Genomic DNA, 72,089 nt, shown 5'->3' with positions numbered 1-72,089 from the left:
GGCAATCTTTTTCATCGGTTCGCGTCAAAACTCTTTAGTTACCAATATATAAATCTATGTATGTATATATGTTTGCATGTCTGCCTAAACCTTTCGACAGAGGCGACGGATTTTATCAAGATCAGTACCTTTTTGAACTTCAACCTTACAGACAACAAATATCGAAAAATTGGCTAAAAACATTAATATCTTCACCTAAAACTGGGCACTTTTGGACAGGGGATATTTTAGAAAGTCATCCTCTCCTTTCGATTGTCTAGCCTTAATTAAAAAAATTGTCACTTCCGGTTTGGCGGTGGCCGTAACAGCTTAGCGTTCTTTTAGTCCTTCGCGGTACGGGTTCGAGCCTGCCTTTCTACTACCACTTTCTTGTTTGTTCAACATACACATCCAAACACCCGGTCAACGCCGGGATGGAATGCTAGTATATCTATATATCTATGAAAGTGAACGTGTCTGTGTGTATGTGTGTCTGTGTACATTCGCTACGCAATAACTGAAGTGTACTGAGATTTGGGGAAATCTTTGTGGTCGGTTTTCGGCCAGAAATTTGTCTGTTAAGGGGTAAGAGTTCAACGATTTGACCTTTTAGATTTTTACCAAACTCATCCGACAATCTTGGGTATAAACACTTGAAATTTTAGATATAAGCTCCCTGGACATTGATCTTACTTAACAACTCGATTCGAACCCCAAACAATGAACATTAAGTGGGCATAATAGGGGTCAAATTTTACAAAAATTAACCTTTGCTCTCTCTACTAAATAACTCAGAAAATTTCTTGCCTAAACATTTGAAATATTACATAAAGTGCATTCAGAGATGGGTCAAGTTTTTAATCGGTTTGGGTCAAAACATTTTAGTTACCAATATATAAATGTATGAATGTATGTATGTTTGCATGTCTACCTACAACTTTCGACAGAAGCGACGGATTTTTACAAGATTAGTATCATTTTGAAGTTCGACTTTTCAGACGACAAATATCGAATCATTGGCTAAAGACATAATTAGCTTCACCTTCAACTGGGAACTTTTCTACAGGGGTGGTCGTTTTTTTCGCTAATGTTTTCGAAAGTCATCCTCTCCTTTCGATTGTCTAGCCTTAATTTAAACCTACGTAACTTCCGATTTGGCGGTTTTTTCCCGTTCTTTTCCTTCCCCGCGGTACGGGTTCACGCCTGCTACTACCATTTTTTTTTTTTGCTCAGCATACACATCCATACACCCGGTAAGGCCGGGCTGAAGTATATCTATATATCAATAAAAGTGAACGTGTATGTGTGCCTGTGTGTGTGTTGTGTACATTTTCCAACGGAATAACTGTCAAGTTTCAGTCTACAGACTCGAAATTTAGTATATAGGGTACTGTGATTCCGGAAAATCTTTGTAATCCGATGTCGTTCAGAAAGTTGGCTGTTAAGGCTCAAAGTTCAACGATTTGACCTTTGAGAACTGTACTAAACTCCTCCGCCAATGTTCGATATAAGCAATTGGAATTTTAGATATCGGTTTCTTGGACATGGATCAAACTTTATAACTTGATTTGAGCCTAAAACATTAAATGTTAAGGGGTCATAATTGGGGTCAAATATAAAATAAATATTGATCACTGTAGTCTCTACCAAATTACTAAATAACTAAAAATTTTCGATGAAAAAGCTTGCCCTATCGCTGAATACCCTTTATGTAAAATTTCAAATGGTTAGACCAAGAAATTGTTTGAGTAATTTGGTGGAGACCGCAGAGGTCAATTTTCTTTTAAATTTCACCCATATCATGACCCCTTAATATCTATTTTTTGGGTCTTAAATCAATTTATTAAGTTAGATACATGTCCAAAAAACCTATATCTAAGATTTATAGTGTGTCGACACAAACTTAGCGGAGGAGTTTGGAAGAGTATTCAAAGGTTAAATCGTTTCACTTTGACCCCTTAACAGCGAAATTTCATGACGACAACCTATCACAAAGATTTTCCAAATCTAAATACTCTGTATATCAAATTTGGAGTTTGTAGACTTAAAACTGAGAGGGTTATTGCGTAGGGAAATGTATACACACAGGCACACAGACAGACAGACACAAAGACACCCAGACACAGATACAAAGTCACGTTAACTTTTATAGATATACTAGCATTTCAGCCCGGCGTTGCGCGGGTGTTTGGATGTCTAAGTTGATCAAAAAGCAAAAAATTGTAGTAGGAAGGCAGGCTCGAACCCGTACTGCAAAGGAGGAAAACAACGGAGAAAAAAAAAAACCCGACGTTTTTCCGGTTACGAGCCTCGCCAAACCTAAAGTGACTTATGTTTAAATAAAGGTTAGACAATCGAAAGGAGAGCATAACTTTCAAAAATATCGGCGAAAAAAGCGATCCCTCCTGTAGAAAAGTGCCTAGTTGAAGGTGAAGATATTAATGTTTTTAGCCAATTTTTCGATATGTGTCATATGATAAACCGAAAATTAAAACGATACTGATATTGGTAAAACCAATCGCCTTTGTCGAAATTTTTAGGCACTCATGCAAACATACATGCACACATTTATATATTTTTATATATTGGTAACTAAAAATTTTCGACCCAAACCGATGAAAAAATATGCCCTATCTCTGAATACCCTTGATGAAAAATTTCAAATGTTTAGACCAGAAATTGTCTGAGGAATTTAATAAAGACTGTAGAAGTCAATGTTTTTTTTTTAACTTTACCCCTATTATGACCCCTTAACATTTATTGTTTAGAGCTCAAATCAAGTTATTAAGTTAGATCCGTGTCCAAAGAACCTATATCTAAAATTACAAGTGTTTAGACAAAAAATTGTCGGAAGAGTTTGGTAGAGTTCTCAAAAGTCAAATCCTCGAACTTTTACCTCTTAACAACCGAATTTCTCACCAGAAAACCGATCACAAAGATTTGCCGACATCTCAATACTCTGTATGTCATATTTCAAGTCTTTAGATTTAAAAGTTATTTCGTAGGGAAATGTACACACATACACACACCAGAGACACACAGATACAGAGAAACTTTCACTTTTATAGATATATAGATAGACAAGCGTGTGTTCCCGGTTTTATCTGGTTGTTTGGAGGTGTGTGTTGAGCAAAAAATAAGTGGTAACAGGAAGGCAGGCTCGAACCCGTACCGCGAAAAAGGAAAAGAACGGCGAAAAAACGTGAAGGAAGATCACCGCCAAACCGGATATTACGTAGGTTTTAATTAAGGCTTGACAATCGAAAAATAGGGAGGATTTTCGAAAATATCGGTGAAAAAAAGCGACCTCTCACTGTAGAAAAGTGCCCAGATGGGGGTGAAGTATTTAATGTTTTTACTCAATTCTTCGGTATTTGTCGTCTGAAGTGTCGGGCTTCGACATGCTACTGATCTTTTTAAAATTCGTACCCTTCGTCGAAAGTTTAGGTAGACATTCAAACATACATATATACATTTATATATTGTTAGCTCAAATTTTCGACCCAAACGGATTAAAAAGCTTGCCCTATCTCTGAATACGCTTTATGTAAAATTTCAAATGTTTAGACCATATATTGCCTGAGTAATTTGGTAGACAGCAGAGGTCAAATGTTTTAAAACTTTGACATCTATTATGACTTTTTAACTTCTTTTGTTTTTGGGTATAAATCAAGTTATAAGTTAGATCCATGTTCAAGGCACCTATATCTACAATTTCAATTGTATATCCAAAATTGGCGGAGGAGTTTGGTAGATTTCTCAAATGACAAACCGGTGAACGTTGACCTATTTACAGTAAAACTTCTAACCGAAAATGGATTATAAAGATTTTCCCAAATCTGAGTAAACTGTATTTCGAATTTCGAGTTTGTAGACTGAAAATTGACAGAGTTATTGTGTAGGGAAATGTACACAGACAGAGGAACAAACATAAACGTTCACTTTTATAGATACTAGCATTTCAGTCCAGCGTTGCCCGCGTGTTGGACATGTACGTTGAGCAAAAACAAAAAGAAAAAAAAAAGGTAATTTTTTTTTGCTTTGAACCCTATTATTACCCCTTACCTTTTATTGTTTTGTGTTCAACGTAAGTTATGAAGTTAGATCAATGCCCAAGGAACCTACAATTGCAAGTGTTTAGACCCAAAATTGTCGGAGGAGTTTAGTAGAGTTCTCAAAAGTCAAATCGTTGAACTTTAACCCTTTAACAGTCACATTTCTGCCCGAAAACCGATCACATAGATTTTCCCAAATCTCAGCACCCTGTATACTAAATTCCGACTGTGTGGATGTAAAATTTAAAGAGTTATTGCGTAGGGAAATGTACACACATGCTCACACCCACAGACACACACAAAGACACGTTCACTTTTATAGATATACTAGCAATTCATCCCGACGTTTCCCGGGGATTTGGAGATGTATGTTGTAAACAGTGGTAAATTTTTTTTAAACTTTAACCCCTATTATAACCCCTTAAAATTTATTGTTTTGGGCTCAAATTAAGTTATTAAGTTAGATCCATGTCCAATTCAAAATTTCAAGTGTTCAGACCGAAAATTGTCGGAGGAGTTTGGTAGAGTTCTCAAAGGTCGAATCGTTGAACTTTGACCCCTTAATCAGCAAATTTCTGGCCGAAAACCAATCACATCGATGTCCCAAATGTAAGTACCCGGTATATAAAATTTCTAGTCTGTATACTTAAAATTAACAGAATTATTGCGTAGGGAAATCTACACACATAAACACACAGATACACAGATACAAACACAGACAGACATTTTCGCTTTTATAGATATACTAGCATGGGTGCCCGGCCTTGCCCGGGTATTTAGAGATGTATGTTGAGCAAAAAAAAAAAAAAAAGAAAAAAGAGAAGTGGTTAATTTGCTTAAATTCGACCCTATTATGTCTCCTTAAAATGTACTGTTTTGGTCTCAAATTTTATTATTAAGTTAGATCCATGTCCAATGTAGTTATATCTAAAATGTCAAGATTTAGCCCGAAAATTTAGTTATTGCGTAGGGAAATGTACACACAGACACACAGATTCACAGAATCACATACAGACAGAGAGACACTTACACTTTTATAGATATAATAACATTAGTGCCCGTCATTGCCCGGGTGTTGGACGTGTGCGTTGACAAAAAACAAAAAGAAAAAAAAAGCGGGCAATTTTTTTGCTTTGACCCCTATTATTACCCCTTAAAATTTATTGATTTGGGTTCAACAGAAGTTATAAAGTTAGATCAATGTCCAAGGAACCTATATCTAAAATTTCAAGTGTTTAGACCTAAAATTGTCGAAAGAGTTCGGTAGAGTTCTCAAAGGTAAAATCGTTGAACTTTGACCCCTTAATCACCAAAGTTCTGGCCGACAACCGATTACATAGATTTTACCAAATCTCAGTACACTGTATATCAAATTTCGAGTCCGTAGACTAAGAATTTGCAGGGTTATTGCGTAGGGAAATGTACACACACACACGCACACTCACAGACACACACACAGACCCGTTTACTTTTGTATATAGACTAGCATTTCAGACCGGCGTTGCCCGGGTGTTTGGAGGTGTATGCTGAGGAAAAGAACAAATAAAATAGAAAATAAAAACAGTCAATATTTTTTTTAAAATGTACCCAATTTATGACCCCTTTACATTTATTGTTTTGGGCTCAAATCAAGTTATTAAGTTAGACCGATATCCAAGGAACCTATATCTAAAAGTTCAAGTTTTTAAACCAAAAATTGTCGGAGGAGTTTGGAAGAGTTCTCAAATGTCAAATCGTTGAGCTTTGACCCCTTAACAGCCAAATTTCTGACCGAAACCCGATCACATCGATTTTCCCAAATCTCAGTACCCTGTAATCAAAGTTCGTGTCTGTAGACTGTAAATTCAGAGAGTTATTGCGTAGGGAAATGTATTCACACACACACACACACACACACACACACACACACACCACACACACACACACAAAGGCAGGTTCACTTTTATAGATATATAAATAGATAGATATAGATGATTAGAAAACAATAATTAAAACGATGGATAGTATTCGTAGTAATACAAATAATATAAATTATATACATTCCTCTAAAAATAATGTAAATTTTAATTCGTCAAAAATGCATATGAATGTGTATGGTGTGGCTTTTTGGATCGATATTATTTTCTTTCAAGTAATCACAGTAGGAACCACATGAAGGTTTCTAATATTAAAAATATTGTTTATTACATTTTCACCCCAAACAAAGCACATTGCAACTTTCATATAGGGTGATACTATCAAAGACATACGTTGAAGGGATACTATGTATGGAGTTGAGCAGCAAGATGTTGAACTTCTGCATGTCAGCACAGTTGGGGAAGTAGGAATCCCCAAGAGAATTCAAGAGTCTTGCAGTTCTGGTAAAATACACTATTAAAGTAGAAGACTTTCTTCCATCTAGGATTTCTACCGTGTAGGGGTGTTACTTTCCTGCTTGTCGGGGTTGACGAGGGTATTTACGTCGAGGGGTAACAGGTCTCGTAGTTCGTCGAAGCATCCACCATTAAAACACTTGTAAAAAAGGCAAAGGCAAGCAAAATTTCGTCGGTGGGACAGAATTTGAACCCTCGATGAAAGTGCAGGATCTCTGAGGTTGGCGACGCTATTTTGAATCAAGTTCAAGAGTAACTGACTAGTAGCAGATGCACTAGCCCAAATACAACAATATTCTATACATGGGCAAATGGTGAGCTTATAGAGGCACATGGTGTTTCAGAGGTAAGTAAATTCTAGCACGGGATAGAGTTCCCCTTCTTTTCAACAGCCTTGGCAATTCTCTCGATGTATCTGCTTCAAATCATTTTCCCCGTGAACGTTAATCCGAGGAATGTGAAAAAAGTAATTTCAGGTAATGTATCTTTAGCCATAGCTATTGGTGGATCAGAAGGTTTCTTGAAATTATTACAAGAACCAAGCTTAGTTTTGGCAGTATTAAACGTTACAATAAACTCTGGACCCCATTGCCCTACAGATTGGAAGTCTTCCTTTAGGGCTTTCACCATTGCTTTAGATATGTGCTCGGTCGTTTTACCCTCATGCCTGTTGTGGTGCCATCAGCAAATATACCAATCCCAGAGACAATTTTATGAGGGAGGTAATTTTTGACAATTATGAATAATAAATGTCCAAAGATCGACCCCTGAGGTACACCCACATTTATATCATGTTGTTTAGATGTACGACCGTCGGGGACAACCTGCATTGCCCTATGATAGAGATTAATATTCGCCCAGTGATACTGTATGATCTGATATTCCTGAAAATACCATCGTGTCATACCCTTTCAGAAGCCTTATATATATATATATATATATATATATATATATATATATATATATATATATATATATATATATATATATATATAGGACTAGTGCCCTACCTTCCACCGTTTTCTGCTATGCATGGTGTGTATGTTCAGAGTTTTCAGTTGGGATATTTGCTGTAGAACGGGAGTGCCTAAATCCATATTGTTATGCGATCAAATATGTTCAGCTTAATTATGGACTCAGATATTGGGGAGATAATTAAATGGGTCAGTTCTTTCGCCAGAATTTTCATTAATTAGTACCAGAAAGGCAGTTTATCAGCAGTCAGGAAAGAGTGATTCATTAAGGAATTTCTGGTAAAGTTGTGAGAGGACTGGAGTAAGCCAGGTTAAGTATTTTTTGTAATAGTACAGTCGGGATGAGATCGGATCCACATGCTTTTTAGGTATCTAAGTCTTTTATTATACCATGCACCTGAGAAGGGGTTATTTTAAAATCATCTGTCCGCAAAGGAAAATCAGGGAGGGAGTGGTTTCTGGGTTCAATGTAAAGTTTTGAGGCAAACTATCTGGTAAGCATGTTAGCCTTCTCGCTTGCCGTGCAACTAACCTCATAGTTGTTGGATAGTGGGGAAATTGTTCATTGCCAATTATTTACCACATGGTTGTATATTTCCAGGAAATCACGAGTTCATAATTTCTGCGCTTTGATGCGTTTTCTGGTAGTTTCGGTGTATTCCGTCTTGTTGTCGCTATTTCTTTCTTACATTTATTCTAGCAAGAATAATGTTTTGTCCGTTTTTACTGGACTTATGTCGGATAAATCTGCGGTATTCATGCTGCATTTAAGCAATGGAAGCTGCACACGTAGAAGTAAAGCATTGGAAAGAGTGAGGTTATGCTATAGGACTTCTGTGGAGAGAACATGATCTTCAATTGCTGCTTTGAATTATTCAGTGGTTTTATTTGCACATTGTTTTACAGGAAGGGAATAGATATATCCCCATGAGGCATCTTTGATGAAATCTCTGGTAGCATCTTATATTACCTTGTCGTTTTGGGTAATGGCCTTTGAGCTTTAGGTCGAGAATTTAGGGTGATTTCTACCATTATCACAGCCTGACCAACATTTCCGAGTGGGTTATGTGTATTCGTTACACAATCATCGGGAACTGTAGTAAACAAAATAGGTCTAAAAGTGAAACTTGTTAATCCTGCTGGTCTGGGAATCATGTAAGATAGGGGCAGGCATATGGAGAAGTTATGTGTTATGCTACCAGCTACGCCTGTGTAAGTAGAGATACCAAGCCAAATGCTATAGTGGGCATTAAAGTCATCAAATATATGTGCTTGTGCTCTAGTATTTAGGGGAGAGTGATGTATCTATGCTTTCAGAGATTGGGTGATTAGAGGACAGCCCTCGGTCGAGGGAGATCCTTCTAGAAAATATGAGTAGCTAACTCTATGTTACAGGATAGTCTAAAGCACATAAAGGCTTGACCGTATTGTTACATGATAAGGGCTGTCCCCTGTTCATGTAAGTATAAAAATAGAGAGATTAGTTAAAATGAAAATAAGAGAAAGCAGAAACCGAACCCTGGACATAAGTTTTAAAGAACAATAGGTTTAAATGGAATGTCCAGTAAATTCTTAATTCGGATGAAATAAATAATAAATAAACTATTCAATTGTGAAAAGAATGTGGATAATAAAATATGGGTTAAATAAATTAGATATGTAGGTTGAATTCCTTTGTGGAAACAACACAAGAAAAAATAGGTTATTGGGAAATCAATGTCGGAAACGTGCAAAGTCGCGCATGTTGAAACACGTGAATTTTGCTCACGTGGCCGGGATACACGGATTTCTCAATATAGGAAGTGAGAGTTAGTTGGTCGGGGAGACGGTCAGTGAGAAAACTCAGAGACAGGCGGACGTCTGAAGCGAGACGTCACTTCAGAAACTAAAATGTGAAACTTTGAATTCTTAATGAGGAAAAACACGACCGGTCGTAAGGAAATAAAATTCATCATGTTTGTAATAAAGCTCATCTTTGTGTTTGTGATTTCTACAAAAAGGTAAATTGTATTGTTATTATATGTCTGTGTTATAAAATGTCATTACATACGCGTCTCGACATCTCATATCCACAATGTGAATCTACATCATATCTACACTAAGACTGTCTGAACACTATCTCATCATTCTAAGAGCTTTCTTCATATCTACACGTCTAAGTAATGAACATTTAAAATATAGGAATAGTTATAAACGAACAATCTCTCTTACAACAACATCTCTCTCTCTCTCTCTAAGATACAACATCATATGTAATAAGACAAGAACTCTCACTAAGACTCATATCTTTACTAATAAGAACTCACGTAACATACGCGCACAAGTGGTATCGTCTAATACTAATAATAATAACTACATATCACTCAGTATATAACAGTATGCTTTTAGTTTTGACTCTCTATATTCCTTGGGAGGGTGTTTCGAAGTTTTCCATGTTCCTGCCTATGTTTGCCGGAGTCCTTACAGTAAAGTGGGATATAACCAGGCAGGTTAAAATCGGTAGAGGGGATGGATGAGTGTAGGTTAGTTTTACTTAGCGCTAAAATTTCCGGGGTTTTTAATGGGGAAAAATGATTTACCACCGTCTAAATCAGTTCTAAGCCCGCGGATATTCCTGATTGCAAGTCTCAAGAGAGGAGGCAAATTGGTTTGATTAAGTTTTCGTCTGGCTTGATCGTATTTTTTTTTTTATTGATCTTCCAGTTTATTTCATTTAAAAAATCAAGTTTAAGAGTAAGAAGTGCTGAACAAAATAGCTGTACAGAATGGCAAACATGCAACACTATCAGAATGCAACCGCTTGGCTTCGAATTTGGCACGTAGGATTTTTTAGCTTCGTAATAAATAAAAGAATGATTTATACATACGAAGGAAAATATATGTTTATGTAATGCAATATGGGAAATTTTAATTTCTATATAATAGCAATGGAACAATAGGCAACAATAACAGTACTGAAATAACTATGTAAGTCAATAATTTTTATATGCATTATCTATCTATCTATATTCCTATAAATTCGTTTTTCTTTTGGGTGTATTGATATTCATATTAAAAAAAACCTTTTCTATTTATTTAAAAAGAAAATACAATTTTCTTATATATGGGTTGTGGAATTGCATCCATCTGCAAAAGATCTTTTAAACATTCATTTTAATTAATTTCCTATTAGTTTTTTTCGGTTTTCTTATGGGGTGATCATCTTTATTTAACTATTACGTGTAATTATATTCATGCAGATATTATACATGATTTATACTTGCGTAATATTTGCGTAAAACGTTTACAGGAAACACAAAATTGTTTCCATATATATTTATATATACGTATATATTTTTGTTGCACAGATTTTGCCTACCAAACTCCTCCTAGAGTTTTTGGTCTACGGACATAAAATTTCATATATAAGATGTTTGCATCCATGCAAAACTTTATATTTGGGTTTTAGCCTAGAAAAATCCGTGCAAAAGTGTGAAAATTAAAAAAAAAATGAAATTTGCCAGGTGAAGGTCGAATGCCGCCATTACGAATGCATAATGTAGTTAATATTGGTTCATGTTTTAATTTTTAGCCTTGCAGTAAACATGTTTTCATAGCCCAGTCATTTATGGCAGAGGCAAAATAAATCTTGAGCTGAACGTTTTGGTTTCGATTCTCAATGGTGGCGCATGAGTCTTTTTTTTTTAATCATTATTATATATTGCATCCAATCTATCTATCTATCTATCTACATCTATAAAAGTGTAAATGTCTGTCTGTCTTTTCTCTATAGTAATTAAGGAAGACTATTATACAGAAATACATTACTTTACATATTCACACTTTTTAATATATACATATGCACATAACCTTATGGATAGTATATAGGGCCCGAGCAAAGCCGGGCGGAACTGCTAGTATATGTATAAAAGTGAACGTGTCTGTGTGTCTGTGTACATTTCCATATGCAATAACTATGTCAATTTTAAGTCTAAAGACTAGAAATTTGATATACAGGGTACTGAGATTTGAAAACATCGATGTAATCAGTCCTCGGTACGAAATTGGGCGATTAAGGGGTCAAAGTTCAACGATTTGACCTTTGAGAACTCTACCAAACTCCTCCAACAATTTTTGGTCTAAACACTTGAAATTTTAGATATAGGTTCCTTGGACATGGATGTAACTTAATAACTTAAGTTGAACCCAAAGCAATCAATTTTAAGGGGTAATAATAGGGGTCAAAGTTAAAAATATTGACCTTTTTTTTTTGCTCAGCATACACCTCCAAACACCCGCGTAACGCCGGGCACTCATTGCTAGTATATATATATATATATATATATATATATATATATATATATATATATATATATATGTATATACATATACACACAAAATCGCACACGCATACACACACACACAGACACAGACACACACACACACATATATATATATATATATATATATATATATATATATATATATATATATATATATATATATATATATAGCATTCATCACGTCATATAGCCGTAAAGAAAAACATATTAATATCTTTCATAACCCCATACTCTCTCTTATTTTGAATTTCCAACGACTTTTTCGTTTTGAAATTAAACATAATCATACATTTCATTAGATGAAAATATATTTGCAAATATTTGTACTGGTGTTTTGTTTTCTTAATTTCATTCACCCAGAACGCGAAGTATAAAGAAACAAAATTATATCGAAATCAGTAAGATAAAATTTTCAGAAATTTTTATGAAAATCCAAGGCATTTTTTAATAAGCATAACACTATCAATTTTACCCATTTAAACCCGAAGAAACTCCGGAGTTTTCCCGGAAAATCCGTTGTTTTACTTTCATTTACTCATAGCATGTTTAATGTTTGTGCAAAATTTAAAAAAAATCAACGCGTAGTTATTTAGAAAAGTGAGAACGGACGAATGGACGAACGGACGAATGGACGAAGAGAAAAGGGTGAATTTACATGTACACCCTCCTTTTGACGGGAGACCAAAATAATCTAACTGCAAATTCAAAATAACGCTTCACAGCAAACTGAAAGCTAGGACAATATATTAAATGTTTAATAACAACTTATCAAATTAAAGTTGATAGTTATCCTATGTGAAATATGAAATAACCTATATCTTCATTGTTTGCTATTCACCTATTTATTTCTCGCAAACACACACACATTATATATATATATATGTATATATATATATATATATATATATATATATATATATATATATATATATATGTAGGTTTTGTAGTCTTAAATATGTGCTTATATACGTCAGGTAAAATTTATTTTGATCGCGATAGTCGTTGGCATGAATATTTTCCATGTGGAAATAATAGTAGAATCTATATGCGAAAGTTCCTCTCAATCTAATGAGATGGCACACGGTGTGAATTATATTGGCTTTAAATTATATGTTAAAAATATTAAAATATTTTATATAAAACTATTTGGTGCATTGTTTTGAAATTCCTTTCATTAATACACTCGAACTTGTTTAAATATATATATATATATATATATATATATATATATATATATATATATATATTTCACACAGTTTCACATATTCACCCATATTATACATACACACCCACACACCCCCACACACACACATATATATGTATATATATATATATATATATATATATATATATATATATATATATATATATATGTGTGGGGGTAGGGTGTGTGTGTATGTATGTATATATATATATATATATATATATATATATATATATATATATATATATATATTCATAATAGAAAAAATGTCTGTGTGTGTGTGTCTGGTCATGAATAGGCTCCTATATGGTTGACTATTAAAAAAAACGGATTACCTATAATGATAGAAGATGTATCGAGACACAGGAATGGGTATGTGTTATCTGGCAGAACGGTGGTTCATTAAAATTGTGGGGTCTGCTTTCGCGCCTGACCACAAAGTATGGAAATAAAAAATTAAAAAAATTAAAAAAAAATGTTTACAAGTGTTTTTGATATAGATGTACATATGAATACTTTGATAAGTATGTTTTAACTTAAATATGGATGGTATAAGAAAATTGTGGGGTCTGTGTTCGCGCCTGGCCTACATAGAATGGAAATAGGCATACACTTTGATAAAGACTTTTCATATCTTTCTGTGTAAGTATACTTTGATAATTATGTTTCAGTCTGAAGAAATATTGTATGATAACATTATGGGGTGTTTGTTCGCACCTGACTTCCATAGAATGGAAATATGTCACAAAGGTTAACAAGTGTTTTTTTTTTATATAGATCTACAGGATATTGTGATAAGTGTTTCAGTGTGAACAGGTATGGTATAATAAATTATGGGGGTTATCTATTTTATTTTTACTTTCATCATATTTTGCTTTGGTTTTGATACCCCCAAATTCGAAGCTATCTCTTTACAACCCTTCCTTTTCATAACCTATCATACCTTCATAAATCGGAGTTCATTTTCCGTAGGCTGTTTTTGAACCCAGTCAACGATGGGTACTTTTGCTAGTATGTATATATATATATATATATATATATATATATATATATATATATATATATATATATATATATTATTAGATTTCTTTCTTTAAAAATCTTATACCTAACAGGAATATTTTATTCGTTTTCAAGAATCTAAACACACTGTTTGGTATATATTAATTATAAACAAAAGAAAAGTAAAGCGGAAACATCGGTACAAACGGAAATTAAATTTCCAAATACGTGTGGGGCTAAGTAATACTAATTATTATGTGGAGACTGCGTGGTAAAATGATTTCTCAACTCCTGTTTCTTCCGATTTAAACCTCATAATTTCTCAGGGTTATTGTTTCACTTCTTTATTCTATAGAAGTATTTTATATTTCCCCTCATAAGAAGACAATATCTCACATGTTGTGTATATTTTCATTAAATTCGTTGCCTTAGTTTTAAATAACTTATAATTACCAATTAAGAATGTAAGTAATTTTATGCTAATTGAGAATTAATGATTACTATCGATATACTATTACGGTAGGCATTTAGTACTACGTAATCATCTTTTAATAACATATTACATCGTTCGATCAACAAAGATAATCAGATGTTTACAAAGTAAATAAACATTCAACTTTAGTTGTTCAAAAACAAATTTACAGAATATTAAGTATGACGTCGACGGGGAACACTGTATATCAGATGAAATGCATTCAATGGTGTCGTTCATTTTATGTTCCTGAAGAATATTAATGTGACAATTTTTGACTGTAATCATGTAACGGCTGAAAAAGAGAATTGGCTTATTTAACTCGAATCATATGGCAGTACACTACATCTATATTTTTTACAGTCATGTTTTCATTTTCATTCATAAGAAAGTCTTAATAAATTAGTTGCTATAACTACAGAATGAAGACTACAATGTTTTAATTTTAACTTGTCTCTAATGCTACCCGCGTTTTTATTTACTATTAATTCAAAATTATCCACCGCTAAAGTTAAATATATTTGATATTTCGACACGAGACAAATTCGACAGTTTATCTATTACATTAAAATGAGCAAAACAGAAAATATTAATAGATTGGTTGACAAATGACAGAATCTATTTATACAAGATAGATAGAGCAGATAAAAATATATCCCCTTTAATATTTAGGAAAGTATTTTTACGGAAGAAGAAATTGACATTCTGTTTCGCTATAGTTTAACCGTGACAAATGTTTATTATTTAGAAAACAATATTATTGTAAGCAGTAACTGATATTGATTAATGTGTAATGCTTCCTGGATTTTTACGGAGGTCCGCAAGTATTTATAAGCAGCGTTATTAACGCGCCGGTTCGAGAATAAAAGAACACATAAATTATATATTTGTGTTAAACAAAATTCAGTGAAATAGGTAAATCGTATACATAAAACTCACTATGTCTGTATGTGTGTGTGTGTGTGTGTGTGCTTCCGTTTTTCAAATTGTATCTCTCGTCCTAGATCGTTAGAACATGTGCAATAGCTCAAAAGATTGCATTTTTTGATGCAGGTTTTTATTAGGGGCATTTAATCGATAAAAAAATAATTGCTAAGGGCTTCAAAACGGGTTCAAACTTGAAAGCAATAACACTTTCACGAGCGCAGCACAATGGCGTCATTCTGCGCATGCGTACATCGAGTAAAAGAGAAATGTATGTATTAAGATATTTCACAATGTTATTGAAGCTGTTCTCCCTTTTGTGCAACGGTTAACGTGACGTATTACTATCCAAGTGTTGCAGTTTCGATCTCTATCAGTTCCTTTTTTTTGTTTGTTTTTCATTCCGATATTCTTGATTTTTAAATGTTATGTAATAAATACACAAGAAAATTTCATTTAAAAATGCAGAAGAATGTTTTTGATTTACTTAACGAAAATGTCATATTCAAAATATATATGATATATCAGATTATTTGTTAGATTCCAAAAATCACGTAAATAGATCAAGTAATGACATTTGTATTAGATCTACTCCTTAACTAATTAACCGATCATTATGAATATTAATTATGTGTATATGTTTATATATTTCTATGTCTTGGATTCATTCCTAAACTAATAAACCGATCATTATGAATTTTAATTATGTGCATATGTTTATATATTTTTATGAATTGGAATCACTCCTAAACTAATTAACCGATCATTATATATATATATATATATATATATATATATATATATATATATATATATATATATATATATATATAGGGAACAGTAGTTTACATTCCAACGTAAAAAAAATCATATTTATATATACATCTATATTTTCTTTCATAATCTTATATTTTGTCCCGCATGTTTATTTAAAAAATGTACAGCCACCAAATAACTCATAAGAGACAGTTCATAGTTTCCTAAAAGCCAAACAGAGCAAAACTTCTTCGTATTCAAATATCTGAAAGTTATTATGATTAATTAAAAATTTATATCAATATATAATTATCTATTTGAATATTTATTTAAGAACTTTTGTCCTAAGAGGATGCATAAGTGCTTAAGATACTATGTCATTTGATTTTTAAGTTTAATCGTAATTATAAATTTTTATTTTTCAAATTTCTAAATTTAAAACTGATAAATTCATAGAGTCTTTGCTTTAAGGAGAAATTATAACGGGTTAATGGGCTTCCTAATCCAGAGAATAACAAACTAACGAGAATATAGTAGGTTCTATACATATTTTATAATTACAGCTAAGCTCACAATACTTTTTTGCTTGAAATAATAGATAAAGGTATTTAAAAATCGAGGGGGCATTATGCAGGAACTATTAAACAATGTTTTTCGTTCATCGGATAAAATTGTCTGTAAAGAGCTTCACGATATAGAAAACGTGAAATTAACTTTTGCCATGTGTTTCAGTCAATTTCCGCAGACACTAATATAATGAATGAAAAATAAGTTCTTAAATTGAATCGATGCATGAATTTATATTGTTCAAATATTGTTAGTAAGTTTATTTATTAGTTAATATGTTCTAAGCAAACAAAACTGAGTTCACCGTTGCATGGTCCGCCAAAAGTAATTAAATAATTAACTTTCGGAGATTCTGTTTTACACATACCCATTACACACACACAAACACACGCACATATATGTATATATGTATATATATATATATCATATATATATATATATATATATATATATATATATATATATATATATATATATACGGGTTGTCTAAAAGTTACTAAAGGGTTGATTTTTTTTTTGTCATTTTACTACTAAAAATTATTTTTCTGAATTTCAGATATCATGCATATAATATGTAGGAAATTAATTATTGATAAGTACAGTAATGCGCAATCAACGCGAGATTTAAATGTAGTTTATCGAAATCAGCCAGTGTTTGGCAGCAAGATTATCTCTCACTATGGCAATATCAACTGCCCACTACGTTCCCCAGACTTGATTAGACCAATCTTCTTCTAGTGGAAATATCATATAGAAAGAGTGTAGGTTAATACACCCTAAACCTTGCACGAATTGAAAGAAAACACTCGGAACGAAATAAAGAAGTTTAAAGCAATCCATAGATTCTCTCCAATCTGTCATGAATAAAGTTTAAGAAAGAGCACATATATGCGAAGATGAAAATAGCCAAAATTTAACAGACATTATTTTTCATATATAAAGATTGTTTGAATTTTACATATTTTTTAAAGTATAAATGTTTTAGTAAGATTGTGTTACAATTACAGAAACAAATCCTCGAAAATGAAGATTATATTTACGTTCAAAATATTTGATTGACTTTTTGGACAACCTATATATATATATATATATATATATATATATATATATATATATATATATATATATATAGGCATCGCCAAAAATGGCCGCAAAATCAAGTTGTTGTTGTTTTTTAAAACTAAATTACATTTATTAAAATCCATTATTTCTGAGTAACTTTTCTTTTTCCAGAAAGGTAAACCCCTGAATTTTATCATATAGAAAACAGAATAATGTAAAACTTTTTCTACTATTTTTAATTAAATTTTAAATGTTAAATTTTCCCAAAAAGTTAATAATTGACATGTTTTGTCTTGCACAAAAAACGTACTTAAATATTAAAAAAAAAGTTTTTGAAATAATTAATTTATTTATTTATTGTCTAAGATTTAGGATGTTTTACTAAGAGAATATGCAAAAATATTATAATATAAGTACCTGAAGAAGGTTGTTAGGTTTCTAGTAAAATAAATAAGAGCAGAACATATAGTTGCGAAACGTCAGTGCATTAATTAAAAAGTCATACGGTATGACATGTAAACCAGTAATACTGATAATTTAGTTGTTTTTGTTTTACGGCATATCAACCCTTTTCTAGCTTATTTAATGCTGAATCGAGTGATTTTGTAAAAAAATGTTAATAGAATATATATATGTTTTTTTTTTCAAGTCAGTTTCTATTTAACCCATAGTTAAGACCCTAAGAGGTACTACCACTGCGGGTTAGAGTGGACCTGGAAGCAATGGCAATTAAAGGGTGACTCCACCCTCCCCACAGTCTCACTATCGAATATAGTTTAAGATCATATCCAGAACCATGATAATTATGGATTACGTGCGATTATGTATGACGTAGCATAAGACTTTTATAGGTCGATTTTACTTGTATTATTTTGGTCTGTACACATTTATAGTTTTGTTGAATGTTCAAACTGGAATAAAATATTTAATATACATATATGTAAAACAAACTATATACAAGAATGTCAGAATAGAGGCGAAACAATTACATGATTGTATGAAAAAACAATGTGAATTTTGAAAAATGAGCAAACAAAACCTGTCCCCTATGCGGCTTACTATTTAGTTTTAGTAGTACAATATCGTGCTATGTAAATGGACTTTGCGTTGTTAATATTTATATTTGAATTAAGAATAAACATTTTTGAAAAGTTTATATACATAGTTTAACTACGCTGATGAGAGGTAATGACCTTGAAACACGCGTGTACGTAGATTACTGTTTTAAAAATAATAAATAAATTATATATATATATATATATATATATATATATATATATATATATACTTGAAACAACCTTACACGCGCCGCACTTTCTCTTCTCACGAGGAGCTATCTAACCTCCGTATCTAACGTTAACATTGTCCCTACTAAAGGAAACTAAATTCGCAAGGCAACTTTAAAAAAATAAGTAGACATATCGTATGACTGTGGTGCTCTTTTGAGCGAATTGTCCCGAACGACGGCTTTTGAGGCCTTTGCCCGAGACTGCTGTCTCTGGAGGATAAGAATCTGCCCCTGTTAATAGGGCGAGAAAGTCGAAAAAGAAAATAATAAAAAACGGTCGGCGACAAGGTAAAACGTCCTCCGAAACAACATGAAAGGCCCTTTAAAATTTGATATAAAAGAGACCGCCATGCGAGGGCAGAGGCGAACTGGTATTATTTTTTCCCTTTTTGACACGGCCGGTGGAAGTGTCGTGTTCAGTCGGATGATCGGTCTGGACAATTGATCTGATATTACCAGCGTTTTGAAGACGGATTCAATGACTAAACCCGGTAGAAGATGGGAATTTGTGGTCAAGTAAAAGCTTGTTTGTGATAGTTCAAAAATGTAGACAGAACCTGATGAATAACTACCGGAAGATAGGAGTAGAAGAAAAAAAGGTGACTCGTGTTTAGTTTACTAGAGAAAAAATCATGTTTTGACACGTGCATGTTCAATATGTCGCCTTGGTTTACGCTATTATTTGTTATTTATTTATTTTTTTTTTTTTTTGCTTAGGATTTCGCAAACACGAACAAAAACACTACATCATTATAGACATCTTTTTTTATTACTGTTTTGTAGGTTTTATAAAATAATTTTTTCGCATATCTATTACGCTTTCCATGCCTAATAGATAAAAGTAAAAATCGGTTTAAAGACATAGTTAAAGCACGAACAGCTTTAATCAGTCCTCTCTATTTTTCGATACTTAATGTATGAGCGTTACACTTGTGACGTAAAGAAAATAGTTTTTGTGACCTAACAGAAACATTTCAATGAAAGTATATTAAAAATGAAAAAAAGATTAGATAGATTTCTATTACGAGTCGTTCTGTTTATAATTGGTTACTTTTGAAGAAAAAACTTACAGCCATTGAATTATAAGTGGTTTGCCATACTTATAGGTAAATCTGCACTATTCAAATTTTTGAAAAATCGTTTAAGTTTAACGCTAAAAAGAAAAAAAACAATTGGGACGCTGAAAACGTCCACAGTAAAACAATACATTGTAAAATGTTCTTATAGTTGTCAAAGGTTAAACTTAATTTATTTGTAAGAAAATTGCGTTAAAATAACTTAAACGTAATACGGAAATGAACGATGTAAAACATGCAGAAGGTATTAACAATTATTTATATAATTTAAACGTGAAAAAAAAAGACGTTGAAGACGTACACAGTAAAACAATACCTTGTCAACGAATGAAAGTTGATTTATTTGGAAGAAAATTGCGACAGTATACTTGTAATACAGAATAGTTGCAACGCACCCTTACCCTTCCCATATTAAATACTAATTTCTAAATAATAGTACGTAGGTCAAATTCTGCAAAAGTAGCGATTTGTGTTTATTTGTTTACGCTGTTATGGGTTTATGTTTATGCGAGCATGCGCAATCGGATGTCGTTAACCGGAAAGTGGGTTACATCACTCGTTACAAGGCCATTTGAGTTATATATATATATATATATATATATATATATATATATATATATTGTGGGGGGTGTCCAGTGAGATGGGTGTTTTCCGAAAAAAAAATCGAATACACGTTAAGCGCTATTCGTGACGCGTCTGCCAGCCGTATTTGTAGATGTGTTTATTACGTAAAACACTTGGTTCCCATCAATTCTTTTAAACCAGCGTTCCTACATACATGATTAATCATACGTAACTTTCTGGATTTATTAATCGTTGTTTGAGAATAAACGCAAATAAAATACGGACTTGTAAATCTAAAAACGAAACTTAAGTGAATTTAATTTCGTAATAAAAATATTATATGAAATATAAACGCTTAATAATTCTAGTTTAATACTTGATATTAATCTTGACTTTGTTTGATTCTTGTTTTACTTGAAGGGACATTCACAAAGGATGTATTAAACCGGCTTCTGCCATAGAACACACTGAGTCACAGGTTACCGTACATAAAGCTATACTGTTAGAAATTGCTAAGGAGTTATGGACAACCAGTCCAGAGATCAGCGGCGAACACTGTTTATCTATTTGCTAGGGATCGTTTTTACATCGGTTTTAATGGTACATAATGAAGTCTACAGCTGATTTCCCGGACGTCTTCAAAAATCTCGGAGAGTTTCTGGGTGGATTGATTGGGTAGGTAACTCCCCTTAGTTCCTTCAGAAGAGATTGTTTCGGGAGAAGCTTAGTGTAGAGCGCACCCCGAATAAGTTAATGATATTAATCGATAAAAAAAAAAAAAAAAAAATAATAATAATAATAATAATAATAACTATAATAATAATAATAATAATAATAATAATAATAATAACTATAATAATAATAATAATAATAATAATAATAATAATAATAATAATAATAAACAAATAATGTATTACTTTTAAAAAGTTCAGTAAGATCTGGTCATTTTTGCTTGCTTATTAATGTGAACCTCATTAATATCACGTTAAATGTGATGCATTGCTTATGCGTACACCCGGTTGATCTGCCTTTATGTACAGGAGAAAGAATATAAGCTAGTCGCTAGTGACATAAGCAGCTGCTTCGAATAAGTCGTTCTCTTGCACTGTGGAATTACGGTAAAGGAGTCCATTTAAGGGAAGATAAACGGCGATTTCAAACTTTCCCTGCTTTGTTAAATTCCCACCTATTCAATTGGATTCATGAGTAAATCTCGATGAATAATCCAGATTGGAGCCCATAAGACAAATCGACGCTACGCACAACTTCATTCAACCACGTCCTGCGATGGGGTTTGTGCAAAACATTAACGGTCCTATTGTTCTTATATGCATAAGTAACGTAGAGATTATTATATTAAGATTAGCCTGCCCGCTATATCACATTATCCAGGCTAGGATTGAAGAGCTGCAACACCCATGATCTACTCGGAATTGGGAACGCCTACTATTAATCAATTAATAGTAATAGAGAAAATGTGTAGTTATTGTAGAGCGAAAAAAAAAACATATATATATATATTATATATATATATATATATATATATATATATATATATATATATATATATATATATATATATATATATATTACACATATCTGGTTAAAGACACCGGAATAATATCTATCTATCTTTATATATATATATATATATATATATATATATATATATATATATATATACATATATATATATATATATATATATATATATATATATATATAAATGTCCTAGTATAGCCGCACTGATGAGTTTGTATAAAACGAAACAGTACTGTACGTTGGTAACTATTAAGCACCCCCTCTTTGCGTTACAGGGAAAGAGGCTGTCCTCTTTCCCTGTAAATAAGAAGAATATTAAATAAGTGGAAATGAGATTAGTATAAGTCTAAAATCGAAAACTCCAGGCAAATTTTAGCCATGGAATGTGAGAAATAAAGCCTACTGTTAATTCTTTTAGAAATCTGAATATTAAATATGTCAGAAAAAGAATGAACAATGAATATTAAAAATATATTGTTATATAATAGGTTAGGTTAAGTATGGTTTGGGCAAACATATGCGTAGCCACGTGAAATTTGTCACGTTTAAAAACACACTTCTGCGTCATAGACAAAGGACAATTCTCCATATAGTCCTATAGGTTCATCAGTTAAAGCTAGTCGGTCGGAGAGAGTTGATCAGCCAAGGGTTGACATGGTCAGATGAGGGTCCCGTTGGAGGATAAGGGGCAGAAGATTAACCATGTATATACAAGTGAATTCCTGACGGCATCATCATGTTTTATACGTGTTGCCTCGTGTCGTCATTCAGTTACAACAGAAAAAGGTAATGTGTTTATCAACTTAAACGAACTCTTGTGTAAACTCGTCCAAGTGTTATACGTCCCATCCTCGATCACAAGAAATGTATACCCTTTTCCAAGATGTGTTATAAGAACTGATATATATAAATGTATTTTCTCCCTCATCATTACTATATACGTCCCGTCATATTTCTTTAATATGAACCCCCACAATAAAACATTTGGAATGACTACCGTTTAAAATGTGTTTTCACTCGATGCTTTTTTTGCTATTAACCGAAGCTCACTGTCCATTTGTTTGTAAATGAATTAGCAATTTGATCACTATGAAGCGATGGACAAGTGCTTCTTTAATAGGAACTTGATTAGAAAAATTGCGGGCCCCAATTCTTGGTCCTGTGGGTAGAACTGCCGACTGTTCACTGATGAGTTTCGATACAAGGAAACAATACTGTATGTGGATTATTATATACAAAATATTTTTCCAATTGTTTATTCAGTCATATATTACCTTTTTCCCAATGTATTACCTTGTTTATTTTGCATATTTTTAAAGGAGCAGTATTATTATGTACGGAAATTCCTAGTTTACAGTTTCAGCTTTAAAATAGTGATAATGATAGACAGGTTTTAGAATTACCAATGAGTATTATTTTCTGGCCAATGTGGATATGTGGTCTACGGGGGGCACAGACATTAGCCATTTGACGGATACTTGTGGTTTTAGTTTTCCTTCTTTGTTTATATGTTTCGTTCGCTTGGGAGGTTGCTATATTTATTTTGTGAACCCTTTCGTGAGAAACAAAATAGACAAAGATTAACCTTTTTAATATATTCTCGTACAATTAGTAGGTTGTGAGTATCTACCCATGTCTCGGAAGCAAATACACTGCTCTATACAAAACACGTGCTTCCACACAAAGTTTTCATTCTAGTGTTTATGTTCCTTCTCATAAGGTAGACATAATTGAACGCTTTAACAAGCGAAAATGTTTTGAACAACTAGATAATTCAAAGAAATGAGGAATTTGCTGAATAGTAAATACTGCGTGAAAATAGTCCCTGAATAATTAGTAGGGCTATGACAACAGCATATTATGTTCCTTGTTTTTATTCTCAGGTGTATATCCATTGCATCTTATATGTTTTTATGTAGAATGATGGGCTCATCAGTCGATTGTGTCCGACTGTATTAGATATATACTCGAGAATAAAAACAATAGAAACAATATTCTGGTTTTCTAATAATTAGCCAGTTAAAGTGAATTATTAATAAATAATTAATAAAAAAAGGATTAAAATTGAAAAAAGAGATACATATTTATATTTAGGCAGCAGTTTTTTCTAAGGCATATTTCATTAAATAAAATAGTCGTTTTTGTCTATTAATTCTATTTTCGATCCTTTCCAACTTCCGAATAACAGCCTTCACTTCTGGCAGAAACTGGCTGATGTAATCACCATATTCATCACGAGTCCTAGATGCTATTAATTTTAACTAATGACAAAAAGCATAAACTAAATAAATAAAATAAAATAATTAACCAATGAAAAAAGGAGAAGAGGAAAAAGTATATAAATTGTTCAAAACCAGTTTGATTAATTTATCCCTGAAGATGAATCCTGAAGGATTGGAAAGTAATAGGACATGTGATAAATATGGTAATTACATCAGCCAGTTCCTGCCAGAAGTGAAGACTGTTATGCAAAAGTTGGAAATGATCGACAATAGAATTAATAGACAAAAAACGCGTATATAATGTCATAATATGTATATATATATATATATATATATATATATATATATATATATATATATATATATATATAACTTTAGCGCCACTGAAGATTACTTCTCTGTCTAACTTTTCTATTTCTAAGTTTTTTTAAAGTATTTTTTTCCAATTATATATTTGGTTAAAATGCGATTTGGTACAGTCCAAATTAAAAACGGCCGACTTCAGTAACTATGTCAAAGTTCAAATTGTTGCAACATTTAACATCTATTTTTATATATGCCTTACGCAAGAATAGCAAATATGAAAAACACATACTTTAAAAATGTGCAAACTGAAATGTTATCGAAGTTGATATTAATTAAATTAACTTTAATAAGGACATTGACCATTTTTTTTAATTAAAATATTGTGTATCTAATGTTTTATTGTTATACACACATTTATTTTATCATTAATTTCGTTCAATCGCAGAAATTGCTTACTTGTTAAGGATTTAGTGCTATTAATGGCACCCATTGATAATAAGTTTATAAAAACATAGTCTGGGTGTCCGGCGTTACCCGGGTGTTTGGAGCTGTGTGTTCACAAAATACAAAAGAATAGGGAAAGTAGGCAGGCGGACAGGCTCGTACCCGTTTCGCGAAGGATGCGCAGACCGTGAAAAAAAAAACTGACGTCTTTTTTGTTGCGGCCATCGCCAAACTTGATGTTACGAACGTTTAAATTAAGGCTAACCAATCGAAAAGAGGGGATGATTTTCGAAAATATCGGCCAAAAAGCTTCCCGTCCTATAGAAAAGTGCCCAGTTGAGAATGAAGCAATTAATGTTTATAGCTAATTTTTCGATGTTTGTCATCCGAAGGGTCGTGCTTTAAAACGATAAGGATCTCGTAAAAATTCGTCGCATTTGTCGAAAGCTTTAAGCAAGCATGCAAACATACATATATACACACATTTAAACAGACAAGTGAGATTTATATTACGGATAAGTTTACACACCAGCGTCCGTAATTCTACCTGAATTAGACGAATTGAACCCGTTCAATACTTAATCATGCTAACATCTGATAAGTGCAGGAGCTGTATACAAAGTGTTCATCCATATGTATAATGCTAGTAGGCATTAAGAAAACTTGAATCAGATAAGCGTTCTTTCAATGAAATCGTTCTCATCTACTTTGTTTAAGGCAAAAAGGGCGGGGATAAGCAAGTTATATATTCAACGGAAAAGATATGAATGATTAAAGTCAGAAAATCCCATTCATAAAAATACAGATGCATATATTCAGACGCAATTCTCTACCTTTACATAGGTGAAATACACCCTGGCGTAAAGTACTGATGTGACATCTGAAGAGGTACTGCGCAAGGCACGCTACCATATCTGAGAGTACAACACTACTTTTGAATCTTGTGGAGAATAGCCTCCCCTCCTCCTACTTCATAACAGAAGAAATATTGTTAGTCTTTTTGTTCTTTGTGGTTGTCTTCATGCAGGTAATTGTATGAGCTTAAATTTATATTTCCCCAGTAAAACATTCGCAGTAAAACTTACCTCGGAACAACCACTTTCATTAGTTTCATTTTCTTACTCGCTACACCAAAAACAAACTAAACTTTTATGAGTAAAATTCAATTTCTAGAACTTATTTTCTGTGGAAGACAACATCGGGGTGTTGCTTCTCAATGGACTATAGCAATGACTTTTTAAAATCCAAGGTAAATAAGTTTACGTTGAGCCACCTTCTTAGATAATCAATAAACATTACCATCAACAATCATCACAGTGTTTGGGAGGTGGCGGCGTTAAATGGTTAACCACCCGAAATGATGATCCAGATATGTCAAGTTCGAATCCATTTTGTTTCACTAAATCACTTTTACATAGAATATTGTTAACGTTGTCAATTCTGTAAGTTCTAGATGGGGTTCTAAAAGGAATTAAATATAAAAAAGCATACCGCAGGAATACTGAAATGATGATAATCAGCGTATATTTCCGACGTTTACCTGACATTATTTTAACCCACATCTTTCACGTTTCATGTTCATTAATTTTGGCGACACCCTAATAAAAATAACAGCTATATTACTAAGATTTATAACCTTAACATGTGTCTTCATATTTTTTTATTTTTTTTTTACACAGTGATCACCACTTATCAAGGCCCGGAAGCCACTCAGGGATAAGGGTTATTGCAAGTACATTAATTTAGTGAGGAGATTTGCTGAAGTGTTTACTTAAGGGGGTGGTTCATTAGGAATTTGTTAACATTGGACTTGAAGCCAACCAAGTTGTAGTCCGGAGGGAAGCAGGCAGACGGAACAGAGTTTCACAGACGTGCAGTTCTAGGAAAGAAGCTTTGTTCATGGAATCCGCGTTTTGATTTAGGCACAGATAAAGAGTGGGGGAAATTTTTCACAGTTGATTCAGCTCGACGGGTGTTTCTCGTGAAAGATTGGCGAGGAGGGACCAGAGACTGGAGTTCAGACGAGCATCTGCTATGGAAATAACGATAAAACAAGGACAGGCTCGCAACGTCTCTTCTGTGGGAGAGAGGTTGCAAGGTAGAGAAAAGGGCATCCCCCACTAAGGCACGAAGTCTATTTTGTACTCTGTCAAGGCAGGATATGCTGTTTTTAGCAGCTCCTGCCCAGATATGGCAACAGTATTCCATCCTTGGACGTACTTGGCTTTTATATAGATAGAGAATTGCATCAGTAGTGAGATATCTTCTGGAGCAGTAGAAGGATCCCACCATCTTTCCAGCGACCTTGGCAACATACTTGATGTACGTGTTCCATTTCAGATCAGGAGTAAAGGTCAAACCCAGAAGCTTCTCAAAACACGGAGCCTCACCCAGACGAGAGCCATCCATCACAATTGATGCCAGGTGGGGATCAGGGCGTTGATGATGTAAGGATAGGAGTTTGGTTTTGTATGCATTAAAGGTAACCAGCCACATCTTCCCCCATTGGACCACGCGCTCGAGATCAGAGGATAGAGAATCAGAGAGAACTTAGTCATTTACAGCCTTTGATGTGTTGCCGTAGATGGTTGTGTCATCAGCATAGATGTCAACGAATGATTTAAATATGTGTTTAGGGAGGTCATTGATGTAGATCAGGAAGAGAGTTGGGCCCAGCATTCACCCCTGGGGGACTCCAGCATTTATATATATATATATATATATATATATATATATATATATATATATATATATATATATATATATATGTATATATATATATACATATATATATATATATATATATATATATGTTCCTATTTTAGACGCCATTTTATCACCGTTCAATTATCTCTAATTTTTAAAAACTCCCTTCGTAATCTCGCTTCATTTTATTTGCTTTATCAATCACGGTTATATTTCAAGACGCAATCTTTTAAATCTCTACGATATTTTAGCCCAGTTAATTTTCTCGTCTCATTTAATCAATTTATTTATTTATTTATTTTTAGACGTAATCTTTAAAATCACTACGCTAATTTACTCTAATTTATTATTTTCTCGAATCATAATATATATATATATATATATATATATATATATATATATGTAGGAATGTAATGATGAATTTTGTTTCTGTTATAAAAATGAAAAATAAAATAAGGAATTTAAAAACGGACAATGTAAAATATTTGTAAAGCGGGTTACGAAAATAAGGTTAGAGGGTCGGCTTGTAAGAAACATGGGAATAACAATGCATGCTTAAACACGGAGGCATGTCGTGCCATGTGTTTTATATGCACGTGCTTGGTCATGCAGTGACGTCATGAGTTATGATTTTAGTTAGATAAGTCAGAATCAGAATCAGTCAGTTGGGAGAAGCCAGAGAAGGGAGTCAGATTAGAGAAGCAGAGGATATCAGGCCGATTCTTCGTTAGAGTCAAGGCACCCTCTGGGACGGAGAGGCTTAAAGATAACAATGTAACAACTTTAAATCCCTGAAATACAAAATCATGTCCGACCGGTCGAAGAAGGAATAAACGTATGATAATGTAGATGTGTATCTGCATCTTCGTGTTGTTATTCAATAGAAAAGGTATTACCCATTTATATTATAAGAACTTTGTGAAAATCATCATCTCAAAAAGAGGTAAGAAATATATGTCATTGTTTATAGAAACACTCCCATTCCCAGAGCTGTCAAAGCAGTCAAACGTATAAATGCCAAACGCACTATCTCTCAACCTATCTATCTATATATAAAATCTCCTCATTGAATTACATGCTTGGTCTCTTGTAGCGACATGCCCACTGTCTATTATATATATACAGAACTGTCTCTCTCTTTATATATACCCTGTTTATGTCTCCAATATGCTATCTCCACACGCATGGACATCCTAAACATATGAACACTCAACAACATGAACACTCCTAAGCCTGTCTCTAATACAGTAAGACTCTTCCTAATACGAAAGTCAGCACCAAAAAATAATACACACGTCATCTTAATACCACCCATTACGTAATACACAAACACACACACACACACACACACAAACATATATATATATATACACACGTATATATGTATAAATATATAAATATATATATATAAATATATATATATATATATATATATATATATATATATATATATATATATATATATATATATATATATATAGGCAGCTAATGTACATAAAGAAAACACGCTGATCTTCCCCATCATTATATATAGCCCAAATCATCCGACTGTCTAGTCAATGAACATCTTTCTTGAAAAATCCTACATAAATCGGGCGAAACGTTGAGTATTCTGGTCCTTCTACCTCCATTCTATTTTCATATATATTCCTATATATTTTGTGTGACTGAGTAATCGAGATGCATTAACCAAAGATCATTATTGAATAACTTCTACTAGATGTCCCTGCCTACAGTATACATGTGATAACAGAGCACGCAGAAATGGATAACATTCATAGTAAAATAAAAAAAATGTTGAGGCTATGAATAAAAAGATCACACAGTACACTATAATAAATTCAGGCATGCTTTAAAAGGATATAAAAATATAGAAATATACTCTTCTGAAAACGAAGAAAATAGTGATTGTGTACATTCATGCACGTCGAGGAGTCAGCCATCTATAAGAGAGGCGTGCAATAAATAATGCCCCTGCCCACCTTTTAAGTGTCTGATTTAGCTGAAATTTTGCATGTTCAATGACTGACATCTCTACGGGTTATGTGGCAAATTACAGTTCTGAACTTATGGTTTGTGTTTTACAGGTGTTTGATCTGAGTCAGGTGTGAAATTGAGCCTGTTGAATGTCAAGGAGTGATCCGGTTTTTGTATTTGAAAGGACACACACCATAGGAGACTTTTGATGAAATGAAATAAACTCATGGTGATACTGCCTCATGATATGACCTTGTACAACGCTGGCATCGTAAATTCAAACATGGCCGGAAGTCTGTTGAAACAGCTCCTAGATGTGGTTGCCTCCCTTCTGCCATTGATAGGACATCTCTCCGTCAAGTTTTGAAAGATTGGCGCATTACTATTCGCCAAAGAGCATAAAATGTTAAGATTATTACAGGGTCTGTGGAAACGATAATTCATAACCATTTGCATACGCATAAGGTGTCTGCCAAATGGATTCCCAGGTTGCTGACACCATTCCAGAAGCGAGAACGCGTTGAGTGCTCGAGGATTAAGTTGGAGATGTACCAAGAATATGTGTCAAAGTTTTTCAAAAGACTGATTAACCAGGATGAAACCTGGGTCCATCACTATGATCCAGAGACCAAAGCCCAGTCAATACAGTGGAAGCACTTGGACTCACCACCTCAAAAGAAGGCAATGGTGCAACCCTCCGCTGGCAAGATCATGCTCACAGTCTTCTGGGACCATGACGGAGTAGTGATGACAGATTTCCTGGCAAAGGGTACCACAATTACAGGAGTCTATTATGCTTCACTTTTGAGAAAATTAAAGGAAGCTATCAAAATCAAGAGGCAGGGCAAGATCAGCAATGCTACCCTCGTCCTGCAGGACAACGCTCCGGTCCACAACTAGCATGTCACCAGATCAGAAGCACAGGCGTGTGGTTATGAAATCCTCTCTCATCCTCCCTTCTCTCCAGACCTTGCACCCTCTGACTTTCACCTCTCCAAGCCATGAAGTTGTTTTTCAAAGGTAAGCGTTTTCCAGATGATGCAGTCTTGATGTCTGAAGTCACGTCGTGATTGGAGGACCAACCTGGTGTGTTCTACAAAAACGGTCTCCAGAGTTGCATTAAACGATGGGAGAAACGCATAACGCTGGGTGGCTCCTATGTAGAGAAAGACTAATAACTGTGCCAAGTTTCGTTGCTCTACTGCTATGGGAAGTGGGCCAGGGGCATTACTTATTATACGCCCCTCGTATCTCTTTCTATCAATTAGGTAATAACAAATAGGTAATAGCGCAAATTGAAAATATATAAATATTTTGACCCCTCCCTTTACTGCGAAATTTCACTACAAAATCAGGAAATATCTTTTTTTAATGAAATATTCAGTATTTATCAATTAATGATCAGGGAATATAATCAACTTATTAGTTTTATTTGAATCTGAGTGGATATGTAATTTATTTTTGGTTTACCAAAAAAACGCCTCAGTAAAATATTTTATTTTCAGTATGGAAAAAAAAAATGAACGCATTAATTTTTGCTTTTTTATGAAAATAAACATCGTAAATTATTACAATTACAAAGAAAAAATCAGGAACATTACGAAAAAAATCCTCTAAATAGTTTCCTTCCTTTAACTTCCTGGCAGAATTTTTAGGCACCCTTTTGACTTTCTGACAGTTTGGGCTTCCAGATAATCTATGTTAAAACGACTTCCGTTTGTTTTGGTTGAGCGACGCAAGTATCTCCCGCTTTTGGGAGATAATCTATTTTTGTTCAAACAAGTTGTTTTTTTTTTTTAAATTTTATGAAGTGTCGTAGGACTTTACTTTACTAATTATTATTTTTATAAGACCAGAAATGTCATATTTTTCTTTCAAAGGATTTTTACAACGAATTTGTTTAAGTTAAAATTTTAATTTGTTAGCGCGCTGTGTCTTCTTGAAAACATTTTTCATTCTACTTTTTTTCTACTTGCGAAATCATTTTCATCTTTTTAGAAATTAACTTTAGTCTTTAAGCTATCAAATCCAATGAAAAGCAGTCGGAAACCTACAAAAATGTTGATAAACCGTCTTTCAAACTTTCTCTATTTTTTCGCCATTTTTGCCAGGACCTATTATGAAATGCATCTCACTTTTATTTTTTGACATACACCAATAGTTGGCGCCTACATGCTTTCTGCCTTAAAATAAAATTGACTGCTATCGAGTAAAAATAATTGTCAGTGTTATGTCGTGTGAAAACAACTTTGCGACACAGTGAAAGTTTTGAGGGTTGCAGCAACAAATTCGACGATCTTTTCGTAATAGAATTTTATAAACAGATCAGAATGTACATTGATGCAATTAATTACGTATAAATACATTAGTGTCGAAGCTATAAAGATAATGTTATTATAGTACATGATGTGAAACAAGTAATATTATAATACAAATGAGGGCTATGGTATTTAAATCGAAAAAAAAAACAATACATGTCCGACAACAAGAACAAAAATAAGTAAAGTTAAAATTCACAAATAGCTGGTTGAGCCGATCCACATATCTTTAAGCTATATTACACACTATACCCAGCATTAAAACCAATCTTTAGAAGGAAACGTCTCAGATACTAGCATTAACTAAATAATGAATATACATGAAATTGGGCCATTCCCAGGGAACAAAGAGTGAGGAAATAATAGATACTACTTAAGATGTGCCACTCGACTCATTTCTCTTGGATTCAACGAGTGCATAATCGACTCTGCCATCAAGTGCGCGATGATCGCTTTCGTTTTATATATTTTCTTTTCTCGTGAAATAGACGTTGCTAATCTCCTTCCACTTTATTTTTATTACGGTGAAAAGTGTTCGTCTTAGTTTCAATCATTGGTTCCTGCTTTTCAAACTAGCACAGGGGTTCGTCTTTTACTCACAAAGAGTAAGAATCTCTATTCACATGTCTCTTATATCAAACAGAATTTTCATGAGCGACGGCTATTTAAAACATTGCTAGAATACTGCTCTATTGAGGACATAAATGATCGCTGTATATCCCAAGTGCAGTGACAACATTTAATTTAACATCTTTATAAGTATTTTATTTCATTCATGATTTTCCTTAATCTCATATTTTTTTATCATTATAAATTTTAATATATTACTTTCACTTTTTCTTCAATCGTTATTTAGTTTTGATAAACGTATACTCCAGGAACATAAGTAATGGCATTATAAATGCAATCTAAAGTCGAGAACTTGGGGGGGGCAAACACTGCAGGCCTCGCAACATATTTCCTTAGGAGATCTCTGTCATTTAAAGTAACCTTAATGAAGTAGTTGGTAAAGCAAATAAAGGGAAAAACCAACTTCTTGGGAATTAAATGCCACAAGGGAAATGCGATATAAAAATTGAAACCTTAGTCATCACATCACGCGACTATTAAACACATTCGGAAACAGACGTCATACTTTAATTGAGTAGTAAATGAATGACGAAAACCTTCGTGTTTGATGAAAAATACACATTTGAAATGGAATGCAACACTTAAGGATCGGATAGAAATTATCCAACGTAAAGACAAAGACTTTTCAACAACCCTTAAACAGGTAGAGAATATATGGAAACAACAGTGCCTACATTTACAGTGAAGAATACATATTCAGTGTTATATATTCTTTTGCATATTAAAACACGTCTTAGAGATTAACTGGTTTCAATGCAGGTTTCCGTTGTTAAATTACTAAATCAATCTACGAGGAAGTCAATAATTTCTCAACCGCAAATTAACTAGCATAGAAACTGCAAATTAACTAGCATAGAAACAGATATTATATACAATGGACGCTCCATATTGTAAATAAAAAATCGTACCAGCTCTTCCATTTCCTGTATTCAAGATTTACATCATGATAGGTTTAATTACAGCCCGCAGCACGACTACTACATAGATGTGAATCACATATCTTCTTTATGTGATTGAGCTAGCTCCGTTGTTCGGTTCTTTTGAACCAATCTCTTGGTTTCATTATTATTGGGACTTGGTTATTTTTGGGCAGTAAAGATTTGTAAGAATTCAACTTCCACTTGAATAATATATGGAATACATCAAATTCGGAAAAGAAGTTAGTGTGCCCTCTTTATAAAAGTGTAAGATATACGAGTTATATTAGATCGTTCTTACTATTGTTCTTATCTTTAAATTTACTATTACAAAGTATCGGTCAATTTAACCTCAACCTATCTTCAGGTAGACATTTTCAAACATAAAAATCTATACGTAATTCAAAACGCAACCATTTATCAAATCTACGCAGGTATCATGATCTGGTTCGCCAGTTATTACTCGGAAATAGTCTTAAGTATAGTCAATATTCTCAATATGAACCGTACTGAGGATAGCACCTTAAATTTTTAGACGTGTATCGCTGAAAACTGAATCTTAGTAATATATCCATTCCACTATTGCTGACACTTGCAGTATGGCTTTCGAGAGCCTTAATCATGTTCTTATTTGTAGATATACAGCATGACTATTATGACGATAAATCACTACGTATAAGTACATATTATTTTCTCGCTGACACGCTCTCTCTATGTAGTAAGTGCGTAGCTATTCAGAAGAAAATAAGAGTAAAGTACTACGTAGTCAGACAAAAACGCTGACGATACTTACAATGGACTTAAGAATTATTTTACTATCGATTTAATAATGGAGCAAGTAAATCGTTTCCTCGTTGAATAATTAGCGCTTCCTGTTTGAGATTCCACGAAGAGTCATGAGTTCGGTAGAAATATTCGAGTTCGAAAATATAAGCTGGTATATGCTCGGCGTTAGATTGGCCAAAATGTTGGAAAAATGCACGGAAAGTGAGAACAGAATTCTGAATACCCCTTATACAAATTTGTATCCTCAACCCTAAAATTTAGAAATGCATTATGAGATTTATATTCTATTTTCATACTAAAATCTATTTGAAAAATAATGTTGTATCACTAAGCCTCTTTTCCTCAATTTATTATATATATTTGGTAAATTTCCTCTCAGAATTCAGTAAAGAATATGCCTAACATTTCTGTTAATTATGAAAAAAGAATTCCAGAACATAGCATTTCAATTGAGAATGAAAGATATACAAGCTTTTTCTTACTTGGAAGATACTGTGTATCGAGACTCGAACGGCAGTCGAGAATAAGAATATATTAATGTAAAGTGGCAGTGCAGTAATCGGTAATGATGTAACTTAGGTAGATTTTGATTATTTTTGGAGAAGCCTCAACAGGATTTTATTTATATTGTTTTTTGAAGGAAACCATGTTGTATTATACCGAGAAGAAGGTCAGTGAAACAGTATTCCAGAGGCGGGCAGTTTGTGGCAAAGAAAATTTGTTCAGTGAATCTGGGTTAAGATGTGGTCTCAGTTAGAGAGTGGAGGAAATTTTATGAAGTGGTAGTAGCGAATTGAGTATTTTTTTGTGAAACTTTGACAAGCGGGGTGCCATAGATTGAATTTCAGTCGAGTTCTTTTCATGGAATTAACGATGGAGCAAATACCAACGCGCAACGTCTCTTTTGTGGAAACAAGGTTGCAGGGAATAGAAAGGGCATCACCTACTCGTTTTCGAAAACAGTTTTTAAATCTATCAAGCCAGAATGGAGCAGCTACTTCTCAGAATGGCCACATTACTTTATTTGAGGACGTACCTGGCCCATGACCAGTGTGATGATTGCATCAGCAGTGCCATACCTACTGTGCCAACAAATTGATTCAACCATTTTTTCCTGTGATCTTGACAACAGATTGGATGTATATATTGCATTTCAGATCAGGAGTGTAGATCAGTGCCAAAAGCCTGACAAGACCTGGAGCTGCTTCAAGGTGGAAGCCATTTTTTTCGATTAAGGCATGAAGGGGATGAGATTAATCAGGATAAAACAAGAGAAACTTGATTTTCGATGCATTAAAATTAACCAGACACCTATTTACCCATTGCACTACTTCGCGGATAACATAGCATCAGAAAGATCTTGGTCATTGCTAGCCTGTAATGTGTTGACAATAATTATGGTGTCGTCTGCAGAAATGTGTACGAATTATCTAAGAATATGAATTGGGAGATCATAGGTGTTAGGCGCAGCATAGAACCCCGAGGAACGCCATCATTAAAATAATGAGTTTCAAATTTCTACCCATCAACGACTACTCTTATAAGGCTATCAGAAAGATTGTATTAAGTAATTGAGGGGACATTTCCAGTTATTCCATAGCTGCTAACCTTGTGAAGCAGACCTTTATGCGATACTGTACCAGAAGTATTTGATATGCCAAGAGTTGTTGCTCAAGCAATAAAGACCCCGTCCTTAATCCTGTGTGATATAACAGTTATTTCCTCAGGTCGTAAAACAGAAATCAACTTGCATAACACTGAGCAGGTTATACTTACTCATGACACACACACGACTTATTGTTCTGTACTGAGAGCATGATAGCAGACCTTCGTAATTCTTAATTTGGGCGAAAACTGATGTCGTTTTTCAAGGTGTTCACGTGAATTTCTTTTGAAGACAACGATTAAATAGCTTTGTAAGTATGGGAGTTTGTTCCGGTTGAAGTTTTTTTACACTATGATTGGAATGCTGTCGGAGTCAGTAACTTTAGTGGAAGCAATGGTTTTGATAAGCTTGGCAATAATCATTTTCAGGTATATTTATGTGGCATAGTGTGTTTTCGGTTACAGGAAAAACACGGAGGTAGGTTGCCATGATAACCAAAGGTTGAATTTGCTACTAAATTCTATATAAAGAGTTCGGCTTTGTTAGAAACAGACGAAATTACCTCAGGCCCATTGAAGACGGTAGAGAGAGAGAGACCACGCTTCTTTTAAGACTCTGTTTGTGATTTGTCAAACTGGTGGGAATCATGCCGCTGATCAGCTTCTTTAAAATTGACGCATGAAACATGCAAATTTGTTGGATTGTTTATTACTCTTTTACAATGGTTTCTTGCAATCCTAAAGCTTACTTAAGCTTCCCTACACTTATTACATTGGAAACAATGAAAATTACTATTTGGCAGCGATCTATTCTGGTGTGAACCACGGCTGATGGAGCTTATGATGCGGTCCATGCCGACATCCAGTAAGGTATATGTGAAAATAAACGGAATATATAAATACGAAATAAACCCCGAACAATTTTTAATGAATATATTTATTGCCAAGATTGGTTGCATATTTTAATATGTATTTAATTGTTTTTAAAATTGAATCCTTTGTTAAAGCAAAACTAATGTTATAATGGCATTGGCACTTATTTGTCCTTCATTTATTTTCTCACTATTACTATTTATGTTTTAAACACCTTATATATCAAGGAATAAATTCCGAAGTTATTATGTGTTTGCTAAGATAACGTGTTAGGCCACATGCATACAGCATCCTAATTACCTCACTCCGTAACCTCTAAGGGAAAACTGGCAAGTGTTCGGCTTCGATTTCATGCGATGGCAGTATTAATTAATCGAAATTAATACGATATTTTCTATTAGAGAAAGTAATTGCTATAACGGATATTTACAAATAAATTTATTAATGTGTTCATTACATTAAAAATATGATCTAGCACAAAATTAAACTGACAACAAACCAACGATTGCAAGATCTATTTATACCAGATATATTTCGAAAAGGTGGCATGCATTTTAAGTAATAGATTAAAATTATGAGAACAGAACTTTTATTGTGTACCAAACAATAAATCTGCTGCCATTTTAAAGGAATAAATAAAGAATGCATATTCAGTTGATTTAAGGAATGAATAACTGAAAATGAAAATAAACTTTAAATAGAAGTAATGCCAATAAATTCTTAGCTACGGGGGTCGTGCAATAAGTAATGCCTCTGCCCCACTTCCCATACCAGTAGAGCAACGAAACTTGGCACATTTATTAGTCTTTCTCTACATAGTAAGAACCCAGAGTTATGCATTTTTCCCATCGTTTGATGCAGCTCTGCGATCGTTTTTGTAGAACACCACAGGTTGGTCCTCTAATCACGACGTGACTCCAGAAATCAATGGTGCATTATCTGGGAAACGCTTTCCTTTGAAAAACAACTTCATGGCTGGGATGAGGTGACATTCAGAGGGTGCAAGGTCAGGAGAGTAGGGAGGGTGGGGAAATTTCATAACCACACACCCATGCTTCTGATCTGGCGACATGCGAGTTGTGGACCGTAGCGTTGTCCTGCAGAAGGAGGGTAGTTTTGCTGATCTTGCCCCGCCTCTTGATTTTGATAGCTTCCCTTAATTTCCTCAAAAGTGAAGCATAATAGGCTCCTGTAATTGTGGTACACTTTGTCAGGAAATCTGTCATCACTACTCCGTCATGGTCCCAGAAGACTGTGATCATGACCTTGCCAGCGGAGGGCTGCACCCTTGTCTTCTTTGGAGGTAGTGAGTCCAGGTGCTTCCACTGCGTTGGATGGGCTTTGCTCTCTGGATCATAGTAATGGACCCAGGTTTCAGCCTGTGTAATCAGTCTTTTGAAAAACTTTGACACATCTTCTTGGCACATCTCCAACTTCATCCTCGAGTACTCGACGTGTCCTTCTTCTGGAATGGTGTGAGCGACCTGGGAATCCATTTGGCAGACACCTTATGCAAATGGTCATGAATGATCGTTTCCACATACCCTGTACTAATCTTTACATCTTGGGCTATTTGGCGAATAGTAATGCGCCGATCTTTCATAATGGCAGCCTCAACTTGACGGGCAGATGTCTCATCAATACCAGAAGGAGTGCGGCCAGGTCTGGGAGCTGTTTCCACAGACCCTCCTGCCATGCTTGAATTCACGATGCCAGCGTTGTACAAGGTCATATGATGGGGCATTATCACCATTAGTTTCTTTCATTTCATCAAAAGTCGCCTGTGATGTGCGTCCTTTCAAATACAAAAACCAGATCACTGCCCGACATTCAACAAGCTCCATTTCACACCTGACTCAGATCAAACACCTGTAAAAATTGAATCACAATTATTTCACAGCTGTAATTTACTACATCACCCGTAGAGATACAAATCATTGCACATGCAAACATTCCAGCTAAATCAGACAACTAGAAGGTTGGCAGGGGCATTACTTATTGCGCGCCCCTGGTATCATTGATAAGTCCGTTTCCACTTTCATTCCAGTTGTTTCTCATTATGCATAGACTTGTTTTAAAATGACGTTAGAAGGATATTTTATATTATTATTGAGGGGAGCTTTTCTCAGCTTTTCTGTACGTTCATCTAAAACATTCACACAAAAAAAGATATCATGAATAAAGAACCGGAAGTTAAGTAGAAACAGTAACGTTAAAGATTACTATATTATATATTATTTATCCTGGCAAATATTATGTTCAAAAGTACTTTCAGTACTAAATTACACAGTTCGATAAAGAAAGTAATAAAACAAGATCAAGGCTCCGCGATGGTTATGGGGGATAATATTCAAACAATTTCTTGATAAAAATAGCATTTTATAAGTATATATTATAAATATATAAAACAAATACCCTGCAGATCATAGTGAAAATATTACTTTTGCTACAAAGAATGGCCACCTTAATTCCAGAAATTATTAAGCGTTATATTTATTTCCTGATACCTGAGACACCAGTGCTTTTCTATGGATGCCGAGGAGACTGTCAAACTTATTTTAAAATACGGGCCTCACGAAGAGAAAAGAAACAAAGAAAAAACAAAAATAAACAAAGGCACACAGGAAAAAGGGAGTGGGATATTTGCGACGATCCGAGGAACGCGCTTCATTAACGTTCTACTGAGATATCAAAAGACCGTTCCTTCCCAACGGTCTTTATTCATATTGACAGACATATATAAACAGTCCATACCGACACGAGAAAGTTCTTTGCAATGACATAGCGTGGGCTAGATGGTCAGTCAGAAAGATTTCAAAAGAAACAGGATCAGCGGAAGCAACTTCATCGCCGAAGCGACGGACTACGGAGAGACAAGCAGCTGCTGAACGTTGAAAGACGAACAGCTGAAATACACGACATTCTGAAAATGACAGATTTTCCAAAAAATATGTAAGTTGTATCATGACTGCGTAGGTCACAACGCGAAATCTTGTCTCTCAACGAATGTAACATTATATACATATATATATATATATATATAGAGAGAGAGAGAGAGAGAGAGATAAAGAGAGAGAGAGAGACGTAGGTCGTTGCAAAATAAATCATCCTATGTTTAAACATAGTTAGAGATTGACGAAAACGTTAGTAGTACCATTAAAATATGCCATTTTTTGTGCCCCAAAATTAATTGTTTTACAGAGAAACCATTATCATGGATGCACTTTTTCCAGGACATCATTGACGCATCCCGGATTCTGAAGGACGACAATGACATGGATTGCGTTTTAAACTATTAATATAAACAAGGGAGAGATTACATATTAAGCCCAGGAATGCATGAGATCAGTGATCATAAAAATGCAATTTGCTATCTGATCTAATCGGGTGTATTTTTTGCAAGTGTTTACGAACTTTTGTGGACGATATAATATTTAATGAAACATGTTTAATGTTGAAATATACTTTCTAAATACACATACAGACAAAAATACACAAATAATATATATATATATATATATATATATATATACACGAGGAGTATGCTAATAGTAATGCCTCCTATTTTAAAACTAAAATGTAAAAAGAAGAAAAAAAACTGACGTCATGCCATAAAAACGACTAAATGTTTTCCCCAGTATATTTTTTATATTAAATGTAAACAAACCTCATTGCATTTTTACCTGAAATTAAATGCTGTCTTTATTTCTGACACAATTCCACGGTAAAATAATTTTATTAGAGCCTTACACCGTTCATTTCTGCAACAAAAATATCAAACCCTTTTGTCACTGATGGGCAATTCAATAAATAACAGTATACTTTCCTATCATCTCTAATCTATCAGGGCGGAACAGATATAAGAGGAATAAACTTGGGGAGGCCTGTCATATATAAGCATACACACTATTCCATCATGCTTCAATTAAGGTTTGTAATATATAATTAATAATTTCTAACTGAATAAACTCATTATTACAGCTTAATAGAAGGCAGTTGTGTGAAAAATGAGTTTGTCAATTTGAACGCCAAAAGATTTCTCTCATTAATTTTACAAAGCCTGAGGGATATTTGTTTTTAATTACTTTTTTGCTAGTTGAAGGGCGAATTAAGATATATTAATTCATTCCACCTCATTTATTTTACGGACTGTTTTTCCAATCGCAGTTGTATTAATAACTTTGCACCACGATGTACACCTAAAGTTGTTAAAAGACATATATATATATATATATATATATATATATATATTTATATATATATGTTTATATATATTTATACATCTATTTATATATATATTTATACATATATATTTTATATATATATATTTATATATATATAAATATATATATATATAGTTTATATATATATATATATATATATATATATATATATATATATATATATATATATATATATATTTACTTATTACTTATTTGAAGATAAACAGTTAACTTTGGTCACCAAAAAACGGTCATCTGTTTCAGTGAATGAGACTAGTTAACGCGGCCATGAATCATTCGAGGCTTTAGAATAAATGAATAATATTTTCCCCCTTTTTTTCTATAGCGTCAAATGTTTCAGTGTCGCCTGACGATTGTTATTGACTGAAACAAATGGCTGTTTGTAGAGACCAAATATAACTTTACCAACGAATAAATAATTTAAAAAAATATTTTGCACTGCTTATCGAGCACAATGTAACAACCTCGGTTACTTTATTTGTTCCCACTTTTGCATATAACACGCCTGGATTTATATATATATATATATATATATATATATATATATATATATATATATATATATATATATATATATATATATATATATACTAGCATGGGTGCCCGGCGTTGCCCGGGTGGTTGAGGGTGTATGGTGTAGCAAAAATAAAATTTCAGTAGGAAGGGCGACTCGAACCCGTACCACAAGGAAGGAAAAGAGGGACAAAAAGAGGGAGGCAAAGCGTGACGTCTTGGCTGTTACGACCCCTTCCAAACCGGAAGTGACGTAGGTTTAAATTAAGGTTAGACAATCGAAAGGAGAGGATGACTTTCGAAAATATTGGCGAAAACACGACCCCCCCCCCCGTAGAAAATGCCTAGTTGCGGGTGAAGATATTAATGTCTTTAGAAAATGTTTCGATATTTGTCGTCTAAAAAGTCGATCTTCTAAACGATACTAATATTGTAAAAAATCTGTCGCAGACATGCAGACATATATACACACACACACACACACACATATATATATATATATATATATATATATATATATATATATATATATATATATTAGTAACTCAAATTTTCGACCCAACCCGATTAAAAAGTTTTTCCTATCTCTGCATACCCTTTATGTAAAATTTCAAATGTTTAGACCAGAAATTGTATAAGTAATTTAATAGTGACCGCAGAGGTCATTTTTTTTAAATTGCCCCCTATTTTCACCCCTCAACATTTATTGTTTTTGGCTCAAAACAAGTTATTAAGTAAGATTGCTGTCCACGGAACATATATGTAAAATTTCAATTGTTTGTACCGAATATTGACGGAGGACTTTGCAGAGTTCGCAAAGGTCAAATTGTTGAACTTTGACTCCTTAACAGCTAAATTTCTGTCCGAAAATGGATACTAGAGTTCGTCCAAATCGCCCAAATCTCAGTGCGCTCAAAATCAAATTTCGCGTCTATAGACTGAAAATTGACAGAGTTATTGTATAGAGAAATGTACACAGAGAGACAGACACTCCCACACTTTCACTTTAAGTATATACTAGCATTTCAGTCCGCCGTTGCACAGGTGTTTGGAGGTGTATGTTGAGCAAAAACATAAAAAAAAGTGGTAGCAGGAATGCATGATCGGACCCGTGTCGCAAAGGAGGAAAAGAAAGGGGGAAAAAACTGATGTCTTTGCTGTTAAGACAACAGCCAAACTGGAAGTGACGTAGGCTAAATTAAGGTTAGACAATCGCAAGGAGCAGAAGACTTTCGAATATATCGACGAAAGACGCGATCTTCCGTGTAGAAAAATGTCCAGTTTCATGTGGAGATATTAATATTTTAAGCCAATTTTTCGATAAAGGTAATAATTCCAAGCGATAGTGATCTTGTGAAAATCTGTCGCCTCTGTATAAAGTTTTCGGCAGAAATGCAAACATACATACGTACATAAGTAGTTATATTGGGAACTAAAGATTTTCGACCCAAACCGATTAAAAAGCTTGCCCTATCTCTGAATACTTTATGCAACATTTCAAAGGTTAAGAACAAAACTTGTCTGAGTAATTTGTTAGAGACCGCAGAGGTCATTTTTTTTTTAAACCTCGGCCCCTATTGTAGCCCCTTAACATTTATTGTTTGAGGCTCAAGTCACGTTGTTAAGTTAGATCCATGTCCAAGGAACCTATATCGAAAATTTCAAGTGTTTAGGTCCAAAATTGTCGGAGCAGTTTGGAAGAGTTCTCAAAAGTTTAATCGTTGAACTTTGACCCCTTAACGGCTAAATTTCTAGCCGATAAGGAGTTACAAATATTTTCCCAAATCTCCATAGCCTGTATATAAATTTCGAGTCTGTAGCCTTAACATTGACAGAGTTATTGTGCAGGGAAATGTACACATACACACAGACAGACACACAAAAAACACACACACAGACACGCTCACTTATATATATATATATATATATATATATATATATATATATATATTTTTTATTTGTTTTTTTACACGGTGATCACCACTTATCAAGGCCCGGAAGCCACTCAGGGATAAGGGTTATTGCAAGTACATTACGTTAGTGAGGAGATTTGCTGAAATGTTTACTTAAGGGGGTGGTTCATTAGGAATTTGTTAACATTGGACTTGAAGACAACCAAGTTGTAGTCCGGAGGGAAGCAGGCAGACGGAACAGAGTTCCACAGGCGTGCAGTTCTAAGAAAGAAGCTTTGTTCATGGAATCTGCGTTTTGATTTAGGCACAGATATAGAGTGGGGGAAATTTTTCACAGTGGATTTAGCTAGACGGGTGTTTTTCGTGAAATATTGGCGAGGGGGGACCAGAGATTGGAGTTCAGACGAGCATCTGCTATGGAAATAACGATAAAACAAGGACAGGCTCGCAACGTCTCTTCTGTGGGAGAGAGGTTGCAGGGTAGAGAAAAGGGCATCCCCCACTAAGCCACGAAGTCTATTTTGTACTCTGTCAAGGCAGGATAGGCTGTCCTTAGCAGCTCCCGCCCAGATATGGCAACAGTACTCCATCCTTGGACGTACTTGGCTTTTATATAGATAGAGAATTGCATCAGTAGTGAGATATCTTCTGGAGCAGTAGAAGGATCCCACCATCTTTCCAGCGACCTTGGCAACATACTTGATGTACGTGTTCCATTTCAGATGAGGAGTAAAGGTCAAACCCAGAAGCTTGTCAAAACACGGGGCCTCACCCAGACGAGAGCCATCAATCACAATTGATGCCAGATGGGGATCAGAGCGTTGATGATGTAAGGATAGGAGTTTGGTTTTGGATGCATTAAAGGTAACCAGCCACATCTTCCCCCACTGAACCACGCGCTCGAGATCAGAGGAGAGAGAATCAGAGAGAACTTTGTCATTTACAGCCTTTTTATGTGTTGCCGTAGATGGTCGTGTCATCAGCATAGATGTCAACGAATGATTTAAGTATGTGTTTAGGGAGGTCATTGATGTAGATCAGGAAGAGAGTTGGGCCCAGGATTGACCCCTGAGGGACTCCAGCATTTATATTGCAGGCCTCCGATTTTTGTTCATCTACCACTACTCTTATGAGCCTATCGGAGAGAAATGATTTAATGATTGAGAAAACATTTCCAGTTATACCGTAGCTGGAAATCTTGTGAAGTAGACCCTTATGCCATACCTTGTCGAAGGCCTTTGATATGTCGAGAGCAATTGCCCTAGAAAGGAAGCCTTTGTCAAGAGATTCACTAATCCTATGTGATATAACCGTCAGCACATCTGCGGTAGATCTTGCAGAGCGGAAGCCATATTGTGTGTCACTAAGAAGGTTATTCCTGCTGAGGTGGTTGACTATTTCTCTATTTAATATGGATTCCAGCAACTTACTCATAACACACAGGATACTTATTGGTCTGTATTGAGAGGGAGATGACTCATCACCTGAATTCTTAAATACAAATACAAATATATATATATATATATATATATATATATATATATATATATATATATATATATATACTAACATTTCAGCCCAGCGTTGCCCTGGTGTTTGGAGGTGCATGTTGAGCAAAACAAGAAAACGAATTACAAAGATTTTCCAAAATCTCAATACACTGTATATCACATTTCGAGTCTGTAGACAGAAAATTGACAGAGATTTTGTGTAGAGAAATTTACACAGACAGACAGACACGCACACACACACACACAAACACACAAACTATATATATATATATATATATATATATATATATATATATATATTAATTCAATTTTCACACCAAACAAGGCACAGTGCCACCTTGGAGCAGGGGGTTACTAACAGGGACTTAATTAGCGGGGCCATTATGAAGGGAGATGCGTAGAAAGATGTTTGTTAACATTACACTTGAACTTCTGCATATCAGTGCAGTTGGGAAAGCAGAATCCCGAAAGGGAGTTCCAAAGACCCGCAGTTCTGGGGAAGAAACTATTGGAGTAAAAGACGTTCTTGCATCTAGGGATCTCTACTGTAAAGGGATGAGACTTAGTAGCTTGTCGGGTTTGTCGGGGGTAGTTACGTCGGGGAGGTACAAGTGTTTGCAGTTCGTCAGAGCATTCACCATTAAACTATTTGTAGAACAGGCAGAGATGCAACATCTCGTCGATAGGACAGAGGCTGAAGCCTAGATGAATGTTCAGGACCTATCAGGTTGGCGACTCTCTTTTGAACCCTTTGCAGGAGCAAGAGACCAGCAGCAGTTGCACCAACCCAGATGTGACAACAGTACTCCATACATGGGCGAATGGTGGCCTTGTAGAGGTATAGGATACTGTCAGGCGTAAGTAGTTTTCTAGCACGGAGGAGGGAGCCAACCTTTCTTCTCAGCAGCCTTGGCAATGCTCTCAATGTATCTATTCCAGTTCATATTCCCTGTAAACGTTAGGCCAAGGACTTTAAAAGAAGTACTTTCAGGCAATATGTTCCTGGCCATTGCTATTGATGGTAGAGAAGGTTTCTTGTAGTTATTGAAGGAAACATGTTTAGCCTTAGCAGCATTGAATGTGACCAACCATTTTTGTCCCCATTCCACTACAGATTGAAGGTCATCCTCTAGTGTTTCTGCCATTTCCTTGGATATGTGTTTATTTGTTTTCCCCTCATATCTGGTATAGAGAGTGGTGTCATTGGCATCTCCGAAACAATTTTATCAGGGAGGTCATTTATGAATATCAGGAATAATAGAGGTCCAAGGATAGACCCCTGAGGTACTCCCGCATTTATGTCATATTGTTTAGATGTACGACCGTCGAGGACAACTTGGATTTTTCTATTATTTAAGAAGGATTTAATTACATTATGAATTCTTCCAGTGATTCCATATGATCTAATTTTCCTTAGAAGACCATCGTGCCATACCCTGTCAAAAGCCTTAGATATATCAAGGGCCACCGCTCTACCCTCCCCTGTTTTATCCAATGAACGGTATATACGTTCAGAAACTACAGTAAAGATATCTGCTGTTGAACAGGATTGCCTGAATCCATATTGTTTGTCAGTCAGGAGTTTAGCAGCTGTTAGGTGCTGGACTAGGGCTTGATTAACTAAGGACTAAAATATTTTGGCGAAAAGCGGGAGGAGGCTAATGAGGCGATAATTTAATGGGTCAGTTCCTTCACCAGAATTCTTGAAGACTAGTACCACAGATGCGGTTTTCCAGCAGTCGGGAAAGCAAAATTCGTTAAGGCATTTATTGTAAAGTCTGGAGAGAACTGGAGCAACCTCGGCAGAGCATTTTTTTAATAGCACAGCCGGGATGAGATCTGGTCCACATGCTTTTGAGGTGTCTAGGTTTTTTATAATAGCATGTACATATGTAATAATGTGAGGTGTCTAGTTTTTTTTATAATAACATGTACATATATAATAATCTATATATTTATAATAGCATGTACATATATAATAATCTATGTATATATGTGTGTATTTGTATGTGGCTATATATATATATATATATATATATATATATATATATATGATTATATTATTATTATTTATAAAATATTTAAATAATTTTATTTTCAAATATATGCATTGACATTTGTTTCTCGTTGCAAGTTTCATCAGCATAAATCATCAACAAGGATTCATCCTCTTTAAGCTATCGGCTCCAAGCTAAGTCGAACCATACGGTCCCAAAAGCTAAGAAACTTTCCTATTCGTAACTTTTGTAGCCTACTAATCTAAAAACACTAACATGTTTATTTTTTTATTTTTTATTTTTTCTCTGAATATTTGTCTTGTTTTCATATCTTTCTGCTTAATATTTTTTGTCAAACATACTATTATTAACCAATACTTTTTCTTATATTTAAAACGAGAGAAAAAAACGCCTCCCATGAAATTGAACATTTCCCAAATTATATTTGCATATTATCTGAACTCAAAATCACGCGGCTTTTTTTTTAAAGTATGCATTACTTCTAGCTCAAGGTAATTCATATCCCTAAATGTATTACTTCTTAACCAGCTTTTTAAACGAGTTAAAAATAACCAGACTTTTTCAATTTGATAAGACACCTATTATAGCATATTTATTATGGGATGGAGCTGGAACGGTTTAACATCCCAACTCTACCTAGATAAAGACAAAAAGTTGCCATGCATTAACATGGGAGGGGAGACTATATTCAAGTACTATCCTAGTTCATGAATCGGGTAAAGGACTTATAATAGGTCCTTCTCCCCTTCTTTTTGTAAAACTTTTATTTTATTTTATTTATTTTTAACTTTTTTTCCAATGGAGAGTAGATAATGCATGTGGATGTGTTATCGGCAGCTCCAGTAACTCTCGTTTCTCATTTTTCGTCTTTCGGTCCTCATTTCCAATGAATAATTTTTCTGACAAAGGGGGGGGGGAGCTGCTTTCCAGGTCGGTAGTACTTTGTAAAGAGTAGCCTGAGATGTCGGAAAGTTTTTGTTTCTATGTCTATCCTTGTGGCCATGTCACTAGTAAGGGTGCTGGAGGTAAACGTTCCATCTGGGCTGACGTTAACCGACTGATAGTCAGGGACCTGAACATTGGATAAACCACTAAGGAGGCTGCCTTATCACCAGGTGCAAAGTACTAGTGAGTAATTGTTGCGGTTTTAATTTATCATGTGCCACAAAAAAAATCTTGTCTTTTTCTCTCTTATTTCCCCTCCCTGTCCTGCTCCACAAACCCCAAAACCTCAACAATCTTGAGAAATCTCCAAAAAAGAAACACGAATAAACCTAGAACCCCATCCTCCAACGTAGACCCTACTACCAGGTCTCCTTCTCCAACATCAGGGGCCTACGTTCCAACCTTCCAGAGGTTTAAACACAATTACAGGAGAGGAAACCGGACATATTTTCTAAGTGAAACTGACACAGGGGCAACCACTTCTCTAGACGAATTTATAATTAAAGGATACTCCAACTTAACATCTAAATCTGACCCCCAAAATCGCCATGGGCATGGAATATGTGCCTACATCAAAGATGGCTTTCCATATGGTAGGGATATCTCCAGAGAAGCCCCTAATTTACTTTATATGTGCTTCAGGCTTGCACTAGCTTACACCACTGCACTTATATTTGCCAACTATCGCCCCCACTACAGTGGGATTTCTACTTTTAAGAGCATATCTGAGAAAATTTACCACATCCTGTCTACTCACCCTTCGGCTAACATTCACATTTGCGGTGAATTCCTTGTCCATAATGTGGAATGGCTGACACACTCAAATAAAAACGATGACGAGGGGAGGTTCTGTCATGATTTTGTCATTTCGTATGACCTCACTCAGATTGTTCACGAACCCACCCGTGTGTCCGATACACCCGGTCAATATGCAAGCCTTCTAGACCTTTTCCTCACAACTTCCCCTGAGCTGTGTTCATGTTCCGTTCTATCTCTTCTGGGATCCTCTGACCACTCTGTTGTATCAGTTAAGATAAAAATCAAATGTAATAAGTCTTCAGACGTACCTCTCCACCGTACTGTATATCGATACTCTCTAGCTGACTGGGATAGCTTCCGTACATTTATATCTGACCTACCTCTACATTCCAGGTTTAAAAAGGATGTGTCCTCTATAGTATCAGACCTGACCGAATGGTTAATTGTCGGCATAGGTCGATTTCTGCCATCCAAAAAATTCTAACAAAAACCTGACAGCGAGCCATGGTTCTCCCCTGAATGTTCTGCTTCTATCGCACACAGAAATCACTTTTTCAATAGCTACAAACGCAATAGATGTACTGAGACTAAATCTGCTTTCAGGACTGCCAGCAGCTACTGCAAAAAGCAATAAAACACGCAAGAGATCTATATGCTCAGTGTGTTAAAACCAAATTAGCTGAGCAGCGTCTTGGTTCCCAAAAATAGCAAACAGGATCTTGAACAGAAGCGTACGTTCTATCCCACTTATCATCAATAGACCTGAGATCATCTCGTCAGCATCTGACAAGGCCAGACTATTTGCCAAGAACTTTGCAGCTAATTCTACCTTATGCGACAATGACCACTAACTCTATGTATTTCCTCCTATAACAAACAACACGCTATGCAACATAAAATATCTGTGCGTGAGGTCGCCAAGCTAATCAAGTACCTTGATTCCAGTAAAGCAACGACGGCATTCCAGTTATAGTGTTGAAAAAGCTCCAACCATAACTTGCCCCCATACTTACAAAACTGTTTAAGCGTTGCCTTAAAGAGAAGTTCTTTCCATCACCCTGGAAAACCTCATCAGTATGCCCTGTATTTAAGAATTCAGGTAAAAAGTCATCTAACTCTCAGTACAGAGCAATAAGTCTCCTGTGTGTCATGAGTAAGTTGTTGGTATCTATAATGAATAAAGAAGTAGTCAACCACCTCAACAGAAAAAAAATTCTTAGTGACATGCAATATGGTTTCCGCTCTGCAAGATCTACAGCAGATGTTCTAACGGTTATATCACATAGAATTAGTGAATCTCTTGACAAAGGTTTCCTTTCCAGGGAAATGTCTCTTGACATATCAAAGGCCTTCGATAATATATGTCATAAGGGCCTACTTCACAAGATTCCCAGCTATGGTATTACTGGAAATGTTTTCTCAATCATTGAATCATTTCCCTCTGATAGGTTCATAAGAGTTGATGGCAGAAATCAGAGGGCCACAATATTAATGCTGGAGTTCTGCAGGAGTTCAGCCTGGGCCAAACTCTCTTACTGATCTACATCAATGATCTCCCAAAACACATACTTAAATAATCCGTTGACGTCTATGCTGATGACACGACCATCTATGGCAACACATCAAAGGCCGTAAATGAGAAAGTTCTCTCAGATTCTCTCTCCTCTGATCTTGAGCATGTGGTACAATGGCCACTTTTAATGCATCCAAAACCAAGCTTCTATCTTTACATCATCAACGCTCTGATTTCCATATGACATCAATTGAAATGGATGGCTTTTGTCTTGGGGAGGCTCCATGTTTTGACAAGCTTCTGGGTTTGACCATTACTCCTGATCTGAAATGGAACACTTACATCAAATCTGTTGCCAGAGGCGCTGAGAAAATGGTAGGATCATTCTACCGCTCCAGAAGATATCTCACTACTGATGTAATTCAATATCTGTATAAAAGCCAAGTACATCCAAGGATGGAGTACTGCTGCCATATCTGGGCAGGAACTGCTAAAACAGCATATCCTGCCTTGACAGGGTACAAAATAGACTTCGCGGCTTAGTGGAGATGCCCTTTTCCCTTCCATGCAACATCTCTTCCACAGAAGATACGTTACGAGCCATCTTTGTTTTATCGTTATTTCAATGGCGCGTGCTCGTCTGAGCTCTAATCCCTCGTCCCCCCTCTCCAATCTTTCACGAGAAACACCCGTCTGGCTGAAGCTACTGTCAATAATTTTCCCCACTCTTTATCTGTGCCTAAATCCAAACGTAGATTCCATGAGCAAAGCTTCGTTCTTAGAGCTGCACGCCAGATGAACTCTCTGCCGCTTGCCTGTTTCTCACCTGACTACAACTTGTACGTCCTCAACTCCAACATAAACAAACTCCTGACAAACCGCCCCCTTTAGTAAGACACCCTTTCAAAACCCCCAATACTAATGATTACTACACTACTATCTCATTGATTACTGTACACGCAATAACTCTTATCCCTGAGTGGCCTTCGGGCCTTGATATGTGGTGACCACCATGTAAAACAAAAATCTTGCGGATGAAGAATGGTACAGAAAAAATGTCAAAACAAAATTTTATGCACGTTAAATATTTTAAATATATTAAAAAAAAAGGAATATATAAATATTTACTTAATAAAAATATTAATAAATATGACCCCAAATACGTCTCATGAAAAAATGGACGATGCTATAAAACGAATACAATGGGAAAGTAATTCTTTCTCTTCACCGCAAAATGTAATACAATAACTAATACCTCATAAACCGCTTCTGAATCTAAATAAATATAAAAGTTTTAAAGTGTACACGTACTTTATGTACACCCTGTTTATATATATATATATATATATATATATATATATATATATATATATATATATATATACAGGGTGTCCATAAAGTCCGTGTACACTTTAAGACTTTTATAACTATTTGTATTTTCAATAGAAATAATCTGTAAAATGGATTTGAATGAATTAAATCTATATAATAAGTAAATCTATATATTTTTAATGTTTTATTGAAATTTTACTTACCTTTCCACATGCCTTCTATCATTAGCAATACAATGGGTAATACGATTTTGCCGTTCACGAAAAACATTTGCCAAATGATTTATAGTAATGCCTGAAATCACATTAGTTATTCTAGCTTTCAAATCTTCCAATGAACTAGGTTTGGTTGCATACACAATTCTTTTCACATGCCCCCATTAAAAAATCTAATGCAGTCAAATCTGGCGAACGTGAAGGACAATGAACTGGTCCAACCCTTCCGATCCATCTGTTAGGAAATTCCTGATTTAGAAACTGTCTAAAACGCCGAGCAAATTGACAAGGAGCTCCATCTTGTTGAAACACTGTCTCATCTTCCAGGTTTAATTGTTCAAGTGTCGGAATAACGTAATTCTGAAACATATCTAAGTAGCTCTCACTGTTAATAACACGATCTTCAAAAAATATGGCCCTATGATTCGATTTATTCCCAAAGCACAGCCACATTAACTTTAAGAGAGTCCCTTTCATGTTCGACAGTTTCATTTGGGTTTTAGGTTCCCCAAATTCGGCAATTATGCCTGTTGATCTTGCCACTAATGTGAAATGTTGCTTCATCAGAAAACAGTAAATTACTCACAAATGCCTCATCATTCCAAATTTTTTCATTGAACTTGTGACAGAAAGTTAGTCGTGCATAATAATCATCTTCTAACAACTGTTGATGTAATTGAATTTTATAAGTTTTCATATGAAGTTTTGCCCGCAGAATCTGATGTACAGTAGACTTTGGCAGCCCGAGCTCCAATGATGCTCGTCTTATAGACTTTCTTGGACTTGCAGTAAAGGATTCTTCTATGGAAGCAACACTTTCGTCACTGACACATGGCCTTCCAGACCGTGGTTTATCATGGACAGAGCCTGTCGCTTTAATTTTATTCATTTTATAATGGTGTTCCTATGAGGCGCTTTTTTATTGTATTCAATTCTAAACTTTCTTTGTACAGCAATAGTAGATTTCAATTCAACCAACCAAAGGACACAGTTTACTTTCTCCTAAATTGAAGTCATAGGATACAAATTAATTCTGAAAAACAAAAGATATATTCTTTACTTATTTTTTACTTATCTAAAAATTGTTACGAATTTTGTGGTGAAATAAATTCAATACCTATACTTAAAACTTAATAGATGAAACTTTATAACATTTTTACAGATTATTTCTATCGTAAATATAAATAAAGTTACAATTTTTGTTAAAGTGCACACGAAATTTATGGACACTATGTATATATATATACACTCTTATGAATTTGTTTTTATCTCTATTGATATTCAAATAAAACCCGTTTCACTTATTATTTAAAAAGGAAATACTTTGTTATATATTATTCGTAAAAATTCCAGTCATCTGAAAAGATCAAGCTAATTTGCATAATTTTATACATACATTTTGATTAATTCCTTATTAGCTGTTTTCGATATTATTATGGGATTGCCATCTTCAGTTTACTATTACGTGTTATTATATTCATGCAAATATGCTACATGGTAGTACTTGCGTAATATTTGATCAAGCTTGTTATACTAAACGCACACATATTTCTTTATATATTAATATATGCGTATATAATTGTTTATAAGAATTTTCCTACCTAATTCCTCTATCAACTTTTGATCTACAGACATTGAACCTTATATATAACGCATTCGAACCCATGCGAGAATTTGTATTTCTGATTTTGCCGGAGAAAATCGGTACAAAATTTTTAAAATGTAAAACAAAATCTGAATTTGCCAGGTGAAGATCGAATGATGGTATTATGAATATGTACGCGTAACGTAATTGCTCTTGGTTCATTTTTAATTTTATAGCATTGAAGCAAGTATGTATTCATAACGCAAGCATTTAGGCGAAAGGTAAAATTAAACTGAAATCTTAATGTTTTGTTTTCGATTCTCGGTGGGGGTGCACGGGTCATTTGTTTTATGACTTCATGCATTATTACCATATATCGGATCTAATATAATAAAATATAATAATAAATACGAAATCTACATTAATCAAAATATCATATTTAAGCGTTTTTACGACTGGACAATGACGGGTGACTTGCTAGTATATATATATATATATATATATATATATATATATATATATGTGTGTGTGTGTGTGTGTGTGTGTATGTGTGTGCGTGTGTGTCTGTATATGCACGCCTGTGTGTTGCGGCTGTACCCTCGGTTTCGAGCGCGACCACTTTCTTCATTTCTTGTAATTTCCTTCGTTTACTTTTCCTTTAAATTATTCGTAGATTATATATCAGACAAGCCACACTGCAATACATTTTGCCAAAGAATTTACACCCCCAATCTGATTAGTTTGCAGTTACGTTGTTGGAGTGTAAGATAGATAATGCACATTCTTTTTCATATTTATCACAGTAAATGTTGTGAATTTTTGACTGAATGTTTCCCATTGTAATCAGTCGTTTGTAAGCGTTGTACATTATGCGGCTATTCAAAAGGATTCTATGCATTCCTGAATAAGTGTCCAATACTTCTATCCCAAGTATTTTTTCTCATTGATACTCCATATAGTTTTGATTGTATTAGAAAATGCTTTGTGTTTTTAAAACTGTGCTTCTGTTTTCATGCGCTTCTATTTACTTCCCATGTTTTACTATGAAAGCATTGCTTTGGCGGACGACTGTCATCCATACGCACCACGTGACACACTCATCCGGGAAAACTTAATTACCACTGGCTGAGCCCTGTTCTCCTTTTATTTTTTGTATCCGAGACATTGCATTGTAATTTGATATGATGTTTTTTTCTTAGTCCCAATAGATGGAAATGTTTGAGAAGTTTTAGTTGTTTTTTTATAGTGCGCAGGCTTCGTTTTCATACAGGAAAGTCATCAAAACATATACTTTTAAAACAACGATATTGTACGCAGTTTTATACAATACTGGAACCTCACACATCTTTTAAGTGCCAAAAATGACTAAACAACATTTCAAAAGACTGCAAAAACTTTTATTTCATTATAAAAGGCACTTCATCGAAAGCCATCATTTGTTCCTTGCTGCTTGATAAGATCCAATAGAGATTCGGCCACGGTTGAATGCTGATTAAGTAATTTACAATAATGTTTACTCCATTGTTCTTGATATCTTCTGGTTGTTTCAATGTAGTACCACTTTTGGATTTTGCAAGTGCAGAAGTCGGGCATATAGACATTTGAATATTTAGTAAAGCAGTATACAGTTTTGCCGTTAGCTGTGAAATGTGACTTTAGCATATATGCGTTTGTGCAACTTTGTGGGAATTTTTGTATATACTTCCGCTCTGAAATTTTAAAAAATAGTGAGACTAAGAAATTACTTTAACCCTAAAATCCTCACATTTTTTTATCAAGTTTACTCGAGGTAAGTGCATTTTGGAATATGCACTTTGTCTCAGGTGTGACACTTTTGCACCCCACTTGTTTTTATCTAGTGTAGTGCTATGCATTCCTTTGCGATTAATTGTAACTTTCATGTTGGCTTTTATCAGGCGACGATTCGTCAACATTCAGCGAACATGGTGCAGAATGTGTACCTCACGCCGCGACCAATATTATAATCTACTATACACTAGTGTCTAAAGCGTGCGGATTGCTGTGTACCTTTGTATTTGTTATTCTGACGAAACAACGTGTTTAAAATCTGAAAAATAGCAAAAGGTGAACCCAGTTGCTGTTTGTATTTTCCAATCTTGTGATCCAAACAACTTCTAAGTTTGAGAATCTCTACTCATTCTTGCACTTAAATCGTCATCAGGGATATTTAGAAATATTCCTGTATGTTCATCATATAATGAAAATAGGCATGCTCCTATTTACAATGCCTCCCCACGGGACAGAGTTCTACACCAGGGTCGTTTTTTAACGTGGAGAAAAATAAACAAAAATAAAAATTGTCTCAGTCGTGAAAGATTTATCCTCCACTGACAGTAGCCCAGAAATTTAAGTGCAGAATCTGAAGAACAGGTACTGCACTTTGATCTTGCCCCGAATGCCAAGTGGTTACGGCGACAACTGACACGATTGTGACAAAACGTTTTTGTTATAGAGGGAAACGTAAAAAATAATACGTCTTATCAACCGATTACAAATTCCTACAAGTTTTTTTAAAGAGGGAATTTATGGCAAACCTTTTCCGTGTTCTTTCGCTTCATCAGCAGGGTTGCCTTTCCAAGAAAAAGTAAAACTAGTGATTTTCTACTTAGTTGAGCAACAGCAGCCAGATATGTCTCAGATAGACCAGCAATGCCAATGACATACAGAGATCGCCATCTAGCTAATAAAGCAGTTCTGTAGTGTTGTTTTTCAGACAACTCATTATCAGTAATTTACATACATTGCTGCATGCAAATTTAATGTTAGCTGAGGTGTAAAACCGATTTATAAGCTCGCCATTTCTTGGTAATATCGATTTACTGTCCTTAACTTTTTAGCTGAAAAGAAACAATCCACAAACGATGTTGCTGGCCAGATTTTGAGACAAAACATTTGTTAGGATATTAATCTAATGCCCGAACGAAGCAAGCAGTTCTCGTTTAGAAATCTGTTTGGCACTAAACTCCACTGAATCATGATTTCCGCCCTATTAGACAATGAAAGCAATATAAAATTAATTTAACGGTGGCGACTGCGCTCAGTTCCGGCTACTTTCAGCTTGTTTGACCGTATGTTTCGTTAAATCGTTTATCGCCAGTAGACTTATGACTTTAAGTTTTGTGATGTTTTACAAAATCCATCACCTTAAAACATAATAAAGGTAAAAGATGTATCTGTGCGTGATTTCTTTTTAGCGAGTTGAGGTTAATCTGCACGCTATCTACTTTACGGGTATGGTATATATTTTTAATGACACATAAAATCATACAAGTGGTCCATATTAAAAACTTATGTTTGATATTTGGAGTTTTCCTTACCTTGGATACTACTAAAGTTGCTGAGAAGACTCACAGCATGCTAATAAAGTTTCTATGTGGTTAAACATATATTTTAATGTAGTTTCATATAAAGTCGTACTTGTTCCTCGATAAGTTGATTTCTTTTAAAATGAGAGGGCCAATCTTTTTTCATGTGAATCGTTTTAGACAAAGCATGCAGGCACTTGATTTAAGAAGCTAACAAGAACGAAGGTTGATAATTGTAAAGACTTTGCATCTAAGTTTTAAATAGATCAAGGCTTTATGGTGAAAGAAAACAATGAGCAGGAAGGGAGTTGCATAGATTTGCCGTCCTTGGAAAAAAAGCTACTGGAATAGGAATTTGTATTAAAATGAGAGAAAAAACGGCAAAGTGATGGAAATCTTTAGACCAAGGTGTCAAACCAGCTTAAACAAAGGAAGCATGGAACCGATACAACAATTCTGAAAAACATCTAATAAAAATCGCTTATTCCATAATAATAAATCAACGACGCATATTTTCCTTCATGTCACTTAGTATAATAGTAATAACTTATGCATAAAAAATAAAACCACTTTCGAAATTCTATGCTTCTAATTCTATATTTTAATGATATATGTAGATCATAACAAGTGCAAACCCGGATAGAGCATTATGTTGTTCGTCACACTTAACCGACGGTGAACACTAGTTATAGTATACTAGCGGGACAACGCCCGGCTTAGCCCGTGCGTAAAATGCGCTTTAATAAATTATTTTAATTTGTCCAGATTTCGTTTATATTATTTTTAGAGTCGTGATTTCAAAATAAAAAAAAGTTTTTAGGTGCCATCAACTAGAATCGAAACCCAAACTATAGTTTTGAACGTTGGTGACAGGCATGTGGACTAATTAAAAATAAAAATATTAAAAATAAACTAAGATGCATGTACAAAATATCTAACGATATTTTTTCAATGTTTAACCACTTTTGCCCCCCCCCCTTAATAACAATTATAACCGGCTAAAGATCCCAAAAAGGACGGTCCATAAAAATCCAATCATTTGTGACCCCTAGCGCCGCTGTGCGACTTTTCTGTTAGGAGGGTATAGATTTTGATAATATGAAGACAGACAGACATACATAAAACCCATTATATATTAGGTAGTTAATCGTGGTTCTTCTCTTCAGATGTTATTAAATAATATTTTAAAGTGATTGATACTTATCATCTATATCTAAATATGACTACCCTTTTATTTACTCAAAATATAGTAAGCCATTGAAAATAGAATAACAATCTAGAAGTTCGATTCGACGTTGCTTGGAAATCCATAAAGTAATCAGTGTGTCATTTGACCAAGTTATTAATGCGATATTATTTTGTATATTTTTATGTTAACTGCTCCATATTTTGTCGCCCATATTGTGATGAATAGAAACTGAAATGCTGGGAAACAATCGTATAAGGTGTAAATTGCGTAGAAATCGGGTATAGCCATTTAAATATATAAAAGGTTCTAATCCTGTATCATTCTAAGACGTAGAAAATAGTGATTCATTCGTCACATCGCGGCAACTTCTATTATTTTCCCAAGAGGAGTACATACTTAAACGTTAAAAAATGCGTATATTAAGAAGGGATTTTGGAAAGAAATTTTTTTCAGAACAGTGGTTCCCACCTGATGTGCCCCGAAATAATTACTGATTTTCCGAGAAAGATAATAGCTAGAAACCATTTAATTCCACCTTATTCAATGAATACAGCCAATTTCTTAATTGTTATGACACTGCTCAATTTGAAATCGCAGTATTTCTCAGATTTTAACGTTTCACGCTTACTAATTATGGACAATTTTCGCGCAAGAAAGCAATGATGGCAATAATACATTCATGATATTTTAAAATAAAAACATATATTCACCGGCTGTGTATTGGTAATTATATCAAATTTAGAATTCATTGGCTAGAAGTATTCTTTTTCCCTTGACTGTTGTTTACTGTCACACGCTGTTTAATGAATTAATGCGTTTTACGAAAGACTAACTAACTAATAATCATAGTATCCTTCAAACTTCAAATGTCGATTATTGTCAACGGTTATTATGTATGTACGGGTGAAGCTGCCATATCTTAGTAAAAAGAAACCAAAATCTCAACATCGTGTGAACTGATTTTTTTTACACACAAATGTGTCACTTCGCCCTTACTAGTTTACTACTGAACAAAAAAGCAAGGTTGTTATCGAAATAAAACGTGGTATCACGATTAATTAATGTTTAGAAAAATAAGTTTGAATTTTATTTTTTAGAAAGAAAACTTTTTGAATACATTAAAATCACCATTATATTTTATGATATCAAAGGTGTTATTTTCGACATTGCTTTCCGATATTTTTATAGTCGGGTCATTTTTAAACGTCATTTGGTACTTACTGGATCAACCACGAGAAGGTTGCCAACAACGACAGCGAAACTGGTTTTTGTAGAAGGAACTGGATTCGAACTTGAAAAAGCTACGTCCTTAGTTCATATCGTTGCACAGTTGCCCATCATTTCCTCCTTAGTTAAAAATAAATTGTAGTTATTTAAAATAGATAAGGTTAATGATATATTAGGTTGTCCATAAAATTCGTAATCGCTTGCAAATAATTGAAATTTCACTCGAAAAATAATAATAAACAAAACAAAAATATTCTCACAAAAAAGATAATTTAAAGACCTTCTGCTATCGTAAGCTTCGGATCTGGTAAAATATACCTTGCAGCCTGCTTCAAATCAAAGAAATCTTGACACGCTTCTTCGATTCCATCGAACAGATTTAAAAAATTAAACGTTGTTCTCACGGAAAATACAGCTCTCGTTTGCATATCACGGGGGCAAAGCGTATACTTCCGGCATTTTCAAATAACACCGCTGAAAACACAACAGCTGTTTTTTTTCTTCAATTAAACATACATTTTAAAATGAAGAAAAAAATGTATAACATTTTCAGGATGAAGTCTATCTCCGAAACAATCATTTGAATAAATAACATATTTTTATCTACTATATAACGAAATGATCGAAGTAATTACGGTCGCTTTGCAATAACAGATGACACGTACAAATTTATTATGTCTAAACTATTAACCAGCTTTTTATATAACTTTTGAGCGCCGATACAGACACATTTATTCCTTTTAATAAAATCCTACCGTATTTCCTTCGAGCGGGATCATTACGATTGCCAAGTTCTTTAGACGAAACAGTTCGTATTTTCCCATCTAACACCAAAGTACTTCCACCGCTCCCAATCAACAACTGGAAGGAATAAAAACATTATAACTATAGTGCCCTAACACCCTTATAACTGGATCGAACACTCATACACATACTAGTACGTTAAAACATCACTTTTCGAAAATAATGAATTCTCCTCACTAAGATTCCAGCTATTGTCATTGGCTGAGAACCTAAAATTATATTATTCAGGATTACACACATTCTTAAAAAAACGAAAACGTCAAACCATTAACAATATGGCCGGTCAATCTATGTGAATAAGTACTTTTATGTAGATTATACCCCTGCCAAAAAAAATCTATCACATTTATATTCATAAATTTACATTGTTATATCCTCACGTTTAGCTAAACACATTACGCATTGTTTAAAATCAATTATAAGTTTTACCCTCGCTTTTCCGCGATGTTGCAGACTAATATTTATAAAAAAACAAATTTACGTTAAGATTTAGTTTTAAGTTACACAAAAATAGTCGTAAATTTGACACTAAGTTACCGCAGTTTCTTGTACCGTCTTTAACTATTTCAAATACAGCTGCTTCGTTGGTTATAGCGTTGTGAAATTTGCATTTTTGCATTATTAACATTTATGTTATCAACCTAATTTTGCAATAAAAGCGTTTCGCATGTCTTTCTTAAAAATATGTGCGGTTTTAGCGTCCTAAATTATGCGATGATAAAAATTCACTAATCTCGTAGTAAACGGATACAAACTGTTGTCTGTACCCGACCATTAACAGAAGACAAACGAACAAATGATACATTCATTACGCGAATGCAGTTGTAAAAAAAAAAAAGCGGCGGCACATTTTCGTTTGATTAAAAAGTAAGTCATACAGTAAAAAAAAAAATTAACGAACCAACAATATTTCCATTAGATAAAACACATTTACAAAATAAGATGCGGTAACTATTTCTTTCATTAAAAAAAAATAGTACATGCCTTAGTAACGTTTTAAAAGAATTTTTGTTAATCAATAAATAAAAAAAATATCATCCCAACTTGATCTCTGTAATGTTTTGATCTGTCGCTGGATCGAGCGTCCGAACTTATGAGATGAACATATGAACGAATCTCTTACTACAAAAGAGTTGTCTCCCTCAAAACAGTGAAACATTGTTAAACAGCGCAAAAAAATTGTACTGTAAAAATATATATCTTGCTGCTCAATTCATGCCCCAGATTCATCAAATTGGCACCGTGCCTACATTAGGGTTATTACGCAAACATACAAAACACATTTCTCGATTTTGGAGCTTCTTGTAAACTCTGATACTATCCTTCTTTTTTTGTTTTGTCCGCCTTTGTTTTTATGCGGGGCGTTTTGGATTTTATTTTTCTCCATTCTTTTATTTTTTCTACTACAGTGGATGCTTCGTTTTTGACGGACTAACATATCAAAAAACGGCGAAAGCCGTTTTTACCATGGCGTAGTCGGGCGTGTCTAATCCACACGACGTTCTTAACTTGAAGAGGTTGGAGGTGTCTATTTCAAAAACGGATTTTAACATTACGACTTTGGGGATTGGCAACAAACAACCACTGTAGTTCAACTTTTTTACGAAGTGGGGGGTGGCGGCATGCTCCAACCGGGATCGTCGGTTAACGGGTCCTGCTTAGTATGTTAAATAATATTGCGTTGATTTTTGCTTTTAAACGTATTTTATACGTATTTTATTGTAAAATTTGAACACCACTTGTATCGCATAAAACTATTCTGACTTTCATTATAGAAGACAATAGCGGGGGTTTGTCTGAAAATATATCTATTTTTGAATAGATATTTAATATATATATATATATATATATATGTAATATATATATATATATATATTTAAATATATAATATATAAACATATATATATATATATTCAAATACATAATATCAGTAAATATGAAACTAATTTAGCGTTATATAATATATATATATATATATATATATATATATATATATATATATATATACTTGCTTGTTGGGAGGTTGTGTAGTAAGGAACTCTGTGGGGAGCTGTCATAAAAAAGTGGTAGGTCCGGGGGAGAAATCAAAACAACAGTTGGCAGCCTGGGTGGAGAGAAGTTTTAAAAGAAAACAATAATTTGTAGAAGGCAAGCAGACTCAAACCCGTACCGCGAAGTAGGAAGAGAGGGTGCATAAAAAAACCTAATGTCTCAACTGATGCGTCCATAGCGAGACCGGATGTCGAGAGCGTAAAAATAAAGGGTAGTAAATCGGACGGAGACCATGCCTTTCGAAAATGACGACGAAAAAACCGGCCCATGCTTGTAGAGAAGTGACCGGTTTAGGGTGAAGAAATGTATTTTTTAAGTCAATTTTTCGATATTTGAAGAGACTGAGATTTAAAACGATACCGATTTTGCCACTTCCAAAGCGTATGTCGAAAGTTCTTGGGAGACGGACAGCCCCCCCCCCGCACACACATATACAATTTGCCTTTTATATCAGAGATTATTTAAATATTGATCAAACCTTATTTTACTTTCATTTGGTTTCAACATTACTCTAAATGAAATTATTCTTTTTAATCTATATTTTTGTAATAAAAATTAAAAATTATTCTATGAAAGCGGGATAAACCCCATTTTTTTATTATCACACCTCTGTTAAAACTGAAACACACCCATCACAATATTCTTATGTGGATCTATATATAAAAAAAAAGCATGTTGATTTTTTTATGAAGATAAGGCGTGAACGAATACCACATAATTTTATTATATCATATTTCTTCAAATTATCGAAGTATACTAACGATGACAGATATCAAATGTCTTTGGTTAAGTTTTTGTAATATTTTTATTCACCTCCCTTAAATATATTATGCATTCCCGGTTCAATCTGAAACATACTTTTCAATGTATTCGTATGCGGATCTGTATCAAACCCCTCGTAAATGTTTTTGTTTTATTTTTAATTTCAATTATTTTGGGAGCAGGCGCGTACACGGCCCCCACAATTTTAATAATCCACCTCTGTTAAAAATGTAACATTGCAACTTTTACTCCTTAACACCTCTACTATCATTGTATATGATCAGTTTAGTATAATAATGGACAATATTGGAGCATATCTGTGTATAGATACATAAATACACACACACACTAACATTCAGCTTTATCATATATATATATATATATATATATATATATCAATATATATATATATATCAATATATATATATATATATATATATGCGTGTGTGTTTGTGTGTGTATCTGTGTGTGCCTTTGCGTGTATGAGCACCCGAACATACGTGATTCGTCTTCTTAATGTAAAAAAAAAAAAAAAATTAAAATAAAAAATAATTACCACGATACAAACATGGACCACGGGGGTTGAATTAGTTGATCTTATCGCAACTAATCTAAAAAAAAATCAACGGCATTAAGGTCTCTCCTTTTCTTTCTGACGCTCTCTAACTGCCCCTTTCTGTGTTCCCACCTTCTATCTAGCTCTCTCACACACATATATATATATATATATATATACATAAATATGTATGTGTGTGCGTGTGTTTCTATGTCTGTCAGTTGGTCTGAATTTGTTATCGTATGTCAGATTGACGAAAACTTAAATGACCTCAGGAAAAACAATTAATTTGTCCTAATTTATTTTATTAGTCTTCGTCTGTCCCTTTCATGGCAATTTCTATAATTGTATATCACGTACGGATGTGATTTAGCTTTAGGTTCTTACTTTCATATAAACAAATTGGGCAAATAATTTTCCAGCAGGAATCATTAATTAAACAAAGACCTAAGTAATTAATAGATTTTGCTTTGCGCTATGCGGCTATACGCAACCACGCACACACACGTAAACATTCATGTAAGAAGCCCCCCCCCAACATATATATATATATATATATATATATGTATATATATATATATATGCATACATATAATGTGTGTGTGTACATATCTCTGCATGCATGTACATATATGTGCATAAATATATGTGTCCTTATATGTATATAGATGTGCAATATATGTGTATTTATATTTATATTTATATATATATATGCATGTACATATATATATGTACAAATATGTATATATATGTACATATATGTATATATATATGTACATATATGTATATATATGCGTACATATATTTATATATACATATGTGCACATATATGTATATATATGTACATATGTGTTTATATGTACGTATACATATATGAATATATGTACATATATGTATATATATATATGTACACATAACAGTATATATATATGTGCACATATATGTATATATATGTATATATATACGTACATACATGTATATATATGAGTACATATATGTATAAATATACATATTTGTATTTGTGTACATCTTTATTAGTGTGTGTACATACATTAATAAACGCACACACACACACACACATATATATATATATATTTATATATATATATATATATATATATATATATATATATATATATATAGTGTTGTTCATTTATTACTAATTTTGGTTAGCATTCCAGAAGTTGAAACAATTTATAAATTCGGCTGAACGTTAATTAGTTTCTATTTTATTTACTTTGTTTAAGTTATGTGTATGTTCCGATTTGCATTCTCTGAAGGCCACAACAATTAATTAGTTTTGAAAACTACTCAGCTTTTTTTGGAAATAATATATACAGTTAACCAACCAGACACAATTACGCCATTTGATTGTTTTGTCTAATTTCTTTTTTATTTTCAGGTAATTACAAGCATTTATATATATATATATATATATATATATATATATATATATATATATATATATATATATAGTGGGGATAGTAATTAATATATATATATATATATATATATATTGTGGAGATGTTAATTAATATATATATATATATATATATATATATATATATATATATATATATATATATATATGCACACACACAAACATACTAAAGGTTGGATGTGTTGAGAGAATCATATTTGGGGTTCAAATCTTATCTTTATTAGAATATTCGTTATGATTTGTTTGTAGGGTGTAGCATTCTCAGATCATATGTTATATTTTCCTAACGAAACCTTGTACACAAAAAAGTTTTAACACTCGATAATGGTAAAAGTATGTCGTACAAAATTTTCCATACATATACACACACACACACACAGACACACACACACACATATATATACATATATATATATATATATATATATATATATATATATATATATATATATATATATTTAGAAAAAAAAAATATATATATGTATAAGGAATGAAAAATCCCAGCGGTGGTTGACGTTATGTTTTCAGAAAAATAGAAAAACCGAATGAAATTATTAAAAAACCAACGTTTCGTCCTTATTTCAGAGGACATCTTCAGGATAATTGAAATAAAAATATAAGAAAAGAAAAAATCATAGACCGTGCGAAAAAAGACAGTTTTTAAATCCTACCCATGTCGGGAAGGACAAATATGTGTGCGTATGGGAAGGTTGGGTTGTTCGATGTCTATATATACACTTTTAAAAATGCATTAAAATAAATATGTACATTTTTTTTTTCTCTTCTGCAAAACTACTCATTTTACTGAAACATTCAAGGAAAAACAGCTAGCCAGGATCCACCCTGATACCTTGCTCTTTGATTATTATTTTCCCTATGCTAGGGGTTAAATGGTAGAAGCCTTTTCTTTGCGTAATAGTATTAGTATTCAATATTAGTACTGATTCTAAAAGTCTTCTTTTAACTCTATCTATCACGTATTTAATAATTTTCGCTTGATCTAAATTAAATGAGTGATCGTGTTCTGCACAATGGCAAAAGAGTGCATTTAGGGCGTTACCATTCCTTATATCTCTTCTGTGCTCGTTAAGTCTTAATTTAAATTTTCGTTGTGTTTCACCTATGTACGCTTGTTGACAGTTGTTACATGGGATGGAATATATACCGGCATCGGATGTGAGGGTTTTGGGAGAGTGCTTTGTAGTTTTTTAATGTCTGTTTTATGGTTTTCACCTGATACAAACAACTTCCTCAACCATAAAACAGACATTAAAAACTAGCAAGCACTCTCCCAAAACCCTCACATATATATTTAGGATATATATATATATATATATATATATATATATATATATATATATATATATATATATATAAATATCTATACATATATTTGTATATATATATATATATATATATATATATATATATATATATATATATATATATATATTTAGGATTAGCATATTTTTTACGAAGTCGAGAACATTTATATTATGTTTTCACATTCAGTATTGCCCACCAAATATAAAATATTCGAATGTAGTCTGCGTTTGCTGCATAATTTGGCAAGTATTCCTGTTTTTCTTAGGTCAGTAAATTTTGAACAATATATTTGTTGAAAATTTGCAAAACCAAATTAATATTTTGCCTTTCTAAAGAGCTTTTGAAGTCAAATCATAGCAATATTTCACAAGTGATTGAGATTCTAGTGCATAAAGTTTATGTAAATCGCATTGAAAGTTTGCAGTAGTAGTTATCGAAATATAAAAAAGTTGTTTGATGCATTGTATTCTTTGGCGGCCATCTTTCTGGCACGCGTGTACGCGCATGAAAAAGATGGCCGCCAAAGAATGCAATGCATAAAACAACTTTTTATATATCGATAGCTACTTATTTCTGCAAAATCTCAATGCGATTTCCGTATTCAGGATAGTCGAAAACTTATAAAAGTAATCATTTAAAAGAAAATTGTGGAGGTGGATCCAATCTAAAAATTTATCTATTTTTCTTTCATTAACTATTAATAGATTTTGCACTTGTTTAACCATGAAATTATGAATTAATCGAAATTGTTATAAAGCTTTAATTTAATGGAAACCATCTTACAGCTGGAAACTTCAATATAACAATATAATTTGGAAAATAAATAAATCGGTATTTATGCAGTTTACGTAACTAATAACAGGTATTAGTGCAGTTTAACAACTACAAACAATTGTTTTTACTTTAGGAGAGTTCCGTCCGAGCAACGCAAAAATTAACAAAGCCTTACCTCCTCTATGTGCCGAACGTGGCTTTTTAAATTTGCTTGCGAATGTAAAGTGCAGAAGTGCCTAATAATGTTATTTAGACACCTATTCTTAATTTAAGGAGAGGGGCGGCTTACTTTATTATCATCTAACAATTTAATAAGCAAAAAATAACATAAAACATTGGGAAATTTCTGTAAATTAACAAAAGTAAAAAAAAAAAAAGAAAAATACAAAAAAAAAGATACCTTTTTACGACCTGACCCAGCGTAATATAAACACCCCCAACCTTCCCATATTAAGAACGGCTTTCGGAATATACACCCCCTGAACCTCCCGATGTTAAGAACGGCTTTCGAGGTTGGGATGTTTCTTCCAAAGCCCTTCTTAACGTAGCAAGGTTGGGGTGTTTATAATACGCTGGAGCACGTCGTAAACCTTTACGATTTAAAGAATAGCACGGATCACTCTGGGTTAACACCTACACACCTACATACACATACACACACACACACACACGCACACATATATATATATATATATATATATATATATGTATATAACTAGTCAACACACACATACACACATATATATAACTATAGTTATATATATGTGTGTATGTGTGTGTTGACTAGTTATATATATATATATATATAAATAGTAAACGCACACATACACACACACACATATATATATATATATATATATATATATATATATATATATATATATAACTATATATATATATAACGATATATATATATATGTATATATATATATATATATATATATATATATATATAACTAGTCAAGCCTGAAGAATCCTATAAATATTGCACAGTAAAATAGTTGAACTAAAAAGATAAATAATTTTTCTTATTTAGAATTATTTAAACAAGGAATTCCTTTTTTACGATATCGATTTTATTAAATTGTTAGGTGAAAATGCATAATATTTTCACCGTACTCCATATTTTAAATAAGTTTCTAAATTATAATTTTTTGTTTCAACACATAACTTAAATTACATGTAAAACTCATTTTTTATATACATACTTTCATTTTTATTTTAAAATACATTAAAATACATTCTAAAAAATAAATAATTAAAAGTAAAAAAATGCCCGCTTTTTTTGTAAATATCTCAAACATTTTAGCACTTACTCTGCTATTTTAGATGGAGTAAATCCTTTCTTCTTATTGCTTTAATCCACTGGTAAATTATTTCCTTTTTTGATGGCAAATGAAAACACGGTAACTTTTGGTCTATTTTCGTAGTTACCGCGGCATTTTGGAACTATACATCTCGAAGACATGTTTAAATTTATTTAGCCCTCCAAAACTTTAAACCAACTTCCAGTTTAGTCATGAGACACGTGACAAAATTTCAACGGACCGATGTTCTTGACATCACAGGACTAAATTATAGTTGTCGCTAGGCCATCATATTATGGTCGCCACGCTCATTGTATGGCATGCCCGGAGCAGGCTGATACATTAAGACAGTATTTTTAAGATTGATGATCAGGCCCAATGCGCTACAGGCAACCTCAAAAGCGTCCACAAGATGCTGCATATCAGTCACCGTATGAGCCACCAGATCACAGTCATCCGCGTAGAGCAAGTCACGAATCATGTTGGTGAGTACATTTATACTTGCATTGAAGTGCATAACGTTGAACCCCCCCCAGTAGTTCGGTAACGAATATAGACACTATCATAGCACCCCCACAAATGCCATCCGATAGACCATGGTGAAATACAACGCAAAGACTGTGGGTGCTGGAATGTCTCCCTGCTTAACACCATTTTCTACTGAGATAGGATCAGCCAGCTTTCCCCCAACATTGATCACAGCCTTCATATCATCGTGGAAGAGCTTTAAGATGGTTACAAACTTGTCAGGACAGCCAAACTTTTTAAGAATCTCCCACAAAGCATCCCTATTGACTGTATCAAAAGCCTTAGTTAAATCGATGAACACCTGATACAGTCCCTTTTGCTGTTCCATACATTTCCCCCGCAGTTGCCTAGCTGTAAAAATCATAGCCACTGTCCTTCGACATCTTCTGAAACCACACTGCGACTCAGGCAAAACATCGCCAGCACTGTGCTCCAGCATTCTGTCTAGCATGATCCTACAGATCACCTGACCGACTACTGACAGCAAAGAAATGCCCTGATAGTTTCCACATTCCTCTCTGCTACCCTTCCCCTTGTATAGCACTACCATCAATGCATCCCTACAATCCTGCGGAATACACTCATCAAACCAAGCAGTCTGCAAAAATTCCGCTAAGTGTTGCATCATCTTTTTTTTTTTACATGGGTGTCACCACTTATCAAGGCCCGAAGGCCACTCAGGGATAAGGGTTATTGCGTGTACAGTAATCAATGAGATAGTATTGTAGTACTCATTAGTATTGGGGGTTTTGAGAGAGTGTCTTACTTAAGGGGGCGGCTCGTCAGGAATTTGTTTATGTTGGATTTGAAGACGTCCAAGTTGTAATCAGGTGGGAAACAGGCAAGACGCTGAGAGTTCCACCGGTGTGCAGTTCTAAGAAAGAAGTTTTGCTCATAGAATCTGCGTTTCGATTTAGGCACAGATAAAGAGTGGGGAAAATTATTGACAGTAGTTTCAGCCAGACGGGTGTTTCTCGTAGAAAAAAAGGCGAGGAGGGGGGACGAGCACCTGCCATGGAAATAACGATAAAACAAAGGCAGGCTCGCAACGTCTATTCTGTGGGGGAGAGGTTGCAGGGAAGAGAAAAGGGCATCCCACACTAAACCACGAAGTCTATTTTGTACTCTGTCAAGGCAGGATAGGCTGTTTTTAGCAGCTCCTGCCCAGATGTGGCAGCAGTACTCCATCCTTGGACGTACTTGGCTTTTATACAGATAGAGAATTGCATCAGTAGTGAGATATCTTCTGAGGCGGTAGAATGATCCTACCATTTTCCCAGCGTCCCTTGCAACAGATTTGATGTACGTGTTCCATTTCAAATCAGGAGTAAATGTCAAACCCAGAAGCTTGTCAAAACATGGAGCCTCCCCTAGATGAGAACCATCCATTTCAATTGATGCCAAGTGGGGATCAGAGCGTTGATGATTTAAAGGTAGGAACTTCATTTTAGATGTATTAAAAATAAACATCTACCTCTTCTCCCACTATACCACGTGCGCGAGATCAAAGGAGAGAGAATCAGAGAGTGTTTTGTCGTTTACGGCGTTCGATGTGCTGCCACAAATGGTCGTGTCATCAGCATATATGTCATCGAATGATTTATGTATGTGTCTTGGGAGATCATTTATGTAGATCAGGAAGAGAGTTGGGCCTAGGAATGACCGCTGAGGGACTCCAGCATTAATACTGTGGGCCTCTGATTTCTGCCCATCAACCACTACTCTTATGAGCCTATCAAAGAGAAATGATTTAATGATTAAGAACACATTTCCAGTTATAACGTAGCTGGAAATCTTGTGAAGTAGGCCTTTATGGCATACCTTATGGAAGGCCTTCGATATGTCAAGGGCAGTTGCCCTTGACATATCGAAGGCTTTAACGAGAGATTCAGTAATCTAATGAGATATAACCGTTAGCAAATCTGCTGTAGATCTGGAAGAACGGAAGTTATATTGCATGCTCTAAAATGGTTATTTCTGCTGAGGTGGTTAACTACTTCACTATTCAATATGGATTCCAGCAATTTACTCATGACACACAAGAGACTTATTGGTCTGTACTGAGAGGGAGATCACTAATCACCTGAATTCTTAAATACAGGGCATACTGATGAGGTTTTCCAGGGTACGCTTAAACATTTTTTAAAGTATGGGGGCAAGTTCTGGTTGAAGCTTTTTCAACACTATGATTGGAATGACGTCAGGTCAAGTTGCTTTACTGGAATCAAGGTTCTTGATGAGCTTGGCGAACTTATGCACAGATATTTGTATGTTGTATGTTGCATGTAGGTTATAGGAGGAAATACGGGAAGTTGATGGACTGGGTCGTATAGGGTAGAATTAGCTGCAAAATTCTTGGCAAATTGATTGGCCTTGTCTGATTCTGACGAGATGACCTCAGGTCCATTGATGATGGTTGGGATAGAACACCCGCTTCTGTTCAGGATCCTGTTTGCTATTTGCCAAAATTGGTAGGAACCAAGCCGCTGTTCAGCTACTTTGGATTTAACAGACTGAGAATATGGCTCTCTGGCGTTTTTATTACTCTTTTAACGTGGTTGCTGGCAGTCCTGAAAGCAGCTTTCAGTGCATCTATTACGTTGGTAGCTATAAAAAGGCATTTCTCTGCGCGATGGAAACAACACATTCTAAGGAGAACCATGGCTGGCTGTTAGGTTTTTGTTGGATTTTTTTGGATGGTATGAATCAGTCTATGCCTACAAGTAACCATTCAGTCAGGTTTATACTATAGAGGACACATCCTTTTTAAACATGGAATGCAGGCGTAGATCAGATATAAAGGAACGGAAGCAATCCCACCCAGCTGTAGAGTATCGACATTCAGTACGATGGAGGGGTAAATCTGAGAACTTATAGTAATCCATCTGTTCTGAGGGCGATATGTGAAGATAATTACAAATAGAAATCCATGACAAATATTTTAACTTGTTAATGTTGGCAATCTCTCGATTGTAAAACCAAGAAATTATCTCATTTGTTTAACTCCATAATTTTTTTTTTTTTTTTAATTTCCCGTATTATTCCATATGAAATGTTTTACTTACTATTTAAAAATTCGACACACATGGAGATCTTTATTAAATAAATGGGTTATTATTAAAGGAAATGATAGTGTTAGTCAATGTAAATTTTATAATTTCGTAAGTACAAAATTGCTATATTTTGATTACATAAACATATATATATATGTATATATATATACATATATATGCATATATACACAAATATATATTCTCATACATATACAGACATATATACATACATATATACACATATATATTCCCA

Source organism: Euprymna scolopes, chromosome 1 (assembly GCF_053919585.1).
Source record: "Euprymna scolopes isolate OS-2025 chromosome 1, ASM5391958v1, whole genome shotgun sequence".
In the NCBI taxonomy this organism is placed as follows: Eukaryota; Metazoa; Mollusca; class Cephalopoda; order Sepiida; family Sepiolidae; genus Euprymna; species Euprymna scolopes.
Note: the sequence above shows the minus strand (reverse complement) of the source record.